Below are 72,089 nucleotides of genomic sequence, written 5' to 3' on the forward strand. Positions count from 1 at the left end.
TGGGATATTCTGGAAGTATGACTTCTGAGGTTAGATCAAAAAAGACATTACAGTTTCTGCCTCACTTACTCCTAGGTCAGTCTCTATGGGGGAACCCAGCTACCATATGTGAAGACACTGAAGTAACTCTATAGAATTTTTGCCACAGGGCCAAACAACCATGTAAGGGAGTCATGTTGGCAGTGAACTCTCCATTCCCAGCCTAGCCCCAGATGACTGCAGCCCTTGGCAACAATTTCACTGTAACATCATGAGAGATTCCAAGTTAGACCCACTAGCTACGCTGCCCTCAAATTCCCGATCTACAGAAATGGTGTGGAATAAGACATGTTTCTTATTATTTTAAGCATATAAATTTTGGAATTGGCTACCATTCATTCATCCATTCAGCAAACATTTATTGATTTTTTTTAATGTCTCTAGCACCATTCTGGGCTTTGGAAATTATTCTCTCTTGAGAGAGATGGACATTAAGCAAGGAGACACACAAACAAGAGAACATTGAGAAGGAAGGGGCAACTTCTTTAGTATAAAGTTGTTGGGGAAGTTGAAGAGGAAACACTAAACCTGAGTCCTGAGAATAGAAAGCAGCAGAGGTACCTGGCATTTTCCTTTTTACCTGTCCTGATGTTGTCACTTTTTGCTGCCCTGGGTACTTCTGGAAATGAGGCAAGGTGTTAAATAAATTAGCCAATGAGATGATAGCAAAATCTTACTTTTCTTGGGGGCAGACTCTCTTCTTGTGGAGAAAATGACCTTTGCTAAATGAATGCTTAAAAAACAACAACAGCAATCCTGGAAAGTCTTGTACAGGCCTAAAAACTCTGGATAGGAAGGGAATTGGAAGATGGGTAGAAGCTTCCTACAGAAGGTGTTGGTAGGGGCTAAAGACTACAGAGGTACTTAGGAGAGAAAAATGTTTTGTTTTGTTTTGTTTTGTATTTCCTTATTTTTTTGGGTAGTGAGTGATAAATGTTCTTCTTTCCAAATGGTCAGTAAAATTTCTTGCTACCTAATGCTTTTTGGAGTAGATTGGCTTTTTGGCAAAGCACTCCACTTTTCTTTAAGTTTGGCTTCAGGTAAACCTAAGGTTGTTCACAGGAGGCCAGCCACATATGTTTTAGACAAATACACTAAAGTAAGAGTGTTAGTCATAAAAATAAATAAATGCTTCTGATCATCCCTGCAATTCCAAATGGACAGCTATGCTCTGGGTGTTGTGTGGTGGCCTTAGTATGCTGACAGCTGTGCAGAGGGTGCTGATGACATAGATCCAGATTGGTGCTACAGCAGTTTCCAATATGGACTGCTGGCATCTAACACCTTGCCTGGCACTTAGGAGATGCTCATGAGGTATTGGATGGACACACCTAGATGGTGATTGCTGCCTATGCTGCTACTGCCTTATCCTTCAGTGCTCTGGAGAGTGGGCTTCATGGAGGGGCAATGGCTGAGGGCAGTCCCTTATAAAATTCAGGTGTGTCTCTATTGAGCTGGGCCTGAGATTTCAGTTACTTTTTCCTTTTTGAACTTTCCTGTCTTCCTGATACAAACTGCTCTAAGGACTTAAAATGACTTCTTTCCAGAGGCACCTGATGTCTGTTTGAACAGGCCTACACTAGCCTTTAGAAAATACCTAGACTTCCCCAAATTTGAGGGTAAACTTGGCTTAGGTTTAAATAGGAACTTCTGCTGCTCCAGTATCATCAGAGGATCTAGACCAAAACAAAAACCTAGCAGCCATAATGTTCAGCACCTGAACCATCCAATAGGATCATACTAAACACATGTGGTCATTTGAAGTTTAAATTAATTTCAATGAAATAAAATGGAGAACTCAGTTCCTTTGTCATACTAGCCACATTTTAAGTGATCAATAGCCACATGTGGCTGGTGGCTACCATATTGGACAGTGAAGATTATAGAAACTTTTCCATCAGCACAGAAAGTTTCATTGGACAAGGCTGTGTCCAGAACCAGAGCTCATAGAGCTAACAAGGAACTGATTATAATATATATAAACAAGAAAATTATTCACTCAGAATGAACTATAAGTGTGTCTTGCCCATGGGTTAGGTACAAAAGCTAGCATATGTATAGTAAATATCAGGTGAAGTCAGTGTATATATAAAGGAAAAATAGCTTAATGTCAGTATTCCCTTGAGACATCCCTTAGAAATGGAGTCATTTTGGAGACTAGTTTTCACCCTGGTACTGCATTTTTCAAACAGCATTGGAGCAGATCTTTGTCTTTTGGTTTACGCATCAGATGAAGGATTTGGTTTATAGTTAGAGGCAATGCTTACAAAATACTAATGGTGCCTTTAAACACTGCCATAACACCACAGGGAGTCAGAGGAGTCAACTGTGTGAGGCCCAGAACACAGAAGAAACCAAAGAAACATTTGAATCATGTCCCCATTCTTAGGCTATAGGCTCTTTTCCTGGGATGGCAGGTGGAATTGCCTACGGGATTTAAGTGATTCTTTATCTACATACAGAATGTTTTGCTTTGTATTGTGGTTTGATGCCACATGAGTGGAGCTGAAATTTGAGTAGGTTAAATGCATTTACTGTGTGATTCCTCACATTCTGTCAGGCAGCGCTTTCTATGCTCAGGGCTTAGTCAAAGGAAAGGTTTCCTCTCCAGTGAGACCTAAGTGTTTTGTAATTAAAACACACACACACACACACAGAATTTCTCCCTGATCTCTTTCTTGGGGAGGCCAGAAATTCAACTATACATTAATCTTTAGGAAGTACACCTTGGCCCAACAGATCAAATCTGAAGTTTGTATTTCCTGGTGAGATTTGTGACCAAAAAAGTACAAAGGAATTCAAGCCCTTGGAAGCCCAGCTGAGTTCCTTCAGACCCAGACAGCTTCCCAGATTACCCTAGCAAGCCGCAAACTCTGACATACCAAGACTCCTGTCACAAGAGATGTTCTACCCACTCAGTCTGGCTCTAAGTATTTATGGACATTCATCTTTACATATATTTTATATGTACTCATTCTGTCTTTCCAGTTAAGTAAAATTCTCCAAGGTCAGAAGGTATGTCTTTTATTGTTTTTTAAAACCCACAATGTCAAATACGGTGCCTTCTTATAAAAGTGTGCCTTTCGTATCCATCTTCATTAACATCAGTTATAAGTTATTCTCTTATAAGAAAGAGGAACTATTGACATAAATTAATTATGCAGACATATCTTAAAAGCCCAAACTGTATAAAAGGTCAGTATTTGCCCTTTCAACTTAAGAGGGTGAATTTTTCGCAATTGTTTATATCACTTTGAAGTTATTGAGGATTTCAAGGAGAGCCTGAAGTCAGGAATTTATATCATTTACAAAAACAAAGAGAATGTTAGGTGTCCTAAACAAATCTGAGATGTAACCCAATATCTGACTTTACTCGGTTTTATGAGAACAGGCCTATTTCCAGCCTCCTTAAATAAAAGAATATGATTTTGTGCCCCATAGTGTGTATGATTTTTTTAACCTGATGATTTTTTAAAAATGTGTGATAAATGAAAGTTTAATTAGAATCTTAACAGACCACTCTACTCCATGAAGAGTCTCATTTTTAAAAATTGTTTTTTAAAGCAGTTCTTCATCATTTTGCACATATCTTCCATGCTCACTTTCTATTATAACATTTAATGTCATTTTATGCTGAGCAAAAGGTCATTAATGGCATTAAAAGAAATTCCTGCCTTCTAATATTGGAATAGTTTAATAATTCAGAGTTTAAAAAATTTCCCAAAGTATATTTTATAAATACCATTCTAAATATTGCCTAATTTTGTTTAGATTTTAAATAAGACTCCAGTGAAATTATGTGAAAAACATATTCTGATGAATTAGAAGCCTTGGGGATTAGCATTTTTATACCATTTTCTTTATAATACTAGAAGATTATTGTAGATATTAGTGTAATGATTATTTTATTTTTTGATACCAGAGATTGAACTCAGTGACACTTAACCACTGAGCCACATCCCCAGCCCTTTTATATATTTTATCTAGAGACAGGGTCTCACTGAGTTGCTAAGGCTGGCTTTGAGCTCTCAATCCTCCTGCCTCAGCCTCCCAAGCTGCTGGGATTACAGGCATGCACTACTGTGCCCAGCTGTCATGATTATTTTAAACTCTGGCTTTATCAGCTGTAAGAAATGTTTTATTGCTGTACAAACTGTTGTTGCCTCTGGCTTTCCAGACATGTCATGGTGCCACTGCAATCCTTAAATTCACAAGAGGTACAGAAAGGTTGGAGGCGTAAAGCATACACCCTTAATCCAGGAGGCACAGGTACCAGTTCCCAGTTCCCTGTCCTCACTACAGACTGATCCTTCACTTCCTCTTTTTCCCAGAATCACTGTTTAAGTAAGCTTCTATTATTTGCATCTGTCACTTTAGAATTAATGACAACTGGGTCTGGTGGAATACCTGTAGACCAGCTACTTGGGAGACTGAGGCAGGAGGATTGCTGGAATTCAAGATCTCAAAATCACAAGATTGGCCTGGGAAACATAGTGAGATCCCCAACTCAAAAACAAAAATGAAAACAGAAAAAGAATTAATAATAGAGTACTGACAGAAAGGGAGGTGCTGGCTTATTAGCCATGTATGTTATCATTCTGACTCATGGAAGCTTGGAAGACTCCAAAACTCCACATTATTTCTACATCCTGTGGCTGGCTTGACTCTTCCCAGGGCCTATTATTTAGGGACCATCTGTGTTGCCCTATCAAGCAGTGGTGCCTCCTTACCCTGTTTGCTCACCTTCTCACTGTCTTCTCTGGGGAGATGGAAGGGTGTATCAAAGCAAGAGAAAGCGTTCGTACCTATTTCTTCCCCTGCTCTTCAGGTTGGGTATTGTTTCGGCATCTTAGATACACCCATTTTAATTAATTATAAAGTACATGTTTCGCAAGGCAGTTCTGTCTCATGCAGGAGAGACTTTTTTTTTTTAAGGAAAAATTGTGGAATTAACATGGTGATAAGAAAGCAAATGGCTAGAGGCAACCATGCAGCATCATATGTATACTCTGTTGCATTTTTAAATTTTTTAATAGGAAGACTTTAAATTCATTTCCAAAATGGCATGAAATCTCACCTGGGTCACTACCACTTGCACTTTGTCTCTTTACAAGCTATAAATCACCATGTGTATCTGCCTCATAGAAGAATTGGGTCCCACCCTGGAGATTCTCCAGTGAATAACCAACAGAAATGCTTACTAAGAAGGAAGACAGGCCTTCCCCTGAATCTGAGTCTTTCTAGGAGCATTCACTATTTAAAATGGTGTCAGAGTGCTACCTAGGTCCTAAACCAAATAAGAAGGATTTTTACAAGAGTTGTTTAAGGCAAACTTGTTTGGCTACAGTGTATCTTTGAGGTAGAGGCAGGAGTAATGGGGAGAGAAAGTTAAGGCAGGGACAAGGACACACAGTTGTAGTGCTGTAATGACAGTTGCAGGATTTTGGCAGGGCAAGATGCCCCTGTGTTGAAAACAATTTTCACAAAACAACATCCACAGATTAGAATCTCAAGCCTGTGCCTCCCCACAGTTTGATTCAGTAACTGTTCAGCAGTTCCCACAGGCAAAGGTGCTTTTATGAAATTTGGGACCATCTACATCCAGGAGGCTTCTTAAAACATAAACTCCTGGGCCCTACTCCAGGCCTACTGAAACAGGGTCTGTCTGTCGGTCTCTCTTTTTTGGTACTGGGGATTATACCACTGAGCTACATCCCCAGACTTTTTATGTTTTTGAAACAGGGCCTACACTAAATTGCTGAGAGTGACCTTGAACTTGCGATCCTCCTGCCTCAGCCTCCCAAGTCACTGGGATTACAGGCATGTACCACCATGCCAGACTTGAACTTCTGATTCGTAAGCAGGCTTTCTGAGTGATCCTTAAGCACACTGAAATTTAAAACCACCAGAGATCTTTGTATTTTTATTCACTGATGGGTCCCAGAGCCTAGAACAGCCATCAACACAACTCGAATAAATACCTGTTGAATGAATGAAAGCCTTCAGAGGCTCTAATTACTGATCTCTTCCAGACCTTCTAATTCAAAATGCTATCATAAAGCAAGTATAATGTCATATCCTCCAAAGTGCCTTCCCACCTGGGCTATGGGGGCAAGGGAACTCTCCTATCTCTTCTCAACAGCCTCAGCAAATTGTCCTCACCTTAACAGGCCTCTCCTTGCCTGAACTGAACTGCAAAAGCTGTGACAGAGAAAGCAGCAAACCAGCTTCATAGCTCTGCCACCTTAAAATAAAAAAAAATAATAAATAAAAAATTTTTAAAAAAGGAAGGGATTAATAAAACTAATTAAGGCATAAATAGGAGCCTAGATCCTATTTCTGTCATCTATAGATAACTGAAGCTGGAAAACTTCTATAAGTCATCCTCTTTTATTTGTAGGTTGCCCAACCAAAGGATCAAATTTCTTCCCTAATCATTCAAACCACAGGAAAGAGAAGGCAAGGATAATACTCTCTTGCTGTTGCACATACACTGTGCTAAGACTATATTTAATGATTGATTATATTATGAACTTACTGCATGCATCCTTCAGTAAGTGAAAGGATAAAGAAACTGTGGCATAGCCACACACTGGAATACTACACAGCAATATAAAACTGTTGACACATATTATATAAATGCATACACATTTATACACATTTATGCATAATTGCAAATGCATTAGACAAATTAAAATCCAACCTCAAGAGATTACAAATATGTACTTATTTTTATAACATTCAGGAAAATTAAAAACTATAGGGAGTGAGAATAAAACCTTGGTTGCCTGATCAATGTTAGAAGTGAGAGATGAATTTAACTACAAAGGGATAGCACAAAGGCATTTGGGAGGTGATGCAATGATTCTGTGTCCTGATAAAATGGTAGTTACATTCTGAATGTGTTAAAACTCATAGAACTATCCACCAAAATAAGTAAATTTACTGTATGTAAATTGTATTTAGAAAGAACTCACTGCTGGGTGCATTGGCACATGCCTATAAGCCCAGAGATTCTGGAGGTTCAGGCAGGAGATTGCAAGTTTGAGACCAGCCTCAGCAATCTTGCCAGGCCCTAAACTACTTAGCAAGAACTGTAGGAAGGAAGGAAGGATGGAAGGGTGAGGGAGGGTGCTGGGGGATGTAGCTCAGTGGTAGAGTGCCCTAGGTTAATCTCTAGTACTGCAAAAAATAAACACATAAAATAAAAAAATAAGCACCCACTGAATTCACAATATAAGCTCATTGGGACTCTGGGGGTCCCTGAGATACTTTCTTTCCCTTAATCAATGTGAGAAACACATGAAGAAGTGGTCTGGGGTGTGTGTGTGAAATTGAGGGATGCTAAACCACATGCTATGCTAAGTACAATGTAACTGGGGCCAAATGCTGCAGGTAATAAACTAGAAAACATTTTGTAGAAAATTCCTTTATTATAGTGCAAATAACTTTCAGCAGTGACATAATGTAACAACACATATAGCAACATTTTACACCACGCAGTAAATAAGAAAGTGTTTCTTTGAAAATATGTCATCATAGGAACATTATTTCTACATTAATGCCAGAAAATGCCAAGGCTGCTTCTCTCAAGGCAACAGGGCTCAATGGAAGGACTTGCCATTTAACAAATCATCAATCCTAAGAGTTTTCTCTTAGGGGGGGTCTGAACTGAGGTTGGTTATGATTTGAAATGGGGTTTCAAAATTTATAAAAATAATTTTAAGACAATTCTGGGACCACCCAGAGAGCAGAAGTCACTTCCATTAGCTTTTAAGTAGATATACACATTCACTCTAATTTTGCTGCAGAAACAGATTGTCTAAAGCCTGCCTTTTATTTCCCCAGAGCCTGATTGTTATTCCTTGGTTTGGGTTATTGCAAAACTAGGGCTCTGGTCAGAAATAACTCCTTACATACGCAAATACTTTCCTGTGAAGCTTTAAATTGCACTTTCGATCCTGAAATTCCCACCTTAGTCCTCAAAGGCCGAGGAGAGGGTGTGAACATGTTCCAGTCTACAGCTAACCATTAGGACAGCAGGATTAGCCCTGTAGTCATTTAGCTATACCTAAATCAAATCATCACATCATCGAGATTAATCCCAGTAAGCTTATCCAAGAGGTTCCCACTGGCCTCATAAGGAAACCAAGGGTTAACACGCATTTTCACACTAAGCTGCCTAAGGGCTTGGTTGCTAATGAGTTAGCTGATAGGCAGAGAGAACACAGAGTCACTTCTAATCAGTTATACTCCCTGCTCCTCTAGTTTCTGCTGAATTATGCAGTGGGTAGGAACGGATGACTTCTCAAAAGAGTTCTCCCCTAGGATCATCCACCATAAGTTGAATCAAAATCCCTACAAAAATATTTCAGGGTGTCCTCTAAGTCTCTCTATAGTTACTCCTCAAAAGTGGCTTTATAAGCCATGAGAAGTTAAGCACAGGCTTGAAAATACCTGGAGCCACTGAACAGCCTCCTGGCTGAATATGGCTAAGTCAGCTGGTACATAAAGCTTTTTAATGTGCAGCCAGTATTGTTGGATAAAGTATCTTATATAACACCATAGAACTGTGCTAAACAGTCTCAAAGTTGAGAAGAATCCAAACATATCTCCTACAAAAATTCACAATTTTATTTTCCTTTGTTTCTCTTAGACTTTGGTACTGAAACACTGTCTACCTTTTCAGCACATGAAAATGACATGGTCACTTCAAGTGCCTCTGCATGTTGTGTAAAAAAACTCCAAAGCAAAGCAGGACAAGGACATGTCATAACAAGACGCAGTATGCTATACAAACAAAACCTAAATTATGTATAAATACACCTCCACCCCAGCACCCCTTTCTTCCCCCACTACCTGGCCAAAGCAATACCAAGGGTCCTTCTCTCCAGAGCCAATGCAGCTTGTGAAGTCCAGTACCCAGGACTCTAGGCATTCCTAGCCCTGTGGTGGTATTTATAGTTTACAGTCTCCTGCTGGAGCAGCTCCACCATTTGATCAGTTTTGCAACTTCTGCAGCTTCATTGGAAGCACATTATTGGCTGGACTCAAAGACCTGGAGTCCTGGGAGTTAACCTTTCAGATAAACTAACTGGATCCTTTCCTAATCTGGATCCCATCTTATCTTACTATCTCCTCCAAGCCACCACTAGTTCCTCCCAGCCACAGAGCCAACAGAGTAGAAGCTCCAAAGGCATTGCTTTGGCATATTGGTGAGGGTCATATAAGAAAAGTTATACAATGAGCTAACGGCTTAAGTTGATATAAATTATTTCCAAGTTAAGTTATTCAGGGCCATTTTTTTCTGCTTTACACTACATTCCAAAATCATTTTAATATACTTTTAGAAATTTAGGTAATAGTCATTCAAAAATTGTCTATGCAATCCCCTCTCCTGTATCTTCAATGAATTTAATAACAACTTAATGAGCTATTATGTAAAGCTAGGGAGAAGTATTTAATTAGTCTTAAGGAAGCCAATACTGTGCTAATTCAGAGTTAGGAGAAAAAGCAATATAAACAGAATTTTACATAATTGACAACATGAAAAGCAGTTTTACCAAAATGTTGCAAATTTTTCCCAAAAGCATGACAACTTATATTAAGAGATCCTATGTTCAGGGGTATGGAGGATATGACCCAACTCTTTAAGATATAAATTCACCTGTTTTATGATTGTAATACGTAATTTCCCCTCTCAGACCTAAGATATTTGTACATTCAAAAGTTCATAATTTGTTGTTCTCGAGACATTGTTCATTCTCTAATACATATGTTGAATATAAATAAATAACTACAAGAAAGCTTCAAAAATCTGAACTGACATTATGCTGTGCGAAAAAAGAAAGAAAAAAAAATCTTGAACAACCTACATTCTATGTAAATACCCTGACTAAAATGTTGGTTGTGCTACACAATTCCACTTTAGTGCAGAAAAGTGTTGATTTCGGTGTACCGTTGTTGTTTTTAATGTCTTTAGCACTTTTGTTTCTAAACATCACCTTGCTTTGAAATGACATAATTTGCTATCCAATCACAAATTGTCACAAATCCATTTTAGTTTAGTCTGAATAAAATCCAGCATACATGTATTACTTCGTTTTTGGGAATAATGGCTCGGTGTCTTTGTCCGACAGCTTTCTTCCTATGGACAAACCATAGTTGAAGTTGTCATTTTGGACTTAAACTGCACAGAAAGAAGAGACAGTGAAGCTTGCCTTTGTTTTCTTTTTAAGTCTCCAGATCTTGCTGGGACATTTCTTCCAGACTGACAGTCATATGGTTGTGGCACCTGATCCTATTTGAAATAGAAGTGGTTTAAACACTGTCAACCAAGCTTGGTGATCTGGAGGTCCCCATTTATCTTTATGGTGTCAATTGCAGATAATGTTTGAATGCGATGGTAAAAATCAAAGAGTTGATGTCCATCCACAAACACTCTGAAACGTGGGTGCTCACAAAGAATTTCCACCTGGAAGAAACAAAAGAATAAACTCAATTCACAATTTCAAAAAGCCTGCTAGGGAAAACAAACAAATATAACTTCATTTTAGAGAAAGAAAGGCAACATCTTCAGAGATTCTGAAATATCAGAATGCATTGGAAGGGCTGAGGTTGTGGCTCAGTGGTAGAGTGCTTGCCTTGCATGTATGAGGCACTGGGTTTGATTCTCAGCACTGCATATAAATAAATAAATAAATAAATAAATAAATAAGTCCATCAACAGCTAAAATAAAGACTGCACTGGGTGGAAACATGCAGGGGATTAGTTAGAACAAATTGCTGGGCTTTACTCTCCAAATTCCCAATTCAATAGGACCAGGGTGAGGCTTAAAAATTGACATTTTTACCAAGTTCCAAGGTAATGCTGATAAGACTGAAACAGGGAACACACTTTGAGAACCACCATTCTATGCTATTCAATATCCTTTAAAGATTTTAAATTGCTCAGGTTTTAACATTTGTGTCTTTACCCTCGAAATTGGTAAATAGCATAGATTTATTTACATGACACTTAATGTCTCCATTATTATCCTCCAAACTTACTTTTAGAGGAACCCCTCACAAGGCTGAACTAGTACCCACTAGTAGCCTGCAATAATAGTCTAGACACTCAAACATGGTAAACACTAAAGCAGAGAGAAGGTTATATAGTAATTACCAACAATGTGTAATTAACAAGGCTTTGTAAGCCAAACAGAAATACTAATTCCACATGGTAAAACTTTGTCTTCTTTTTCTTAACATAAGTAATTCACCATAAGTTTAATTATTGGTTTTGTGCTATGATGTATTTATTAAAAGCATTGGTATTCACCATGCAAGAAGAGACTCCATATGTGATATTAGTCACATTTAATTCGTATTATTATTAAACTTGTATCACCAAGAAGGGCCTATTTCACTTTAATTTTGTTGTTGGGAAGCATTGTATCCCTACTGGCAATTAGAAGTTCTGGTTGATCCTACTCATAAGCATTAAGATTCATCATTAGGAAACTATCCCAGCCAAGAGGAGCATAAAAGGACATTACCATCCTAAAGAAGGGGGTGGAGTGCCTTCCCCATCTAGGATTAGAAAGGATCTTAATTCTATCACTGAAACAAGTCATGGTTTCTTATTTCCCCCTCTCCTGACTATAAAATCTTTGAAAACTTCGAGATAAAGAATAACATGTTAAAGGTTGATCAGACAAACTGGAGTTTTTTTGTTTTGTTTTTTGGTTACTGGGGATTGAATTCAGGGGTACTTGACCACTGAGCCATACCTCCAGCCCTATTTTGTATTTTATTTAGAAACAGGGTCTCACTGAGTTGCTTAGCACTTCACTTTTGCTGAGGCTGGCTTTGAACTCTAGATCCTCCTGCTTCAGCCTACCAAGCCACTGGGATTAAAGGCGTGCACCACTATGCCCATGTAAAACCAGAGTTTATAATGGAGTTGTCATTATTGAGATGTATGTGAACAAGACTTGATGAAGGGAATTTCATCACTGCACAAAGTTCTTTTTTTATACATTACTGACATGCATCTCTTATTTGGTATTGCCTTCCTAGAGGAAGGTACTGCTAATGCTGCTTGATTAGGTGGCAAATTTGGGTTTTGTTTCCTGCCCACTAGATAGTGGGGAGCAAGTCTATATTCTTCTAGGTCCAAGGGAAGGAATCTGTCAGCCACACAGCCTGTGACCATGACACAGACAGAGGCTTAATTAACGCAGAGGGGGAAACAAGGACATGGACATGGCCTCATTAGCAAAGGAAACAAGAGAACATAAAACAATAATCACCAAATTCTTTAAAATGTCATAATAAGGTTTCAAACTACTTAAAGGCTAAAGGAAAAACGAGGAAAATTTTGGATACTTATTTTTTTTACATATATTTTTAGTTGTCAATGGATATTTTATTTATTTACTTATTCATATGCAGTGTGAGGATCGAACCCAGGGCCTCACACATGCCAGGCAAGTGCTCTACACTCAGCCACGTCTCCAGCCCTGTGGATACTTATTAATAAATCAGATATTTGGGGGCAGGTGTTTACTATATGCCTAATACTATGTTGGTACTCTATAGAAAAGTATTTATTAAATTAATACTTGCCATAGTAGCTAAGTATAGTAGTAGCTTGTTTTCTTAACAATCTGAGTATGTAAATATGGTGTAATTACTACATATATGTGCTGAACAGATCCAAGAGCTACTCTGGGAGCATTAATTTCTATCAGCAAACAGAGCTCTTCTGATTTTTTCTTTTCTTTTCTTTTTTTTTTTTTAAACCATTGGGTGACAAATTTCCTGAACATGCAGAAATTCTGGCTGCTTCAATGCTCTTGGCACACATGAGATCAGAATACTACCACACTGCCAGAGGTTGTAGCTGAGGCACTGGAGGTACTTACCCTGAATGGCTGGTCTGGGATGAATGGAAAGTAAGGGATGGCTGACTGTTCTTCACCCCTTTCTCCAGATATACAAGAATTTCTGAGTAGCTGTCGGTCTGTGAACACAGCTTTGAGTTCAATTGCCACATCAGCAGGAGGATCTTCCGAGTCACCACAGGTCAAGCTGATAGCAAAGCTGAAAACAAAGTGGTCTCATTTATTTGGGGCTGGATATTATAAAATGATCCAAGTATTCGTCTTCTAGGTTTGTCTGCTTTTAATGGGCAACTACTCTTTTCATTAGAGGTTAGAACACGGTGAAAAGGATTACACTGAAATCAATTTATTTTGTTACCTAAAGTAGGTTCTAGTGAAAACTTTGGAGTTGACTGAATGATTGAAGTTACAGATTTCAAATACCCCAAGTCACTCACACATCAGAGTTAAGACTCTGAATCCATTTCAGAATTCTCAAAAACAGCCCCAGAAGTTGACTAGAGGAAATAATATCTTGTCAAGTTTGGTTCTTATTTATACTAATAGTTCTTATTCCAAGCACCATGTTCAAAACCATAAAAAAGGAAAAAAATATTTTGGCCTTTCTAAGGGTCAAAGAGAAAATGTGAGTCTATATTTATCATCTCTGATATAAATAGCTGTCTGGAGAAATGATGGCTGGGATTCATACACATTCTTTTCATGGGAACATGGTACTTTCTTGGCACTCCTAACTAGCAACACTGTCCACAAGGAGAGGAAGAAGAGGAAACTAAACCGCAAAAGGAGTGGCAGGGGCCTGACACTGCCTGACAGTTCTGCTGGTGAAGAGGACTCCATCTTACCTTTCTGGGTTGAGGTCTACAATGCCCATCACTAACACCTTCTTGCCTGGTCTCATGCCACCTTTAATGTGCCCACAAAATGGAACTATCTGCAAAGGAGGAGAGGAGAGGAGAAACAGGAACTTCATAGGCTGTTAGAGAACAGCCAAGCCCTCAGATCCTGAGAACCTGACCTAATAGAAAATGCAAGGAAAATGCAATTAAGAAAGGAGTTGCGGGGTGGGTATAGGCAGAGACACGGAAAACAGCAAAACCATTTACCAGTCGTGGGAAGTACACGTCCGCTTGAACTGGAGAGCCCAAGGAGTTGTTTAAATGCCCATCATCCAGTTTCTAAAAATAGAAGCATACAGATTGGCTTTCCACAGACCCTTTTTCTTAGAAGATGGGGTGGGGGCACCTAGATAAACCTAACAGAATCCAGCAGCCCTCCACGGACACACAAGCAGTGTCTGCAGCTGATGACTCTTCATAGCCCATTAATAACCGCATTAACCCACAGAACAAAACCCATCCTTTCCATCCGGTAGCTAAGCCTCCAAAGATCCCCAGACCACTTTCAAATCCAGATCAAATTCAAGGTCGGGGCCCTCTGGGGAAATAGAACCTTGTGCAGTGGAAGGGCAGGCCCTCTCCAACCACAAACGTTTTTGGAACCGCTGTCTCGCAGGCCTGTCTTCGGGACGTGGCTGGAGTGGAGTGGCAGCACTCAACTTGTCTCTGGAGCTCGGGGCAAGGACCCATTTTCAAGGGGGAATCCCCAGTACGTCGGGAGGCGGTCGCGGGCGCGCGCCCCGGACACACTCACCCATGCGCACACTTACACGTGCAAAAGTGCACACACCTGGTCCGCGTTTGCACGGACACCGAAGGGGTTGTCCGGCACCTCTACCCTGCAGTATCCCCTCCAACCCTCCCCGAGTCCAGCGCCCTCTATCCCGGAAAGCTTCTTCTGGTCCCGGTGCACGGCCGGCTCCTGCTAACAGGTACCCAGCGCCTTCCCACTCCGGGAACGCGGGGCTGGGCCTGCAGCTCTATCCGCCCCAGCTCCGGCTGGAGCAGGCGGCGGCGGCGTGCGGAGCGGCGGGAAGGGGGCGCCTCGTGTGCACCCCGCCACACTCACCACCACTGCATCACTGTCGGCCACCGATCCCGCCATGTTCTTGCACGGCGCGGTGGGGTGCACCGCTAGCTGCCAGGCGGCTGGGGTCGCGGGACGCGGTGCGCTGGCGGGGATCCCGGGGCGGTCCTGCGCTGAGTGGGGGCGCGGGTCCGAGACTGGCGCGGGCGCGCACACACTCGCGGGAGCGCGCGCGCGCACGCCCGGGGGCCCGGCGCCGACCCGGCAGGCAGGGCCAGAGAGGAGGGGGAGGGGAGGGAGAGGCGGCGCGGGCTGGGAGGTCTAAGGTGGCCGCTGCTGCTGGGACCTGGACTGCGGCTGACGAGTCGGGGTTGGCGCTGCTGCAGTTGCTGGTGCCGTTGCCCAAGAAAGAAAGGTGGCGAGGGCCGCGCCGTGCCGGTCCAGGGTGACATTTAAAGGCCGCCGGGCCCTGTTCGGGAACCGGGAACAGGGCGGGGACCCGGCTGGGCTGCCGCGGCTTGCTCAGCTTGCCCTGCCCTTCGGTCATTGGACAGTGGCGGGAGGCCGGGGCAGGAGGGACGGGCCAGTCCAGGTCTGGGCGTGTGGGAAGGCGGGGGACGTGTCGGCGCTCCGGGGCTGGAAGGTGGGTGGGGCTGGAGGACTGAGAAAGGGGGGGTCGAGACCTGCCAGGTGACAGGTGCTTATGACACTCCTACGGCTCCCGTTCAGCCTTCTAATCACTAACCTCCTTCCTTCTGCCGAATTCTGGGAGCTGGTGAGATTGTGGGAGGCGGGGTCGAGGGAAGATGGGGAGAAGGGGAGCAACCCAGAGCAGGAGGTCAGTTTGATTTCTTTCAGAGATTTCCAACCAAGTGAGAGAAAGATTCATTGGGCTGTCTAGGGTAGAGAGAGAATGAAAGATCTTGAGGCTTGCAGAAATAAATATTTGACCCTAAAGAAAGGCAAGGAAAACTTGGTAGGGTGTTTTCTATTCCAGGGGCCAGACACCCACTAGGCCTCCTTTCCTCTGGGAAACATGGGCAGGTGGGGCCATCCTTTGAGGCTCTCTCCAGCAGGGCTCTGGCTAAGTCATAGCAAATTCAACTGGACACTGAGACCGTCCTCAGGGAGCCTCCACCGGGCCCTGTTTTTTACAAATCGGTTGCACAGTTTGGGGTTGTAAATTTCTCCCTGAAAATCTCTGATGACCTTTGTGGAGTAATTCCTAGGAGATACACCCCCTTTTTATTCTACATCACAAATTCCAAATGGCATTTCCACATCAGAATGGTTATGTAACTTCTTAGATAAAGCTATATCAAGGTTTATTAGGTGACGTTTTGACTTACAGATTCCATTGTGTGAATCACTGAGGTGTTCTACACTAATAGCAGGGAGCATGTGTGACCTAGTGCCTTCCCAGAGGGCCCTCAGAAGCTCCCTTCCAGCCCCTGCAACTGGATGTGTGACCCAAAACATCACTGCAGCTTTTGTGTCTTAGTTTTCCCTTTATGGACCAGAGCTAATCATGGTAATCTCAGTTGCACAGTGAGAATTACCTGCACAGGCCTATAAGTCATGTCCTTTATGGAAGTGGTTCCCTCAATTAGAGGCTGAAGTGCAGTAATGGCTCACATTTTTGATCCTGTTTAACAGTCTTAGCTCAAAAATCACAGCTATTAATTATTCTAAAATAGTAGGCAGTTACAGGAAACTTGATGTTTGAAAGCATACTTTGATATATCTCAATTTCTAAGAGTATGGTATAGGGAAAGAGCATTAAAGTTGTTCTTTGTGATTAGCTAAGCTTACATACACCACCATATATCATGGTGATTTAAGAGCTGGTGCTCTGGGTTTAAATACTTCTTCTACTATTGACTAGCTGGGAGGTCTTAGAAAAGTTACTAAATTTCACTATGCATGAGTTTCTTCATCTGTTTCTTCTCTGGGCCTTAGTTTCTTCACCAGAGATGATGATGATAATGATGATGATGTTGACAACAAGGATGATAATGCCTATCTTGGATTAGTTGTTGTGATGATTAAGTAAATTGGTTCTTGTACCTTCCTTAGAACAGTACTTGGGACATAGTAAGCATTTACTCTACCAAAGTTCAGGCAAATGGCAGGCACTGGGGTTCCAGCAGAAACTTTTTTGTCAAAGTTAAATCCCAGTGGGGAAAGGCAGTCAGTGAACAAATATGTAATATGTTAGGTAGAAAAAAATGTTAGAAAAAATAATAATTTGACAGGTAAGGAGGGAGAGAGAGGTAAGGTGGTGCTGTTTAAGTAGGGTGGTCAGGGAAGCATCTCTGGTAAAGTGGTAAAGTGACATTTGAGAAAACCCCTGAAGAAAGGAAGGGAGGGAGGGAGTCATCTCAACCTCTGGAGGAAGAGGTTGCTGGCAGAGGGAACTGCAAGGGTGTCATCCCCAAGGTGGAATGAGTGGAGGAAGCACTGGGCAAGGATACAGAGGCTGAAGAGGTGGGTAATTAGGTGGGGATAGGCCTTGGAGACTGTTGAGGACTGGCTTCTACTCTAGGCAGATGGGAAGACATCGGAAGCTGCTGAGGAAAGAGGGACAGTTTGCCTTCTATTGTAGATGCGTCCCTCTGGCTGCTGTGTGGGGCAACCTTTGGGGAAAGGGTAGTATGTAGGAGATAGGGGAAAACAAGATTTAGGTCACTCCTGGACCAGTCCAAGCAAGAGGTAATGGTGGTTAAGATGTGGTGGAGACAGTTAAGATGTGAGACACTGTGGGGCCCTTGATAATTCCTAGTTGTCATTATAGAGAATCAACAGCCATATCTCTTCTGGGTCTCAGTTTCCTTACTTGTAAAATTAAGGGGTTGGGCTTGTTCACCTTTCCCTTTTAGCTCTTTGAAAGTTCTTCTGGTTCCTGAAAAACTGTGTCAATGCCAACTAAATTTCAATGGGTTTGAGAGTAGGTGCTACTGAATGAAAATAATCTTGGGTTGAATTTTGTGATAAGTGGTTTTGTAGGGCGAAGAATAACCCTCTGATTTATTTTGTGAGTGAAGTTGAATATACTTGGATTGTTGAAGATGAGTTTCTTACATTTAAGGAATGTAAAGAATAGCAAGGTACTGAACCTTCCCAGAATACCCAGAATACTTTAACATATAAAATTGTCTTTTATTCTAAAAATGCTTGATTCCTTCTCAGTCTACAGAATGGTTAATTTTGCACATGGTGAGCATAGAGAAAGCCTAAAAGAATTTTTTGCTGTAACTAAACGCTGAGCGGGTTGAACTGTCTCTTACATAGAAAAGCCATTAGCAAATTCATGTACTATAGAGCTTAAAAAAACTTTTTGTCTTTTTGAGTTGTAAAGTGAAGGACAGGTGAACTATGCTTTGATTACAGGCATTTGTGTCTAAAAACCATTAATGAAGATTGTGACCCATTTATGAAATTCAACTGAAATTTCATGATGAACTGTGTTTCTACTGGAAAACCATTAAAAAGGCTAACAAGGGAAGAGGGCAGTCAACCATGATTTTTTCTGTGAAAGAAGAATAAACAGGGATTTGAAGATGGATTTTCTAAATGATCTTCCCAGATAAAAATAGTAGCTCACTTCCTTCTTTCCTTTTCATGTTATGTTTTATTTAAATGAATGCACACAGAATATCTAATACTGAGAAGAGAATAAAGCATTGATGCATGAATCATTTTATCAGTATTTCTATGTGCAGTGGTATTATGGACCAAGAAGAAATATTTGCAAATGGTTCCAACCAAGGAACTTTAACATGTAGAACAACCTGTCAGGACCCTTGTGAGTGTAGCTACCAGCTCAAAATGTCCTTGTAATATCAAATGTAATATTCTATGCATTTCACATTCTGTTCTACAATATTTCCATGTTTATTTTGACATAAATAAACATAGTGTACTCCCCACAACTATACTTTTAGAAAAACTGAAGTATCCAAAATGTTTACTCTTTCTTTTTTCTTTTTAATTATTTTATTTTATTTGTTCTAATTACTTGTACAAGACAGTAGAATGCATGTATACATTTTGATATATCATACATAGAGTGTAATATCATTTTTCTGATTATGCATATTGCAGGATCACATCAGTCATGCAGTCATACATGTACATGAAGTAATAATGTCTATTTCACTCTACCATCATTCCTTCCCCAATACCCTTACATCTCCCTTCACTCCCCTCTACCTAATATAAAGTAACTCTGTTTATCCGAAGGCATTGACTCCTTCCCCACCCTAAGCCCCAAAGGGTGGTTGTAGCCCACTTTTAGAAATAAGACCCTGTACAGTGTTACAGCTCCATTGAAGCTTTTAGTTCTCCACAATTGTGTTTGTAGGGCTGGTCTGTGTTCTCACAATCAATATTTATGTAGGAAGCAAAATACACAGAATCAGCATTCTTTTGTTTACTTAAGTAGGAGGAGAATCATTTGTCAAGCTATTTTTCTATCCTTCAAAATATGATTACAGTTCTTAATTATTTTCGGAACTGCAGTCACAGTTATCAAATAATTATTTAGATACACACACACACAAATTTGTGTTCTACCAAAGTAATTAGGGGACAACCATAAAACTTGGCAGTCAATGCCAGTTCTCAACATTTCATTATTTTTGGTTTATTTACAAGAAAACTAGAACCAGCCTCCCCGTGTGTGTGTTAATTACTCAGTCCAGGAGGGATTGACTTTAGAAACCTCCAGTTTAAGAAGATAATCATGAGTCCATTCCCAGAAGGAGCTCGGAGCTTCAAAGGTGCTCGCAGTTCCATGCCCCGGGGTGTCACTGTGGGACCTTAAGCGGGCCTGAGAAGTCATCAGTGCACCCACTTCCTGAGACAGCTGTCTTCTGTGACAGGCAACAAAAGCCCGAACGACTGGGGAGCAGAGAGAAACAGAGAACCCTGCTTCCAGTGCTCAGACCTGGCAGCATGAATGAAAGATATTTTAAGACTCTTTTCTGCGGAGTTTGTACGTAGACTGAGTCAACAATGTGCTTCTGCGCTGTCTTTGCAGCCTCACCTTCCAGTGATTCCAAGAGGCGGATCTGTCCATCAGCCAGCCTTTTACCCATGAGGAATGTGACAGGCCTGCGAGGTGGTGCTGCCGGCCTAATTACGCTCTTCTCATTGTTGCTTTGAGGCTCCTGTTTTCATTTGCTGGCGTATAGTCCTCCCTTTCATTGCCTCTGATTTTATTTTCTTGTTGTCAAGTGGCATAAAGGGCTCCTTAGTTTTGGAGTGTCATGGAAACTTGCCTCGCTTGGCTGGGTGGAAGGAGACCAAGATTCTGATTCAGCAGTGATCTGAAAGCCCTGACCAATAGAAAGGGAAACAGGAGGCAGGCTGCCAGGTAGGCAGTCCAGTCTTAGAGGAAACATTTAGCGACACGGATTTCTGGCCTTCTTAAAAGGTGAACTACACAGGACAGGAGTTAATGCAGCACAGTTTTGGAACAAACCACCATCCAGAAGGGGCCTGGGAATTTAAATTTGGCATCCAAATTTGATTACCAAAGTAATTCAGAGAAGACATGCTTCATGTATTCATTTAACAACTATTCATTGAGCTGAGCTCTGCCTTAGATGCCATTTTTATAATTCTTCTACGTTCTTTAAAAAAAAACAAAAACACTACATACATACTTGCACTTACAGCACCTAGACATGTATTTCTTAAGTGTCTCTCTTCTAATGTTAGGGATGTTGGGACACCATCCCAAAATATGGTGGTAGAACAGAGTAATATTACGCCCAAAATACACATCTTTGATATATTTTGAGCTGGTTTATTCAGAGAAATATCAAGAGGAAGTAGCTCTGAAAAGCTGTCCTTTTCTAAAGGAGATCTACATCTATAAAGGAAATCTTACATTGGTAAAGTATCTGTCAGAAAGAGGGATGCTGTAGACAACTTTTGTCACATTAAAGTCATATTTGCATAACTAGAGACAGCTTTCTCACCCTCCTGTAATTTGTGTGGCCACCACTTTCCAGGAACCACAATCTCCTGTTCTTTTCCCTAGCTCAGGATGCTATGTAAACTTCAATTAGCTGCCCCTTCTTTGAGTCTCATATTTTTGTGGTACTCTTGTGGATATGTACCTAATTAAATATGGATTTTATTCTGTTAAGCTGTTTTATGTCTGTTTATTCATAGTCCAGCCTAGGAAGGTAGAGGGAAGCCATTTCCCATTACCTACATTCGTATTATATATTCCTCCTGTGCACACTGACTCTTGTAGGTGACAATAATCAGAACGAATCTAAAAGCTTCCCTGACAACATAGACCAGAAAAATGAAAATGATATACTTTGAATTCAGGGATTGGTTCCAACCCATTTCCAATCAGGTCACATGTTTTCTATCTGAATTCATGTTATTTGGTGCATGTTGATTCTGAGCCTGAATTTTTCCAATGATTAATTGATTTCATAGAGAAAGATTAAGTGAAGAGTTAAAGAAAGTCTTTGTGAGGGGAGGGGCACTGGGAGTCTAATCCAGGGTCCTGTGCATGCTAAACATGCTAAACATGCTATACCCACCAGCCCAAAAATGTTTTAAATTAAGATAGAAGTTCAAATTGGCAGTCTACATTGATTAAACTCATCACGTCATTCATTCACAGTGCTGGCCTTTGTTGGCTCAGTATTGCTCCTAAACCTAAAATTAGTTGGAACTCTATCAATTCAGCAAGTTTTGGACTGAGAACCACTTTTTAAGATTGCTTGGTGTGTGTGTGTGTGTTTGTGTGTGTGGTGAAGATGGGATGAAATGGAGTGGGGGGAGAAGGGAATTTTCAGCTTTTCTTAATAACCAACCCTCATTTTAATTATCAGAAATTAACAAAAAGTAACTTGGGGAGAGGAACCAAAGTGCTTATTTTTGATCCCGTCAATGTAATGCTAGGAAAAACTCCATCATGAGGAAAAGGGGATAGATGCCTCGTGCTTTTTTTTGTTTGTTTGTTTGTTTGTTTGTTTTGAGATGCCTGAGGCAAAGGTACAAGTGTTACATTTCTCTCCTCGTGGTGCTTTCTCAACTTGCTCTGCTAATAGGTGTTCTCCTTAACACTCATCTGAAATCTTCCTACATGGAGCTCCTTCCACTTAGTTCTGTCCACCTCACTTACCAGTTACTTAATTATATAAAATGGCTTGTTTCCCCATAATACAAGCTTCTTTCGTAGACAGGTTGGTTTACTTAATTCCTGGCCCTTCAGGCTTTTCCATACTCCTTCCATTAGAACTGGGCTCACCTCTCCTCCTTAGCTTTGTTTTTTTGTTGTTTTTGTTTTTGTTTTGTACTGGGGATTGAACCCCAGGATGATTAATCACTGAGCCACATCCCCAGCCAGTTTTTGGTCTCACTGAGTTGCTTAGGGCCTCACTAAGTTGCTGAGGCTGACTTTGAACTTGCAATCCTCAGCCTCCCAAGCCGCTGGGATTATAGGTGTGAGCCACCTCACTAGGATGCAGCCTATCTTTAGTAGGCTAGATTTAGTGGGCAGATTCTCACCCAGCCTGAAAAAGAAAATTAAATTCAAACAAACACATGCCATTTATATATGATCCTTCTTTGGGAGGCAGGGCTAAGTAAGTTCTGGTCTTTCAGAAAGCCAATATTCATCCTTTTTCTTTTCTTTTTAGTGCTATAGCTGGGACAGGCAGAAAAATATTTATCATTTCACTTTAAGCCAAAGTAATAGAGCTAATTATTATTTTAGAGAACTTACAACTCAGGATTGACATTGGATGATTTATATAGATTATCTAATGCCAGCTGATATGCTATAAATGGAAATGAGAAGAAATGAGCTTAGTGAGAAAAGAGGATGAGCAGAATTTCTGAGAATGGGGAGGTTGTATATGTTTTCAGGTCTGTTGCTGATTTTAACTAAAATGTTGTTTATTCTCAGTGTTCTAAAGAAGCTCATAAAATAGCTATGGGCTCTCCCAAAAGCCCTTAGTAATTATGACACAATGCTAAATTGGAGCATCACCCAGGAATTGAAGAGTGCCCACATCTTTTAGTATTGTAATTCATTTCCCTTTTTCAGTGTTGAGTTTGCATTTAGTCAGTATGATCATTAAAAACATAAATGTAGAAAACATCAATTGTCAACCCTCCTGAAAATCACCAATCCTCTTGGTATTTAGAATGAAATCCTAATTTCTGTCCATGGCATTCAAGGCCCTGCAGGTTTCAGCTTCCAACTCTCTCCTACTTATGCTCTTCAGCCAAAACTGACCTTCCTGGCATTCTCCCAACAGACAGGTGCCCTTATTCCTCCAGTGCTTGGTATTTGCTCTTCCTTCTGCCTGGAATGTGCTGCCTGAGGCACATTTTTGTTTTTTTATCCTTAAATTATTAGCTCAAATGTCACCTTTTGTGGGAGGCCTTCCCTAATGTTCACTCCAGCCGGGGATTCACTGTCTCCCCGTGGAGTATTTATCTCTATCTGCAATTGTCTCGTTTATTACTTGGTGTGGCCTTTCCACCCCAGAAGGTAAAAGCCTTGAGAACAGGATGGCTGTTAGAAGTGGCATGAAGATCTGTTGTTGAACAAATGAACTGATGAGTAATGGATAGCCATGGGTCTGCAGATGAAATTCAACCTCATGGCTGTGAGGACTTTAGGGTCCTAAGGCTGGAGTCCACTCATTCACCTCCTGTTTCACAGCCTGAGAACAATTCTCCTTGGATTGTCCCTGCACTCAGATGTCCTTGCCAACCCAAGGAGACGGAACCCAGCCTAGAGGCTATACATAAGTCCGCATTAAACATAGCCAAAGTTGTTGAACCTAAATTTAAAATGTCAGAAAATACCCTTGTCAGCAATGAATAGTTATATTCATGGTATTATAATTTTCTCATTTTGATTGGCTAGACCTTAGGTTTTTTAGAGTACTCTGATATGAACACAAACATCTTCTCCAAAGAGAGATGAGCAGTGAAACTGCTGCCTTTCCAGATTGTTTCTTTTAATTTTATTTAGCAAACACTTGTACAGTGTTTGCTGTGTGACAGGCCCTTCTCTAAATACTTGACATACACCACTACAGGTGGGGTTCTCTGGAAGCAGCAGTTGAGACAGAGCTTGGGTGTGAGGTGCTTATAGAGATTAATACCTTTGAGGGAAGAGGAAGCAGAAGAAGTAAAACTACAACCTCAGCCAATCAGCCAGGAACTTGAGGCAAGTGTTGCCTGTTAGGGTCCTGAACCAGGCCAAATGGCCCAAACTTTCCCCACCCATGTCACTCTGTCACCAAATTGTCCGATCCCTCAGGAAGGGCGTGGCCTTGGGCAAGGCAACTGTCTGCATCTGGGGCAGATAAGTTGCTGAGAACTGGAGGAGTTTGCTGACCACACTCCCAGAGCTGAGCAGCAAGTCCCTTCTTGAAGCAGGATGGGGCACTGCATGTCTCTTTGCTTAAATATTAACTCTTTTGACCCTTGTAAAAATCTCTGAGGGAGGGCCTTTCATTGTTCTCATTTTACAGATGAGAAAAACTGAGGTGTGGAGAAATTACATAGGAGAAATTAGGCAGCACTGTGATTTGACCCAGGCAGTATGGCTCCAGAATCAGCTCTCTTGTTACTTCATAGAGATTAAGGTTAGCCCAGTAAAAACAATACAACATTGGCACTGTGCTTTGACATTGTGAAGGGCACTCACATTAGTGCTTTCATTTTTATTTAGTTCTTCGTAAGGTTCTCTGTGTATGTGTGTGTGTGACTGGTCTGGTGCATTTATTAAAAATGACATCAAAAGATGATAAAATTTAGGGTTGTCTATTGCATTCAAATATTAAACCCTACCTATGAAAATAGAAGAATTGAGGCTAGAAGCTTTAGAGACAATGATTGAATTCCAGGACAAGAAGGCAAACACTGGGGTTCTTAGGTGGGCCTGGGAAGAGGGAAAGTCCACCTTGGAGTTCAGGGCCACAGAGAGAGTAGGTGGAAGAAAGACTGTAAAATGCAGGGTGAGGCTGGCCAGTCTGTGCTCTGCCAGTCACAGGAATGGAGTGCTAGCAGAGAAAAGAGCTGGAGGGAAAGGCAGGCAGCACTCTGAGGAGGGGGAAAGGAGAGGGCAGCAGAGTGGGGGTGCTGGGTTCTCTTCAGAAGGGGCCAAAGACAGTGTAACACTGGAGGAGGAGGACAAATTGGCATCAGGCTGCTCCTCAGAGTGGAGATGTGTGGGCTTAGACTGAAGAGGGGAGGAAAGAGGAAATCCAGTGGCAGTAGAACATGTTTCCATCACCCTGGAATTAGATTTCTGTTCTGAACAATGTGCTTAGGTAAGGAAGAAATCCAAGAAGGCAAGTTTTACTGGCATGATGCTAAAAACACATTTCCATTGAATTTACCATTTATTTTTTACCTAAAAGAGTTTATGCAATAGAAATCATTATACTTAAACCTTTCTACTCCCATCTGGTTAACTGGTTTCACATTCTTTTTCTGGAGTTTGGTGAAATTCCCTCTTAGGACTCAATAGAGAAATTCTGTTTTAATCCCTTCCTACTTTTATTTGTATATAAAAACACAGTCCAAAAGCCTGGAACAAAATCTCTGGTAGTAAGTGCTCTTTGTAAAAATAGTCATCAGGGATGAAGTTCAGCAACATGACATATAAACAGGCCAAACTCTGAGCCAGGGGGATTAAAGGACTCTTCATGGGATCTGAATGAAGGTTATTCTTGCTACTGAACTGATTATGTCACCACGGTTGACCCTATGTTAACAGGTTGTTTTTTTTTCCCCCTTGTGGCATTTCTTTCACATCCTCTTATGGATATTCTACCATGATTTATTCATTTGCCTATTTTCATAACACATGAAGCCATTTGATAAACTTGCCCATGGCTCACAGCATAACAATACTCTAAATAATTCACGAGGCCTAGCAAGGTTGGAGGTGTTTAAAAAGTAATGTACAGCAACTGCAGGAGAACACAGGATGCTAAATATGGATCTTGCTTAGAGTAAATGCTCAAACTCATTTATTACACTAAACCAAACTGGGAGAATGTGAAGAGACATAGTATCTCTGGAGCATAGTCTATTTCTAGTTCCATCTGCTTGAAGACCAGCTTGATTTCAGAGAAGCAGTTTATATTTGGGGTGAAGACAAATAACTTTTTTCTGAACTCTAGCATTTAAGAAACCTGACAGACCTTACAGAGGCAGAAACAAAGTAAGAGTGGAGGCTGGGCTAGCTGCAAGGATTGTGGCAATGGTGGACTCGGAGTCCTATGTTGACCCTTTGATGATTCTGATTTGCCTTTCTGCGGTCACTTTTCAGCTGGGCATGGTTTGTGGAACCCAATGAAAATAAACCCTATCTGGGAAACACAAAAAAAGTGGTTATGTCAGGGCTTTGAAGTGCTTCTTTTCAATCATTGGACACAGCCTTCAGAAGCCACACCTGCTTCCAAGACACATGTCTCTTCCAGGAGCTGGATTCAGTATCAAAAAGTGAACCGTTTCATAAAATGCTTTACTCACCAATGCTGAAATATGAAAAGCCAAAGCATTTGGCCTCTTAGAGGTGAAAGAGCAGGGTCACAGCGTAGGCACATGTAATAGTTTATAGCTATGGCTAGTTTCTGTCCAGCATGGCTAGACCAAAGAAACATTCCCATGTATGATCTCCACTCAGTTGAACCAACTTTAGGACAAATTCACTTTTCACCTTTAAAACATAAAGACAAAAATGTAATAACCATACTACCAAAATTTAATTTCCAAAAAAAGTTTTGTAGAAATTCCTAGAGAAATTCTAAGAATTTCTTTAAAAAAAAATTCCTTAGAGTGGGATGTTTACTTGGTCATAGATGAATCTTAAATTAATTTGATGGTTAATCAATGTGGACCTTCATCCTGTGTCTGTGCCCTCTGATGCTGCAGACCACACATATTCTTCAGTCTGGCATTGTTCTAGAATTAACTGTACAGTTCTTTCATGAGATGACATTCAAGCCACACAGAGAGCACAAGGTCAGAAAGGGCTGGAAGGGAAAGTGAGTGTGTCCCATAAAACCAAGAGGTACTTAAGATTTAACAAGATTAACATGTGCTGTTGAAAAGAGCTACCTGGCCTGAGTCACGAGGGAGAGGGGGATGCCAGTTAGTGTTCAGTTCTCTGGGTTTTACTGTCACACCACACAAATGGAAAGCTCCTGAAAACCTTGCATGAAACTGTAATAAAAGCTCTTTGGAAAATAATCAAATGATCGTATCTTTAATGATTATTTCTCTTGGACCTTTTTGAGTCACTGACCCGATTATTTGCTGTTAACATTTCTTTTGTCTGCCTTGTAGGGAAGCTTATGTCTGAAGCTTGCTCAGGTTCTTAAGTCCAAGTCATAGAAAATCCACACTGGACTTTTTGCAACAATTTCCGCTAAAAAAAGAAAAAAAAGATAGTGGATTCATTAACAGAAAGTGGAGGGAGACAATCCTTGCCCTTTTGGGGCTGTGCCTAAATGCATGAATGAGTGGAACTCACTAAATTATATACAAAACTCATCACTCAACTGCCTACTAATCTTTTTGTCCCTGGGCAAAGCAGTTTTTCCACGTCATTTTAGCTTTCATGGCAACTACCATTTTTAGAACACACCATATTTTATATTTTATGTGCTGAAAGTTGGTTTTAAATGGTCTATAACTAGATGATCCCAGGAATGTTGGGTAATCTGGGCATAAGCAATTTGCTAAATGCTACACATATAAGAAACTTTCAAAGACATGCTAGGTACATAGGTGCCTTACCATACAGACTGATAAACAGCATGAATGCTTATTTAGATGGCTATTAAGGTGCTTGATTTTGGGGTCCATCTGTACAGAAAATGTAAGTGCTCTGCCTGCCAGATTTGGTAGCTTGATGCTTCCATTGCTTTTTTTCCTTACAAACAGGACCTATTTGGGGATGAGTGGCAATTTGTCTCCTTTTAAAAAGCTCTATTCTCCAGACTTCCTGATGTTCAGGGTAGTTCTGTAATATAATTCTGGTCAATGAAATTTACATAGAAGCCCGACTGACAAGCTTTCAGAAAAGCCCCATAAAAAGTTGGCATATGCCTTTTGTTCTTTGTTCTTCCTCTTTCTTTCTTCCTGGGATGTGGACCTGAGGAGGGTAGAAACTGTGTGCTAACAGTGTTGTCAAAGACCCTTGGATGGCTAGACCTGGAGCCAATCTCCAGTCTCATTTTAGGCACCACAGTCAAAGTTCTATTTCATGCCACTGAAACAATGATACATGATACTCAATTTCCATAGAGTGGGTGTTTACCTATAGTGTCCTTGTTCTGAACAAGAGTGACTTAATTGTCCCACAGAATGTAACTGCACTTAAGGTCTAAGGAAGACTGATATTCAAACATCCCAAGGGTTTGGTTAACCAAAGAAAGGAAGAAAAGTCTGAAATTTCTCTCTTAATCTTTGAGTGACCCCAAAGTCCAGAAGTGCCTGCCTGTGCACTGCTGGTCATATTTACTTTATAGGCTTCCCCACCCCCAGCAATACAATCTTGTAACTTTTTTCAGTAAGCAAATGAGATCACCAAAAACAAAAATTGGTTTCTTAACCTGCAATGCCAAATACTCACAGCTACCTAGTGTGTACACCCTGTGAGCGTGCATGTGAATGTGTGGGCACATCTGTTATTCATACCTTTCTTTAGCATTGGAGGAGAACCTAGAGTTTTTTTTTTTTTTTTTTTAAGTTAAAGTTCTTGTCTAAATCATTTTAGTTTAGTAAATAGAAATGGATGTGGATGGAGAGGACAAGTATCCAGAGTAGTAGGCTGTGGGGGTCCTCTCTGCCATGTCCCACGTGGAGGAGAAAAGGGTTAACTGCCAGAGGAAGATTTTGGCAATTTTTCTGTCTATCACCCAAAAAAATTTATCTACTCAATGAACACACAAGAACCAATACTCTTTTATGACAGGGGGCATGATGGGTCTAGCCATACCAACTCTGGCCTCTTACAACTGTAGTCACCCAACCCTCCTTTATTTATAATAAACAGATAAAGGGGCAAGGACTGGGAGGAGCTTCTTCTGTGATGAACAGGATAGGGTGGAGTTGGGGAAACCATTCTCTTAGGGGGAAACTTCCAGAAGGAGACAGGGAACTACTCCCACACAGTGTCACATGCTTCCTGGCAGTTCCTAGAAGCCAGACCTCTGTGTCACATGGCTCAACCTAGTTTAATTCTGCTAAATAAGGATGGCTTCCCACAGTGGGTCCTTTCCATCTCCACACAGAAAAGAACAAGACCTGTTGGTAGAACAGTGAAAAGTTCCATCTGGGTAGGGCCCATGCATGACAGGTAGAAAGGCAGACTGGGGTTGGCTGTAGGTTGCTTTGAGGTTCAGGAGTTTGAAATTTATTCTGGAGCTGGCTTTTCCCACAGGCTTCCTCAGAACTCTAGGACAATGAGATGTCTAACTAAGAAGGTTCAATAGTCAAATAAATTTGGAACTATATGATATCTCCTTCCCTCTTGAAACACACACTGTATGATTGCATGCTAAAGGCTGAGAATATCTTCATTAAAGACACTGGTTAAACTTAATCCAAGAATCCTCCCCCAGAGAACACCTGTTAGCAGGTAGTTACAGGCTTAACTCAATTTTTAGTAGATCTCAGAATTCAGTTTTGTAGACATAGGCAAGAGTATTCTAAATTTTATATCAGAAGGCTAAAAAAATTAAAGAGTTAAAACAATTTTGAAAAAGAAGAATTTAGTAAAAAGAATTGATTTAATGGATTTCAAGATGTATTATATAGCTAATGTGATCAAGATTATGTGGTATTTGGTGGAAGGACATAACATAAGTTCCATAGGCAAAAAGGGGAACCCAGAAAGAAACCCATACAAATATGCCCAATTGATTTTTTAAAAATTGTAGTTATAGATGAACAGAATGCCTTTATTTTATTTGTTTATTTATGCAGTACTGAGCATCAAGCCCAGTGCCTCACACATGCTAGGCAAGGGCTCTGCCACTGAGCTATAGCCCCAGTCCTACCCAATTGATTTTTGACAAAGGTACAAAAGCATTTCAATGATGGAAAGATAGACTTCAATAAATGGTGCTGTAGCAATTGAACATCCATAGGCAAAACACAAGAAAAACAAACAAAAGCCACAATGAACTTTGCCCTAAGTTGAGTACATTACACAAAAATTAAGTTGAAATGGACCATAGACCTAAAGATAAAATGTAAAACTATTAAACTTTTAGAAAGAAACATAGGAGAAAGTTTTCAGGATGTGGTATTAGAGAGAGTTCTTAGATCTGACACTTAAAGTACAATCCATAAAAGTAAAAATTGGTAAACTAGACTTTATCAAGTGAAAAGAAATTTGCTTTGCAAAATTAAGAGAATGAAAAGACAAAAAGTATGGAGTGTAGGAAAGTTTGCAACTGCATATGTGACAAAGGACTAGTATCTAGAATATATAAAGAAGGGTCAAATTCGACAGAAAAACTCACATTATAAGATGGGTAAAAGACATAAAGGGACATTTCACCAAAGAAGACATTCAGATGGCAAATAAGCACCTAAAAAGATGTTCAACATCATTAGCTATTAGGAAAAGGCAAATTAAAACCACAGATATTATTATACACTTATCAGAATGGTTAAAATAAAATAGTGTCCTCACCACCAAGTTGGCGAGGATGTACAGAAACAAGATCCTTTAAATATGGGAAAAATCAAGTGGTATAGCCTCTTTGAAAAACAATTTACAATTTCTTCAAAAACTAAACATGGCAGCAGTCATACAACATAGCTATTTTACTCCTGAGCTTTTATCCCAAAGAAATCAAGACTTATATTCATCTGAAAACCTGTACATAAATGCTTACAGCAACTATGTTTTATTATAGATGCAACTTCAAGTTTCCTGGGATAATCCTTTTTAATACGACAGACACCTTCTATATAGAAATTCTAGAGATACCACTTCTGCTTTCACAGATTGAAATAGAAAAAGTGGTTGAATACTGACACTAAGCCTTCTGTGGAAAAGGGGAATATTACACATTGTATAAACTCCAAGGAATTACAGTGCTGCTCTTGTAATCATTGATATGAATATAGATACTACTGGACATAATTCATATTGCTGCAAAAATAAAGTGTATTTATTTATTGAATATTTATTGAATACCTACTATAAATAAGTGAATGTTAAATATCTACTATGTGCAAGTGTTATGGTTTGGATGTGAGGTGTCCCCCCAGAATTGAAGGGATAGGATGTGGCTGGAGGAGGTGAGAATTGGGGCATGGCTATGGGGTATATATTTTGTATCTGGAGAGTGGAGCCTCTCTCTCTCTGCTTCCTGATCACCATGTGAGCTGCTTCCTTCCACCATACTCTTCTGCCATGATGTTTAGCCTCACTTTAAGCCCCAAGGAATGGAGGCAGCCTTCTATGGACTAAGACCTCTGAAACCATGAGCCCTCAAATAAACTTTTCCTCCTTTAAAATTGTTCTGATAAAATCTTTTAGTCACAGCAGCGAAAAAAGCTGACAAAAATAGCAAATCATAAAATTTCCACAGGAAATTAGCTTGCGTACCAAATGATTATCTACATTTCACAGATGAAAAACTTGAGGTGTGAAGAGATTTAGAATCTATTCTGTGCTCAGTGTTTTGATATTTGACCTTATCCAATTTCATTCTCATAGCTGGCCTTGGTCAGATTTCCTGTCTCCTGATTGCTCAAGCTTTGGGTCATCATCAGCAAGAGTTGTATGAGGGTGCTCCGAGATTAGACCCTAAAATTAGAGTAACAAATGTCTAAAAAGCTCATTAAAATTTGCAAGGAAAACAGGTCTTGAAATATTGATCTTTGTGCTGTTCATTTCTCCTCCTATATTCTGGGTCCTGCCTTTAGTGGTCTTGTTATTTTAAGAGTACAGAGAGGGGAAAAAATGCAAATATTGAGATCTTTAAAACTTCCAAACCAGGCTCTTACAAATTCAAAGATTGGGGAAGGTCTTGTATTGGAGAGAAGAGAGCTGGGGGAACTTGCTGAGGCCCCAACTGAGCCCAGGGACATCCTGCACCAGGCGAATGTGAACATCATTTAGGTGACAGGCAAAGGAGCCACATGACAAATCTTCCTCCACCAACTGCAGAAAAAGACCTTCCCAAGCCTGGTAATTTTGCAGGGCTCCATCCATGCCACCCCTAAACAGACTCCTCCAACCCTCTGTTGTAAAGGGTTGTACAAGTACCCTGACTTGCAACAGTGTCCTTGATCCCAAGAAGAGTGGAGTGGTGTGGGACAGAAGGCCCAGCAGAGGAACTCAGGTGGGGCTGAACCCTGGGAAGAGCCTTCCCATTAGAGGTACAGACTCCTCAGCATGGGCAGAGCTGCATCTCTGTAGAATGATTAATACGACTTGAAGGTGCCTGGGCCCCTAGAGGACCAGGGTAAGGGGAAAACAGTTTTTTTTCTTTTACTGGGCCCCAGGGCTCCAAAACTCTCTGAGTTGAGTGGGTAAGAACGAGGCCTATCTAACTACATTCAGGTGGACCGGCAAGGGTGGGCATCTGTGGCCTGTGCAGGCCATCATGAAACACCCAGCACAGCTCCTGGCATCAGGAGTCCCCAGCAAGAACCATAAGTTTGCATTGCTGAGTCCCAGACAGCCACAGGAAGAGGAGTCGGGGAAAGACGGGCTCCTAGAGACCGGGGGGCAGGGACTCCCACCATTTCTTGTGGGCCCCAAGGGGAAACGTGGGGAAGGGAGGGACATAAGTCTATGGCTTATGAATGGGTAATGAGAGAAAGCAGCGAACTCCTTTGAAACTTCCTCCCTCCCTCCTGTCCACATTTTTGTTTTTATTTTTTTAACTCAAGACAACATAGACAAGGACGTGTGTGTGTGTGTGTGTGTGTGTGTGTGTGTGTGTGTGTTATGTGTAGTGTGTGGCATTGGTGTAGTGCACTGTGCAGGGTGCATTCAGTGTGCGTAGTATATGTCTGTGTGGTATGTCAGACACTATTTGTTCTTGCTGTCCCAAGCATCCTCCCACATTGCCCCATCTATGGTAGACTTCCGGATCCTTTGGAAATCCTCTCTCCCACACCCAGCCAAATAAGCAAGAACACATGTGAAAGTCTTTTTTACTCTAGAGCCTCTTGAGATGCAGCCAAACAGCTGGAATTACATGCTTTGCAGAGAAACAGGGACGTGGCATGGCAATGGGATAGTCGGTTTGTGTTTGGATGCCAGGTTCCTATTTCCAGAACCTGAGAAGGCGAGAGAGGGGAAAGGTGGAGCTGTTTCTGAGCAGCAGCTAGGGGTGTGCTTGTGAGTGTGTGTGTCTAGGGGCGCCTTCCGTTAAAATCTGTCTCTTCTGGCATTCCCCATTTACATGTGCATGCATTTCAGACTCCAATTTGAATGTCAGTCTCTTTTCTGTTTCTCTTCATTCATCTCCTCAGTCCCCTGCTTTTCCTCTTTGTTTCAGACAGTAAGTCAAGCACCTTCTGGACAGTAGCTCAGGGTTCTTAATCCGTTGCAAGGGGCAGGCCCCCAGATTAAAACAGGGGAGATTAGAATGCCTTGCAATTGTAAGAATACTGGGCCCTGGAAGCTTTCTCTGCTTCTACCTTCCTGGTTATGGGAGGGCTTGGTTTCTCCTTGATTCTGGGGGAAATCCAGAACTGCCAGCGTCTAGCTTGCATTCCACATCTGTTCCAGTCATGTGCAGCTGCTTAACAAACCACCTCAAACCAAATGGCTTAAAATAACAATCATTTATTTTGCTCATGAATCTGCACTTTTGAGCAGAACTCAAAAGGGACAGCTCATCTTTGCTTCCGCACAGCACTTGCTGGGGTGGCTGGAAGGTGTGAGGATTCAACAGCTGGGGGCTGAAGTCCTCTCAAGCTGATTTACTCACATATCTGGCAGATGATGCTGGCTTTGGCTGGGACCTTCTCTGGGACTGTCAGTTCTTGACTCTACATGTGACTTCTATGACTGCATGGTGTTCTCACACTGCATGTAGGCAGGATTCCAAAGTAAATGCCTCAGGAGTTGAATTGGAAGTGCATGACATTTTTATGCCACCAGTTGCAGAAGTCATTTAGTCACTTCTGCCATCCTTCATTGGTGAAGCACTTACAAAGTTGTATCTAAGTCTGAGAGAGGCTAATGTAGACTCCACCACTCAATAGGAAAAGGATTAAATGTCACATTGTAAGAATAGCATGTATATGTGTGTGTATAGTGTGCTATGCACTATATTGTAGTACTACAATGTACATGTATAGAGGGTTGTGAACGCACATTATATTGTGGTAGCCCTGTTCGAAAATACGATGTGCTACCTCTCTTTCTATACTCACCATCCCTATCTTTGACTCTTTGGTTCTGTTGGTTTAAATTTGTACACAGTATTGGAATTTTTAGTAAGGATTATGTTCTCACATGGATTCTAAAGCTTACACTTTTTCTTAAATCATGTGGAGGGCAAAATGGCCCCAAGGTGGACCCCCAGATTCCTGCCCCTGGGTAATATATCTCCATCATCCCAGGACTCTGCTTGAGTGTGAGTGTGGTGGGATTTTACTAGGGTGATTAGGGAACATGATCTAGCAAAGGTGAAGGGATTTTGCAGATGTAATTAAGTTTCCCCCTCAGTTACCTTGGATTAATCAAAAGGGAGATTACCCTGATTATGTCAGATGGACCTGACACAATCCGATGAGTCCTTTAAGAGAGTTCAGTCCTTCCTTGAAGAAATGTTCCCACTGGCTTTGAAGGAGTAAGTGACCCATTTGGGAGGGCCCTACAGCTAACATGGGAGGGTAGCCTCTAGCTGCTAAGAGTAACCCCTAACCAATAGCCTGCAAGGAAACAGGAACCGTGGTCCTACAAATGCAAGGAAAGAAATTCTACCAACAACCTGAATGGACTTGGAAGAACTCCAGGTGAGAACACAACCCAGTGGACATCTTGATTTCAGAGTTGTGAGACCTTGAACAGAGAAGCCAGCTATTCCATGTCCAGGTTCCTGACCCATAGAAGTTATTGAGAAAATACCTATGTGGGTTTTAAGCCACAAAGTTTGTGGTAACATGTTATGCAGCTAGAAAACTAACAGCCATAACTATGAACTCCACTTTAGAAATTTATTGGATGGGTAACTGGAGAAACACAGGGCAGATCGAGTAGCGAGACTGCACACGCTGAGAGGCGCAGCTCAAATGTCACTTCTGTGCCATCTTCATGGGTTCCCTTCAGCCAGAAGTAATCTCTTGCATCTGAAATCCTATACCTTTGTTTGTCCCTCCTTTGAGGTACTTCTCATACTCTACTTATATTTACCAGAGTTCAGTTCTTGTCTTCCTGACTGAACTGTAGGATCCTTCTGAAGGAGATAGTGTCCTATTGACTTTGGTGGTGCCAAGGTGCTTAAAATAATTCTTTGCATATCAACAAAGTTTTACCGACAATTCATTAAATATTTTTCTCAATGACAGAACTTCAACTTTTACTGGTTGGCAACTGGAGAAAACATTTGTTATGAGAACAATCAAAAATGGTCTTCATGATTATTTTAACATGATAGTTTAAAATATCAAAAGCAGCCAAGTATTCTGGTCCTCATTTGTAGTCAGTGAGAATGTTTCTGTCATCTGAGATTCTGAAATTAAGCCCATGAATGTGCATCCAATGGATTCTGGTTCTCTGAAACTCTCTGCCAAGATGGAATTGCATATCTATCTGAGTAATCCTTATTTTTATCTTAAGAATGGAGAAAAGACTTTCTTTCATAAGCCACTCGGATAGGGCCACCTCTAGAATTAGGAGAGGTAGGTCTGAAATTTCTTCTTGGAGCACTACATACAAATCTACATACAAATTTACAGAAATGAGTAGTCTGTAGCTCCTCTTTGGAGTTAAGTTTGGGACACTGAACAAAGAGGAAGCAGAAAGGTCAAAGTATAGAAAATAGTCATGCTTTTAGGATGATAAACCTTTTGTAACAAAAGAAGCTGTGAGTCCCTGGAGGCTGGTTGATTGGGGCTCCAGGGAACCAGTGAGGCTCTCTCAGAGGCCCCAGGCATCCCTGTCTCAGGGAACCCCAGGTGGAGCTATGCCTGAGTACCTGTACACCACAGGGAGCTGTTTTTAGTAATCTTGATTATTAATAACAAAAGAATCATAATCATCATCTTGAAGCTCATATAAAAATAGAATTTAGGCCTGTGAGGGATTCTTTTGGGATCAATTATTAAGTTCATGTTCTCGTGCTCTTGGGGAGCACCAGCTGATTATCTTGGTCTTAAGAACACATTTTGGAGACTTCCATATCAGGGCCTTATAAAAACAGTGAGTAAAAACACTGTGTTTTTATAGCTCCTAGAAATTTGCAGAGTTTCACATATATTCTCCCTCTGTACCTGGTGATAGACAAAACCATCCTCACCTTACTTAAATTCATATTGGTGGGGATGTTTAGGGATCATGTTAAGGCCTCCAGTAGCATCCACTTTGCTTAGAAATTAGGAGCATGTGTCCAAATTCTTGTTGTCAAATCTCTCAAGGCTCCAGACATCTGGAGCCAACAGGTCAGATCGCTACTAGTTAGCATCAAGAGAGTGTTAAAGCCCTGAGTCAAAATTAGTTACATCAGTTATTTTCTGGTTTTCCTTGTGGTTAGCCCCATGGTCACTAATGAAATTGGATGTGACAAGGTTCAGATTTTACATCTCACATTGAAGATCAACAAGCATTTCAAATATCCAGAATTTTTTTTTTTTTTTTTTTTTTTTTTATAATTCCAGCATGGGATCTGTGGTCTACTTGTTGTTTGGACTCTAGACAATCCTTGGAGCTTAACAGGGATTTCCCCTTATCAGTTACTCACAAGAAAATGTGTTATGGGGAGACACTGTAGTATGGTGTGTGTATATTTGGATAGTAAGAAATTAGTAAAGGAGCTTGTATATGGTGTTTCCTTTCCCCCATTGTATGGGAGGTGGCCGGGAGGACTAAGAGGGGGAGGAAGGCATTAGGGTTTGAGGAATAAGAAGGTTGGGATAAGTGGCCTAGCTTTTACCACCTTCTGCCTTAGCACAACTAGGAGAGCTTCAGAAAAACCTAGACTTGTAGTCCTAACTCTAAGGAATCACAGTCTCTCAGGGTGGGACCTAGTGATCTGCATTCGGATAATCAGGTGATCCTCAAGCCCCTGGGGGCTTGCTGGTTTAGACCTCTGATGGCCCCTCAAAAGGCTTTCTTGAAGGACTGGGGACATGGTGGTATAGCAGTTGCATAAGTTCCATTCCCAGCACAGCAAAAAAAAAAAAAAAAAAAAAAAATCTCTTGAAGGCCTAGACATTCATGTACCAAGGAACTGTGGACAGAATTGTTCCTGAGGGACAACCTTCACACCACAGGAAACTGTTCCTAAAAGCTCAATTTTTAATAATAAAGTTTGCAAATCACTGGTTAACCCATGATAGGCTGTAAGCAAGGGTGTAAAAAGTACTGGACTAGGGATCAGAGTCCTGTGTTCAAATTATGCCACCAACTTGCTGTGCACCCTTGTACAAATTGCTTTGCTTCTCTGGGCTTCAATTTCTTCACCAGTAAAATGGGGGAAGGGTGTCCCAAGTAAGTATTAACATTCTACCCAGCATCCACCCTCTTGAGTTCAAGACTGTCTATGACATGAACACCTGGAGCCACTCAGGTTCTGTGAGGATCCCTGTGCAGGTGCAAGGTATGTTGGCGGGGGGGGGGGTAGTATGGTTTTGAAGAGACCAATAGTGTGTTAGTCAGCTTTTCTTCACTGTGACAAATACCTGGGTAAAACAAAGGAGAAAAGATTTATTTCAGAGGTTTCAGTCCATGGTAGGCTGACTCCATCGCTCTGGGCCTGAGTGAGGCAAAACATCATGGAGGAAGGGAGTAGGAGGGGAAGAAAGCTTCTCAGCCTATGGCAGCCAGGAAGGAGAGAGAGAGGAAGAGAGAGAGAGTTGGGGTGGGTGCCAGGGACAAGATATAGTCCCCAAGGGCAGGCCCCTAAGGACCCATTCCTTCAACCAGGTCTCATCTCCTACAGTTTCCACCGCCTCCTAATAATGCCATCAAATTATGAATCCACTGATGAGGTCAGAGCCCTTATGATCCATTCACTTTCTCAAAGCCCTATTTCTAAATATTGCTGCAAGAACCAAGCCTTAAACACATGAACCTTTGGGGAACATTCCAGATCCAAACCATAACAAATAGAAAGCCAAAGTTGGCTGTCAGAAGAGTCCCTTGTTTTCCCAGAACAAACTGAACTTGTTATTCCTACAGTGCTCAGTCATTGGCCAGAAACAAGTTGTGGGAAGGTGGCCTCATCGTGTACACAGTGATGGATTTCAGAGCACAGGGGCTAGGGCCTTTGGTTACATACACTCCCTGTGAGGCACATCGTCATGGCTACCATGAAGGGGAAAGTGAGCTTGCTAAGAATAGATGTGGTCAGCTACCAGGCAGTGCTGGGCATTCATTTGAAGTCTGCAATTATGAATTTAAAGTGAAAGTCATCTTTCTGTGGAAACTGTGATGCTCAAATTTAAATATTTCAATGCAGGATTGAGTTCTATGAATCTGGGGTACAGATGGTTAATTCCCAATATGAATAAACTTCAGACCAACATCAGTGTGACCAATAATCTGTGGAGTGAAGGTCTGAAAACTTGACCTTTTGTTTGTCTGTGCTCTGGATTGGATTCAGAAGTATTTTCTGAGAATAAGTTTGTTCTTTCTATTGTACTGCTCTAGCATACCTTTCAACAGAGATTGGATCCTCAGGTGACAGTCATGGTTCAGGGGAGAATCATGGTTAAGTCCTTAATTCTCATAACGGTTTCTAAAAATTGATTTTATGATTATCATTTTCCTAATATCAACAGTGATATATACAAAAAATAGAAAATATACTATAGGTGATCTGCCCATATTCCTCTGCCCACCCCAGAGTCCATCTGCAGTTAATGGATAGTTTTCTTATATATCAATGGCTTTCTTTCTCAAGCACCTCCATCTACCTCTTGAGGACCATCTCTGGTCACAAGAGCTTTCCTAGCCTGCACACAGTGTGATTAAAAGTACTGGGTACTACCAGTCAGAATGGCAGTCATCAGGGAAACAAACATCTTCTGGAGAAGATGTGGAGGGAAAGGAACACTTTACCACTGTTGGTCAGATTATAAAATCAGTATGGAGGATCCTCAAAAGTCTAGGCATGGAGCCATCATATGACTCAGCTATACCACCTCTTGATACTTATTCTACAGAATTAATGTCATCATACCATAGTAATAGATGCATACCCATGTTTACAGAAGCACAATTCATAATCAGCAAACTATGGAGCCAGCCTAGGTGTCCATCATTGGATGAATGTGTAAAGAAAATGTGGTATACATACACAATGGAATTTTATTCAACCATAAAGAAAAATGATATTATGTCATTTGCAGGAAAATGAATGGAACTGACACCATTATGTTAAGTGAAAGGAGCCAAACTCAGAAAGTCAAGGACAGAACAACATGTTTTCTATCATATGTGAAAGAGAGGACAAAGGGGAAAAAGTGTCCAGGCAGTGAGGGGAGTGGTTCACAAAAATCTAAGAGTGATTAGAAGAGAAGAAAGAGACCAGGAGGAATGGGGAAGAGGAGAAAAGGGAAAATACTGGGGAATGAGATTGACCAAATTATATTATTATGTTGTGTGCATGTACAAATACATAACAACTGATCCCATTGTTATGTACAACTACAATGCACAAATAAAAATGCATTATAGTTGTACATAATGGCAGGATAAATTGCCTGGAAGACTTAGCAACACTCTGTCTCAAAATTTAAAAATTAAAAAAGGGCAATGGTTGTAGTTCAGTAGTAGAATTCTTCCTAGTATGCCTAAGTCCCTGGGTTCAATACCCAGTACCCCCCCACCCCACCCCCACAAACCTATTTTTCAGGTCATGGAAATTATGATATAGAAAATAGTTGTTAATGACTGTCTAGTATTTCTTTGGATATGTTCTAGATCAATTTTTAAGATTACTGATCTGTCTTTACTCAGTAATAGAAAATAACTCCAGTTGAGTTCTTTTCAAGCAACGTATCTTCAAACTATGCAAGTTTCAACTTTTAGTGAATATTTATAGAAGATTGCTTGAAGGATTGCAGACCATCCATTAGATAATGTGGATTCTATTCTCCAATCCAAATCAGGTGGGTCTGTTCCCATGGGTTGATGATATATTTGGCCTTCTTCCTTCTGTCAGCTCACAGAACTGCACTTCCTAACGTGGATTTTGGGATATCACCTACAGGAATCCAATGGAAGTATCCATAGAAAAGTTACAGTGTGTATGTTACTGATAAGCTATTGAGGACGCTGGAGGAAAAGTTCACTCAATGCCTAGAATGAGGAAAAGAACTATCAATGAACAAATAGCTTTGTCTTATCTTTTGTACGTTATCAGTTTTGTGACTTTCATATCCTTACTTCTGCATTGTTTCATTGGAAGCTCAGAGCCTATTTACTTTTTGTAATTATTTAAAATCAAAACAAATCATTGGGTTCTGGGTTTTATTTATTTATTTATTTATTTATTTATTTATTTATTTATTTATTGGTACTGGGGATTGAACCTAGGGACACTTTATCACTGAGCTACATCCCCAGTCCTTTCATTTATTATTTTTGAGACAGGATCTCACTAAGTTGCTTAGATTGGCCTCAAACTTGCCATCCTCCTCCCTCAGTCTCCTGAGTCACTGGGATTACAGGCATGCACCACCGCACCTGACCTCCAACCTCCCTTTTACATTAATTTTTTTCCTATCTCTCTATTATTTTCTCCTTACATTTTATTTCTTTAAAAAACTCTTTTAGTTGTAGATGGACATAATACCTTTATTTTATTTATTTATTTTTAATAAATACTGAGGATCAAACCCTGTGCCTCACACGTGCTAGGGAAGAATTCTACCACTGAGCTACAACCCCAGGTCCATTACATTTTATTTCTTTTACAAATTTTTTAAATCTTATATTAGGCAGATTAAGTCATGGAAAAAGTATTTTAGTAATATCCAGCTCGTGTATTATTTCTTTCCCTCCACCATTCCTTCTGCCTGTTCCTCAGGACCTCATGTTGGTTTTTCAGGGATAGAGGGACAAGAGCTATGTTGGACTTTGACTCAGGCAGGTTAGATGGGTCTCAGTAGTCTCAGGACTCAGTGGGCTTCCCTCTGCAATGCGACCAACAGCAGCACTCAGCCAGCTGTTGATGGGTAACTTTGTCACACAGAGATGTGAATCGCTTCTGCCTGTGTCGGATCTGCTCGTGAGGAAGATGAAAAATGGGCGGCATGTGTGGGCATTGTTTCTGTACTACCCCTGACACTGTGGTGCTGGGAGCCTCTCCAAAGACTCCCCTCCCCTTTCCAGACCCTATCTCCTGCCTCCACCTGTGCCAGTTCCATCCTCACAGAAGGAGGAGGTCACCTGCCTGCCCCTTTCCTTGTGTTCTCTTCTGAGTCCTCTTCATTCTCTGCCTGTTGATTCTCCAGAGCATCATTTGAAATAAAGGAGTAAACTTAACAGAATAGTCCCTCTCTTCATATTTCTCCTAAGAGAATCACAGTACTCCTGGGCAGCACATAGGCCTCCACTGCCAAGAGGAGAGGGAATTGGAGAAGAAAAACAAAATAACTGATTTATCTTAGTTTGTATGGGTAAGACACATACATAGATGTATTTAAAGCATGTATATATTTAGGCAATTTAGGTATTTGAATGTATTTAGTAGGTGTCTTTGTGTGTGCCTTCCAGATCTGATCATATCATGTCCAGTTCAAAACCCTTACATAAGTTTTACTCAGCCATAAAGAAGAATGAAATTCTGCCATTTGCAGGAAAATGGATGAAACTGGGGAGCATTAAGTTCAGTGAGATTAGCCAGGCTTAGAAAGTCAAGGATCATGTTTTCTCCCATAAGTGGAAGCTAGAGAGGAAAAAAGGAAAGAAAGGAACTTCAGGAACATAGATGAGAGATCAGTTCAGAATGGGAATGGGGGAGGAAGAAGGGAGGGAATAGACCAAGGGGATGAAATAGACCAATTTATGCTATGTGCAAGTATGAATATATCACAATGGATCCCACTATTATGTATAATTATGATACACCAATATTTTTTAAAAGAAGCAGTATACTAAAAAATGTAGTGTTTTCATTAAAAAACAACAACAACAACAACAACAAAAAATCCTTCCATAGTTTCTCTTTCTTACTCCAAGATAAAGTCCAACTCTCCTTGGTATGGCCTCCACATCATGTACCTTCTGCACCCTCCAGTGCCATGTCACCAATCAGTCAACTCCTGCCCATATACTCAGGCTGCCACCATTGGCACTGGTCATCCCTGTGACTTAACCCTTTCCTGCCCACAAAACTCCTCCATTCCCTCCCCATCAGCTGCCTGCCTTAGAAAGCTCTATTTATTCATCTCGATTGAACTTAATATTCGTTCTAAGCTAAGCTCTCTCAAGGTGTCAGTGCTTAGCACCATCAAGCAACACTGAATGAATGCTGAGTACCTTCAACCCACACAGCAGTGCCTCTGCCAACTTTCCCCAGGGTTTCTGATACCTTTTGAGAGAACCTCCTAGGTGTGTGCTGCACAAAATGGTCCCCACCTCTCCCATTACATGCCTGAAGGCAGCACCCCCAAAAGGTCATTTTCAGCACTTTGCACAGGGCCTGGAACATGGTGGCCACTCAGTATATGTTTGTTGCATAAATAAATGAATATTTATAGATCCTGTGCATGGGACAAATAAGCTGTAAGCAGAGACGTTGGAAGTAAAATGTTGGAGGCATTTCCCAAGAAACAATCATCAGAGCCTCCATAACACTGATGGAGGGAACTGGAATTTCTTTTGCAAAGACCTGGGCATTACTGTGACTCCTGAGCAGGGATGTGGTTATTTCTTTTTGGGTTCTCTTTACTGTCATCATGGGTGACACGTGGTTGAAATGGTATCAGGGCCTATAAAATAATCAGAGCCTTGGCCAAGGAGGTCAAGAGACCCTTCCCCAGGCTAAAAAAGACCCAGGACTGCTACTACCCCAGACCTGAGCAGAAGTGCCTCCTCTCCATATTATCAGTTGCAGCAGAAAATCCAAAGTCATGTTTCTAATTTCCCATTCTCCTTAGCTGTTTTTCACCCTTGACTGATTTTCTGTTGTTCCTAATCTCCAGATCTGTGCTTCAGGCCTAGTGGGCCTGGATGGCCCTTTAAAACTGTGATGGGGCAAAGCTATTGCCTTCTAGACTAAGCAGCATTCAGATTACCCTTCTCTTTATATTTCCAGTGACTTCCTATTCCTTCCTTGTATGACATGCCTAACATCTATCACTGCATTAGATCCATGAGGGCAAGTATTTTTGCCTGTTGCAGATGCTGGAGCTACAGCAGTAGCCAATAGGGACTAGATGCCTTGTTGAATAGGAAAAGAATGAATGAAAGTATGAATGAATAAAAAAACACCTATTAGAACTAAATGGAGAAAGGGCATTGACATTCTTTTGGTTGTTTTCTATCTCTGTGAAATGTAATGGCTTAAGTCTGACCCTGCCTTGAGCAAGGGGCTGCCTAGAAGAACTGCTAGAATCCTCTTGCCCCAGGGATTCCAGGGAAGCAGGAGGAGAGAGAAATGGGAGGGGCAGCGGGAAGAGGTGGTTGAAAGGTCTCTGGGAGCCTTGTTGCCCAGTGAAGTTTCCTCTGGCAGCCGTCACCTGGCCTGGAGCCTGTACTGCCCAACAGGAGACTTGCTTGGATTGTGGCCAGTTGCCAGGTCCAGCCTAGTAGCCTTAGGGAGGTGGGGGTGTATATGTGTTGCTCCACAGGGTCAGGGGTTGGATAGGGGCAAAGGGCAAGGAACCTGGCTCTGCACAGCATCCGGTTTTGAACAACTCTGTTTAGAAATAGAAGAGAAGCTCTCAAGAAAATGGGTGGACTCTGGCAGGCTTCCCAGGCCAGGAACTGTAAGTTCCTGCCAACTTGAGCCAGAAGTGGGGGATTTATGGAGAGGGAGGAGGGAGAAGGGCATGAGAGGGAGCTGACACAAACAGCCACGTTTTCCCTGGTACAGTCCTCCTCTGAAGTAAACATGGTCCTGAAAACCAGGGGGTGCTTTCTTCTTCCAGGCAGTTGTGCACATGGCTGGCCTACTTCCTGTGAGCACAATTATTCCCAGATGCCTATGTTCGTTTTCAGAGCAGGAATATTAGAAGCTATTCATAATCCTGCTTAAAAATTCTTTGGAATAATGGGATGGAAAAATAGGCTCTACCCTTCATGTTTCTGAGGCAGGAACAGGTCTCTGGGCTATTTTCCAGAATGGGCTGGGAACACTTTTTCTCCTTAGTAGCTCTCTTTCAGCATCAGAGTCAGAGGACCACCAAGGGCCTCATGAAGCTTTTTAAGCTGGAGGGTGTAAAGATCTAGATGTGCAGAAAATCTGTTCTTGCTGACTGATGAGGTGAACTCAAAGGAAGGTTTAAGAGAAGATGATGGGGTCTTAGGAAAGAGGGGGAAGCAGTTATGAATTTTTAACTACGAGAAGATATAAAAATCAACTTTAGCTAAAGGAAACCAAACAGATCACCAGTCCACAATCATTCATTCTCTTTCCAGGACCCCAAGTTTCCACCGCCAAGGGAGATCATGACAGTTCACAACCCCTTTGAATTCAGAACCTCCCTCACCTTGGCCCCTGAAACAAAGAGCCTCCTTAGCAGAGAAAGTGTTTGTTTTCCCACCTGAAAAACCTGTATCTGGGAGGGGGAGACAGGGAGAAGCTAGTGCCTTATAAGGTCACCCCCTTCAGAAAGTCTTTCTGAGAAGGGTGGATTGTTTACTGCTGTAGCAACACTCATACATTGGTGGTTGAAGGGTTAATGCGTACAACCATTTGGGAAAACTTACTGCATTAGATAGGAAAGTTAAAGATGTGTAAAACTTACCACTCAGAAATTCCCTTCCTCTTACATATCTTAGAGTAGAAGTCCTGAAAGCCTTTTGGTCTCAGGATTCCTTTACACGCTTAAATGTTATTGAGGGCTCCAAATAACTTTGCTTAGGTGAGTTATACTGATCAATATTTACCATATTAGAAACTGAAACTAAGAATTACAAAAATCAGTTCATTTAAAACTAACAATAATAAACCCATTATGTACTAATAAGTTTACTAAACATAATTAAATTTTCCAAAACAAACAAACATATCTTAGTGAGGAGGGTGCATTGTTTTTCGTCTTGCAAATCTGGCTTCATGAAAGGCAGCTAGCTGCATTCTCATATCTGCTTCTGCATCAGTCTACTGTGTTGACACGTGCCATGCAACTGCTGGAAAACTCCAGAGGGAATAAGAGTGACAAAGACAAATAGCATCTTAGTATTAATAGTTTTAACTCCAGGCTGGGGTTGTGGCTCAGTGATACAGTGCTTACCTAGCATGTGTGAGGCACTGGGTTCGATCCTCAGCACCACATAAAAATAAACAAATAAAATAAAGGTATTGTGTCCATCTACAACTAAAAAAAATTTTTTTTAAATAGTTTTAACTCCATAGACCCCCAAGAAAACCTCAGGGGGTCCCCAGAGGTCACTGGACCACACTTTAAGAATTGCTAGTCCAGAGAAAACAACATAGCTCCATTCTAGTAGATAAATGAGTAAGTGTGTATTATATCAGGATAAAGTTCAGTAGAGGAAGAGGAATGGAAATACAAGCTCAAGGAGAAAAAAAGTGACATTGTAAAGTTTCTGACTGTTAAAAGAGGACTTGTTCAGGATTTGTTTTTTAAAAAAGATGAAGGAGAAGTTGGATGTGGTGGTGCATACCTATAATCCCAACTACTCGGAAGACTGAGGCAGGAGGACCACAAGTTCAAGGCCAGGTGGGCAACTTAGCAAAATCTTGTCTCAAAATAAAAAATTAAAAAAGGGCTGAGGATGTAGCTCAGTGTAGAGTGCTTGCCTAACCTGTACAAGGCCCTGTGTTTGATCCCTGACACTGGGGATAAACAAACAAACAAACACCAAGTTTGACATTCAAATTGACATTCAAATTTCCTTTGGATATTTGTAAATTAGTATTATACAGTTATTTAGAAATGTTTAACTGTTAAAACATTAAAACATTTCAGATTTATAATGGAGGTAATCTTTTGCAGCTATTTAAACTCAAGATGAAAATTCTCAAATACCAACACGACAGTTTTTAAGGGGTGGTACGTAAGGGTAGAAAATTCTTTTAGGGGATATGCAAGCAAAAAAAGAATAATTTATTATTCCTTTCAGTTATTTGCATTTTGTGGATATGGTCTAAGAGGTTATTCTAGTCAATGGACACTAGAATGCAATTAGCAGGACATATATCCCCAAATGTAAAAAGACCCACTTACAAGCAAGTATCCTAACAAGACATAACTGCAACAAACAAAACTGAAACAAAAAAATACATCTCCCCTCTTGGAAGCTCATGAGTGCATATGCATGTGTGCGGGCATACACACACACACACACACACACACACACCACACACACACACACACACACACACACAAACACACACTGTATACCAAAAGGTTTCTACTCCTACAATAGTGATTCTGGTGCAGATTGTCTATGAACCACATTATAGAGAAGCATGAGCTTGGTTAGCAATGTAGGCTGGTCTGGCTACTGGGAAATCTCCAGAGATGAAGGTAACCTCAAAGAAAATCATTAAAGATCAAAAACCTATTAATGTTTGTATTGCTGCAGTGTAAATCCTCTTGGCTTAAGCAACCCCTTGCCAGAGTAGGCTACGTATACAAAAGGTCTCAGACAAATGTTTGCTTTTGGTGGAAATCAAGGCAAGGACCTGAGTTCCACATCTGGAATCATACAGGGACAATGCACACAGGATGGCAAAATGACTCAAACTGAAAGAATCCAGTGGGAGCAGAAAGTAGGAGCCAGAAGAAAACCTCAACCCACCCCACCCCTACCTGGGAATATGCAGATATCCCCTGGGGCCTGGGAATTTCCAAGAGAGTAGACCAGAGGTTAGGGTCTTTCAGTTCTGTATTTTGCAATGTACAATGAGCCCCACTTGCTTGTACGCATTCCAGCACGGGTGCCTTGGAGCATTGTCCACCTCTTGGTTCAGGTATAGCTGGGCAGTTTCCAGTAACTGCAAGGGGGCAGGAGGGACAGAGGAGACTGGGTAGTCAGGCCTCTGAATGCCTTAAGTCACCACAGCCACCAACCTACTCTGGTGCAGGAGGAGATGGGAAAATAGTCCCGTGGTCCAGTGAGTGTTCCCCACAAAGGGGAGCACTAACAGTGGGAGGGGTGCATCCTCTTGGCAAGTAAGTGGAGAGGAAAGACTATGACATGCAGGGGAGCTGGGATTCTGGCTTGGCAGCCCTGAGTCATTTCAACTGGGAGGCCAGGCCTCCCTTTCCTAAGGGCTTCCATCCTCAGCTGGGCCCTGCCCAGGTCAGGTGAATAGGAGGGGCTACAGCTCAGCATTTGCCCTGGGACCAGCTCCCAGGAAGTGGTAGTGGGACCCAAGCAACATTGGCACCATTTCAAAGGCTGGCATCAGACACTTATCAGTTGGTTTTTATGCAAAGCCGAAGCTGAGGTGGCCTAAGAGAACATGAAAAAAAGCCAGGGAAGCGAAAACAGCTTTCTTGAAGTAGGGCTCAGATCCTGGGCAGGGTGCTTACACCTTCCTTTAGCCTTGGTGAAGGAAAATACAAACATGACCCAGAGTGAGAGCAAGAAACAGATGCCTCTGCAAGAAGATGAAGGACTCACTACAGGAAACTTCAAGAGATAGAGGTGCAAAAGAAGGTGGGGGTCTGCATTTTATCTTTTCTTTGAATATTCTGCTGGGTTTTATCTCTGAAGGCCTCAGAGCTTGTTGTCACATTACATGGTGAATGCCAGGGACAAGCTAAGGAGAGATAAGAGCCAGCAGTGTTGAAGGCCACTACAGGAGAATTCTGAAGATGTTATACTGAGGGACAGGGAGACATTCATGCATTTAACAAATGTTGAATCCCTGACAAAGAATCTATAGAAACCAATAATTCTCAGCCTTTATTTTAATGCAACTCATATGACCTCTACTTGCATGACTTTTCCTTAGGGACATTGTCAAATTTTGACACAATTGTCAAATTTGTGTGCAGTTCCTGGCTCCCCAAGAATGCATGTAAGAGTATAGTCTGCCCTCAGTATCTACAGGTCCACATTTGTAGATTCAACCAAACACAAATAAAAAATATTCAAACCAGGCCAGGTGTGGTGGCACACTCCTATAACCCCAGCAGGTCAAGAGGCTGAGGCAGGAAGATCAAGAATTCCAAGCCAGCATCAGCAACTTATCAAGGCCCTAAGCAATTCAGTGAGACCCTGTCTCAAAATAAAATATAAAAGAGGGCTAGGAATGTGGCTCAGTGGTTAAATGCTCCTGGGTTCAATCCCCAGTACAAAAAAAAAAAAAAAGAAAGAAAGAAAACAGAAAAAGAAAAAAAAAATCAACCTCAAAATTGTGTCCATACTGAGCACAGTTCCAGAATTTCTTCCTTGTCACTACTTTCTAAACAATACAACTATTCACATAATGTTGTCAATGTCTTAGGTACTGTGAGTGATCTAGAGATGGTTTAAAGCATGGGAAGGATGTGCATAGATTATATGCAAATACTGCACCATACAATATAAGGGACTTGAGCCTCCATGGATTTGGGGACTAGCAGAACCAATCCCCCTTACGTACTGAGAGCAACTATATTGCTATTATGGGGTAAACTTGAACCATTTAAATTCATTGAAACAGTAAATTCTTTGCAAAATTGGGGAAGGAAATGAGGCTTCCTCTTATCTTTTCCATTGGTTTGACTTTAACCTCACCTCCTACTTATAAGAATGGCCTCAGTCTCTTCTCTTTCCTAGGGTCACTCCCCTGTGGTGCAAGCACAAGAAGTCCAGGTTCCCAGGCTGTTTATCTGAAGTTCAAGGGTCAATCCCAGTCTCTTGAGCCACGGATACCATCTCAGACACATGCGTGGAGGCTGTGGCTCACTGCCACACTGAGGGCTCCTGGAAGGCGGCCAAACCCAGAGCTGTCCAGAGCATGGTCAGCCAGAAAAGGTCTTCATACATTATTGTTGATAATTTGTAATTTATAAAACCATCTGATTCCCAAGTCTGTACTGAGAGCCTCCTCTACATCCTGAGGCAAGAATGTTGAGGTTGCTGATCCTGGAATTTGTAGCTGACTACAATCACAGCCTGCAGTCATATAGAGTTCCTATTGGACCTTTTTCTTTCAGGATGGTCCCTGCTGCCTTCCTATGCTTTGGTCAGTTAAGAGGTTACCACTCAAATGGGACCTCAGAGCATGTTTTGCCTAGGAAGGCACATACAGACAGTTTCCATGTCTTCCCTAACAGAGGGGCTGTAGGAAACAAACACCAGTGGTGTTCCTTAAAAACAGCATCCCTGGATCAGTTTTGTAGCCAAGGAGGGGTTCAATCTTGAGAATTGCTCAACTTGAAGGTGGACACTCAGCACAAACGTCTTCTTGACCCCAAACCAAACAGCTTCTGAAACTATCCCCCATCTCTTTCTCAGAAGACCCTGTTGTATTGCAAAGTCAGCCATGAGTATCAGCTGCCAGTTGTGTGTATTAAGATTATACTAGATGCTGAAAATGGAAGCCTAATTTCCAGTGACTTATCCTGTTAGAAATCTACCTACCACTCAAATCAGAGTCAGAAATTCTAGTAAGTAAGTAGCTTTTTTCACATGGGGGCAAGGGCTGCTTCCATCATGTGACTCTTTTATTCTACAATCTAAAAGTCCTCTGCATCTAACTGGAAGTCAGAGAAGTCACAACATCTTCTTCTCCTTCTCCTCTCCTTATTGTGGTAAAATATACTTAACATAAAAATTTACCATTTTAACCATTTTCAAGTGGACAGTACAGTGGCATTAAGTACATTGACGTTGCATGACCACCACCACCAACCCTCAAGAATACTTCCATCTTTCTAACTGAAACTCTTGTGTTCATTAAACACTAACTCCCTACTCCCCACTTCCTGTAGCCCCTGGCAACCACCATTCTACTTCACATCTCTATGAGTTTGACTACTGCAACTACCTTATGTTAGTAGAATCATACATCTGGCTTTGGTGACTGGTTTATTACATTTATCCATGTTGTTCCAGGTATCAGAATTTCTTTCCATTGTATGTATTCACTACATTTGTTTACCCATCCATCTATTGATAGATACCTGAATTGCTTTTACCTTTCAACTATTCACACCCTCTTAACCATCCTGACCGGCAAGTGACACTGTCTTTTCCAATCACATCCCACAGGAGAACTATTGCAAAGCCCCACCCATATGCAAGGGGAGCCAGGAAATGCAATCCCTGTCTAGGTAGCCACTTCTCAGAGCCAACTCAACCTATGAAAGGTGAGGCACAATTTGATGGATAACTAATAGCTGCCTCTACCACCCCTGCACCTTTGCACTTCCTGTAACAGCTACTCACAATGGCCTGGCAAGAAGAAGCGAGGAAGGTGGCAGGGTAGGGGAGTCTTGCTCTTTACAGTTTCAGTTCCCAACAGGAGAAAGATTTCAAGGTCTAAATGCATTTTCAGTAAAAAGTGTATCTAATACAATATATTTTTTTTTGGTGCCAGGTATTGAACCCACTGAGCCACATCTTTTGCAGTTTTCAGTGTCCTTTTCGTATGATGTACTGGTTCAGATTCTGATTCCATCTTTGTCATTTTCACACTTCTCACTGGGAAATATTTGTAGAGCCCTAAGCACTTCAATAAAGTCGATAAATAGTAGTTATTAATCTTCATAGCAACATGAAGTATGCATTGTTTTTCCATTATTTAGATGAAGATATTGTACATTAGAGAGATTAAGCAGTTTGCCAAAAGTTACCCAAATCTAATTGGTAATCCATCTCTGCCTCTACCCCTCTCATGGGGACCACCATCATTGTGGGTTTGAAAAGTAATCTCGATGTCCTTCAAAGGAAATGTTGAGCACCCAAGATAAACTCTGCCCTCTAAATTACCTTCTTTTACTAGAGCTGGTGGCCCTGAGTTGAGCCCCACTGGAGTGGCAAGGAAGGAGAAGAGGTTCTGTCACTCAAGAACCTATCCTCTGTTCCCTATCTTAGGAGCTGCACAGGTCTCCCCTTGAAACACAAAGAATGTCCTCCACTGCAGCTGCCACTTCCCAGGAACATTCATGGAGCCCCTCATATGTACTAAGTCCTGGACATATAATAGATGAATAAGAAGTGATTCCCCGCCTCTAAAGAGTGCACCATTCAACCAGTGAGATGGATGTGAGAATGGACAGCTCTCATCCAATGTGATGTGCCAAATAGAGAGACCTATAAAGTGCTATGGGAATTTGGGTAAAGGGAAATTAATTTTGCCTGACATGTTGTGGCAAGTGACAGCAAGAAGGTGACCACCAAGTTAGGTGTAGATAGTTAAGAGAGGATTGGGAGGGGGCACCTATTTCAGGAAGAAGGTAAAACAAAATAGTGGTGTCAAAGAGCATGGAGTATTTGAAGATGAAGAGCAGTTCCAGTGGGGTTAAGTATGGGTGGAGAGGCAGGTGGGGGAAGAAACTGGAAGGGTAGATGAGGTGGGACAAGGAGTGAAGGACCATGATTCTCTAGATGAGGCAAGGAGATTATTAACTAGGGACTAATAGGAACAGGCATCTTTTACAAAGCTTCCTCTGGCTGGGGTGAATAATGGGAAGCTAAACTAATTAACACATTTCATTCCAATACCACTCATTCCCAGAGGGCAGGACCACCCAAGCCTTGCTGGAGTCATCCCTGATACCAACTGACAGCCTGTCCCTAGGCAAAGGCCAGAGGAGACAATACCTGAGGACACCCATTTTCCCATGATGATATTTCCCCATAGTCTATAGGTGATAAAATACATCTGATAGACTTTCTCTCCTCTTTTTGGTTCATAGAGCAAGTCAAACTCCACACTGGGTGTCATGAAGCCAGAGTTTCTATCTGACACCTGCAAGTACAAAATTAGAGGCTGGGGAAGTCAGGGCCACTGTGGCTTGTTTCTTCTCCTGTGGACCAGGTCTACAAAAGGAGACAGGAAAGGCAGGTAGGAGATGGGATAGCAGATAGTGTCAGACCCTGTCCAGTCATACACAACAGGTCCTCCTGGCAGTCCACTCAGATGAGAGCTGGATTTTCTGTGCCCTAATAGCAGCATGAAATTCCCAGGCATGGTTTTGTTTGTTTGTTTATTTTTTAAAACCCAGGATTGAACCAAGGAGCACTTAACCACTGAGCTATACCCCAGCCCTGTTTATATTTTATTTTGAGACAGGGTCACCCTAAGTTTCTTGGGGCCTCACTAAATTGCTGAGGCTGGCTTCAAATTTACAATCCTCCTGCCTCAGCCTCCAGAGTCGCTGGGATTATAGGTGTAAGCTGCCACGCCTGGCCCAAGCATGTTTTTCTAAGGAATTTATAAACAGGCAGAAAACAAAGGCGTTCTAAGTTAATAGTATGTATGTGGTGAGAAATCAAAACCTGAAGACAACAGTTGCCCTTCCCTAGAAGCTAGAGGTCTTCTCTGAGGTATGCTTCATCTGGGAAGACCCTCAGAAATAAGTGCCAGTCCTCTCTGTGGATATAGGCAGGTCTGGGGTTGAAGCCACACTCTATCTCTGAGTGACTTTGGGAGACATTAATCTCTCTAAGCTTCAACTCTATCATTTGAAAAATGCCTCACTGGATGGCCGCCATGCCATCACTAAATAGCAGCATGTAAATGTAGGCCCCCTTCCTTTCATTCTGGAGGCCACAGGGATTTGCATTATTGTGGTTTATGTGCTCCAGGAGAGATGGGACCTTCCTGCCTGCATTTACCAGGTTTTTCCTGCTTGAGGCTCAAGGATGTGCAAAGCAGCTTACCTTAAACTGCTCCAAGTCCTTCTTCTTCACTTTTCTTCCAGGCCCCTTGATGTGATGCCATATGCCAACAGAAATGTATAAAGGATCAAAATGGTGTCAAGGCTGAACTCAAACATCATTCACCACATTTCCAGTGTGTCTCCAGGAGCTGCAGAGAGCATCCTTTCCTTGTGATACATGCTCAGTGGCTGACAAAAGCTTTGTAAATTGGATTGTTTGAAATAGTGCAGGAGAGTTTCATTGTTTAGAATAGCTATGTGGCAAGCCTTTTTTTTTTTTTTTTTTTTTGCCATGCTGGGGATTGAGCCCAGGGCCTTGTGCTTGCGAGGCAAACACTCTACCAACTGAGCTATATCCCCAGTCCCCAAACCCTTTTTTAAAGTAAGTTATTCTGGGTCATATATCACTTCCTCTTCTGTACATTGGAGTTTGCTGTTCAGGATGAGTTCACGTATGGACACCAGTGTGCTGAGATACACAGTGCAAGGAGGTCAGAGTACACCACTGGTCAACTCTTGTGCACTGGTAAGCCAGTCAGAGAACGGGCACCTCTGATGAGCCGGTTTATCCAAAAAATATTTGCTGGACATCTACCTTCTGCCAAACCCTAAGAGCACTGAGGGCACATGCTTCCTTCCTCCAAGGACCCCGCAATCTAGTGGCCAAGATAGGTAAGTACACAGTTGCTCATAGCACAGCATCATAGGTACCATAATATTGTGTAGACTGTGATTAGTTCTAGTCTCTGGATGTTGGACATCCCATCAAGATAATGGGTATCTGGTTTTCCCTTCCCCAAACTGGCCCTTACTAGGATCTGTGTCTAATATTAGAAAGGTTGCACAGTAGCATTATGAACTAATCATAAATGGTGCTGTTTGATTTAAAAAAATCCATTCAGCTGGGTATGGTGCACACCTGTCATCCCAGCAACTTGGGAGGCTGAGGCAGGAGGAGCCAAGTTCAAAACCAGCCTTGGAAACTGTCTCTAAGCAACTTAGTGAGACCCTGTCTCAAAATTTAAAAAATAAATAAAAAGGGCTGGGGATATAATTCAGAGGTTAAATGCCCCTGGGTTCAATCTTCAGTATCAAAAAAAAAAAAAAAAAAAAAAAACTGTTCAGAAGAAAAGTGCAGTTGCAGATTTTCTGATTGACATATATGTTACTATAATGGCAAGAGCTCTCATTAAAATACTTAGTTCATTTTCCTCTCTAGTTTTTTCTAGTATCAAAATGATTTCATACAACAAGGCACAGATGGGGTTCTCCAGATCCACTGACTTCTGTTGGATCTGGAACTGGGATAGTATTCAAAAGTCAGGCAGGGAGGCTGGGGTTGTGGCTCAGTGGTAGAGCATTTGCCTAGCATGCATGAGGCCCTGGGTTCAATCCTCAGCACCCACATAAAAATGAAAAATAAAGTATTGTGTCTACCTACAACCAAAAATAAATAAATATAAATAAATTTATGTATATATATATATATATATATATATATGTATGTATAAAAGTCATACAGGGTCATGATTAGGTCTCATTAACATCTAAGCTTCTGATCAGTGTACTTCGATAGAGTAAGTAAGCTTCATGGGACCCAGAATTTATTTTCAGGCAATGAAGTTGAGGAAGTTAAGAAATGGCATTGGAGGACTAAGGGATAAAAGAATTTTGAATGAAAGCTATGTGAAAGTGGATTTGGGAAGAGCTATCCTAGGGGGAGCCATCCACTGCTGGTGGAGGCAGTGGAATTTCTATTATTAACAGAGGCCAAGCAGAGGTGTGACAACAGTCAGGGGCTCCTAAAGTGGGTGAAAGGTTGGATCAGATGGGCTCTATGACCCACTGTGCTGAAACAAAGTCATAGCTCTGCTTTCAGTTGGTGAACCCAACCTGGGCTAGCCAACCTCTCTTGGACTCCATTTTATCACTACTAAGTTGGAAAGAAGGATCAATTCTCAAGAGTTCTGACTGCCCACTGATGAGGAATCCCAGACCCACAGCACTGAGCCTTAAAGGCAAATGAGCATAGTCTTCTCGGGAGTTGGACCTTTAGATCCACTGATGACTCGGAAGTTCTTTCAATCTCTAACAGTGGAGACTAGCAAGGCTGGTTTGTCTCGTTCTAATTATTATTTAGATGACTATTAGGATCATTCCTGGGCAAGGCTTGAATCAAGTCAAACCTGTTAATTAATTGAATTAAGGTTATATAATCATATTTGGGCATTTAAATGTAAAGCAATTATGATGGAACCCAAGCAACTAGTACACAAGTAGGGAGTTCTAGTAAGTGTCAGGAATGTACGCTAATGCCCAGAGCCTAACCCCCAAAGCAGAGGGTGGAGCACTGCAGGGCACTCCTGTTTCGGTGAGGTTGTTGTAATGTAATCATTACTGCTCTGGGCACATTCTGAGAAGATGCTGGAACATCTCAAACAAAAATGATCCTGGCTGGTGGAACCCCTTTGTATTTGGAACATGTCTCTCTGTAGCATCCAGCTTGGCTTATAAATATACTGTCAGAATTGGCAGGAAGCATTGCAAGGAGTCCTCCGGTCTTTCTGGTTATCACTATTCCCACATTTATATTCTCTCTCTCTCTATCTCTCTCTCTCTCTCAATAGACAGATACCATAAGTTCTGCTTAGTTATTACGTTGTTTCACTTGAACCTCTTTCTACTTATCAGTCTTGGCCCCAGTGCCTCCTAATCTCAAATGTCAGCCCTCTGTACAAGGTGAAAGGAAAACAGAGAGGATGCAGTGGAAAAGTTAGTGCCAAGTTTATCCAGGACAGGCAATGTATAGCAATCATCAGGAAGAGAGCACTGGGCTTGAATTTGAAGAGTTTCAAAATGCCCTGATCCTATTGGCTCCCCATATTTTCTAACCTTTTCACTTGAGAGACCAGACGCCTGGTCTTTTGTTCAGTGTAAAGAGCTTGTGTGGGCTGAGTGCAGTGGTGCATGCCTATAATCCCAGCAACTCGGGAGGCTGAGGCAGGAGGATTTCAAGTTCAAAGCCAGCTTCAACAATGGCAAGGTGCTAAGCAACTCAGCAAGACTCTGTTTCTAAATAAAATACAGAATAGGGCTGGGGATGTGGCTCAGTGATTGAGTGCCCTGAGTTCAAACTCCAGTACCAAAAAAAAAAAAAAAAAGAGAGAGAGAGAGCCGACATGGTTGTGCACACCTGCAATCCCAGTGACTTGGGAGGCTGAGGAAGGAGAATTGAAAGTTCAAGGCCAGACTGGACAATTTAGCAAGATTGTCTCAAAATTAAAAAAAAAAAAAAAAACAATAGAGTTGGGACTGTAGTTCAGTGGTAAAGCACCCCTGGGTTCACTCCCCAGTACTTGGGTGCCAAGGGAAAGAATTGACCTTGAAAGCCTCACAGCTAGATGCCATCATAGTCAGGTATTCTCTCATCTTGTCTATTCCCTCCCTGTCCATGCCCCCCTACCCCAGGCTGGGATCAAACCCAGGGTCTGGGTAATGCTAGGTCAGTACTCTGCCACTGAGCTGTACCCCAGTCCCACTGTCTGTATCTCTTATAGTCTGCCTCTGAAGAGGAACATTCTAGGGGGAATTTCATTCTCATCAACCTCCTGGAGGGGTACCCGAGTGGACTCAGATGCAAAAGTCAGAGAGAGGCTACTTGTGCTGTAGGTGGAGTTCTTGGGGCTGGTTTCATTGTAAATGCAAGGCTGAAATGTGTTGCATGTACTTAATGGCCCTGTGTACAGCCTCTGGCCAAAAGACACTGACTTAAGCATGGCCAAATGAGACATCTAGAGGACCTTTTCAAATAAGCTTCATTACACCCATCCATGGAAGACTGACTCTAAGCCTGACTTTGGATTATCCTTTTCTAGCCAGGAACTATATTAAATGATACTATTTGGAACCAGAGGTTCTGATAGCTACATTTTTCTTCATGTGGCTTCTCATATTTTGATACTCAGCTATCAAGGGCTCTTGTTTATCTCAGGTAGTACTTTCACCTGCTTACTCCCAGGGCATCTGTGGGGAAGATAAGCCCATGACATCTGGCAAGGCTGGCAAGAGTTTTTAGTTCAGGCAGCACGTGGGTGTTAGCTCAGCAGAGTAAAGCTGAGAAGACATTCCAAACAAACCCTTCCACATCAGGGACTCAACCCCTAGGGATTACTAAAGATAAGGGAACAGTCTCTCCTCTCAGAAGGAAGTTCAGGGCAAGGCTACTGTGTACCAGAGATCAAGGAAGGCAGAGGTTCAGCCTGATGCAGTTCATTCACTTGATGAATTCCCACAATGTTCTGGGACTTTTGGAGAAAGGGGACACTATTCCTGCCTTGGAGCTCTGGGATGATGTGTTAGTGTTTTGTCACTGTGACCAAAATACCTGTCAAGAACAATGTAGAAAAGGAAAGGTTTATTTTGAGCTCATGGTTTCAGTGATTTAGACCCTGGTAGGCCAACTCCATTGCTCTGGGCGCAAGGTGAGACAGAACATCATGGTGGAAGGGTGTGGTGGAAGAGCACTGCTCTTGGAAAACAGGAAGCAGAGAGGGAAAAGAGAAAGGGTCACAGGGAAGATGAAGATGAATTCTTCCAGGGCATCCCCCCAGTGACCCCTGCCCCTCGAGCCATGATCTGACAGCCTATAGATACCACCCAGTTAGTCCATTTAAATTAGGATAGACTGATTAGGTTACCATTCTCATAATCTAATCTTTTCACGTCTGAATACTCCTGAATTAACACGGAACTTTTGGGCAACACCTCAGATCCAAACCATAACAGATGGTGATTGTAAAAATCCCAAGGATGCCTGCAGATCTGAATGGTGGACTACAGTTGTGACTGAGGGATAATGGCCCCAAGCTTAAACTTATTTGTACCCTTCAGGATTCTGACCAGAAGCTATTTTCAGATGACACAGATCCCCAAGGTGCACTTGCCTTCCACCTATGTCCCTTCTGAGAGTGACTCTTGCCACAGGAGCATAGAGACAAGTGAAGCTTTCCTATAGTGATGTCATTGGGAAATCCAAACTTCCCAGAAGAGAGAGGCAGTGCCTAGAATTACAGACTTCCTAGCGTATCCTGTTCATTATTCTCTCAGATCCCTGGGCAGAGGAAAAACTTTTATAACGGTGGGTATCCTAAAAGTAAGAAGAAACATGCTTTTCCAGTTATGAAATCTGGCTCTTGTCAATGCTAGTTTAAAGTACATGGTGCTGCTTCAGTTTCTGAAACAGGAGGTGGCCAGATCCAGAGTTCAAAATATCTAAATGATTGGCGACAGGTGTTTAGAAACAAATAAGAGGAGAATATTAGGGCCATGGGTCTGTAGTTGATTTCCCAGCAGCTCTCTGAAGTCTTGGGTTTCATAAAAGATAATCAGTTCCTACTCTTAAGGAAAGTTGTCTGATGGTACTTTTTTCTGTTTGGTGTTCCTTCATGTCCCTATTTCCTAATCTAATATGTCTTTCAAGACCCTGCTCAAATACCACCTTTTTCCATATGCTTCCCACCCTTTGCTCCAGCTAGAATTTGCTTATTCTTCCTCAAACTCCCAAAGCACTTCTCTGATGGCCACTCCCACTTTCTGTAAAATAGATCACACACTTGTTTTATAAAAAAGAAAAACTTCATAAGAGTTAAATCTAACACAGTTTGTTATCTGACTACAATGGAATTAAATTAGTCATTAATAAACTTCTTGTGTAATGTATATCCTTGGAAATTAAATAACACAGTTATAAATACCATAGCTCAAAGAATAAAGTTTAAGGGAAGTTAGAAAATATTCTAATTGATAATGAAAATTTACTACTGAATTTCAACATTTGTGAAAGAATGTTTAGAGGGAAATAAATAGCTTTATTTATTTTATATTAGAAAGGAAGACAGTTTTAAAATGAGTTATCCAAATTTCCACCTTAAAAATGTAGAAAAAGATAAGGAAATTAAACCTCCCAACTAGAAGGAAAAATAAATATAAAAGTAGAAATCAAAATATTGGAAAGAAAAAAAGATATTGGAAAACAAACTATAAATTTTTTGTTGTTGTTGTTGTTGTTGTTGTTGTTGTTGTTGTGCTGGGGATTGAACCCAGGGCCTTGTACTTGCATGGCAAGCATTCTACCAACTGAGCTAACTCCCCAGCCAAGATTTTTTAGCAAAGCCAAGAATTGGTTCTTGTAAAGTTTCATAAAACTCATAAACCCTCTAGAAAGATTGATCAATAAAAAAAGAGAGAAAATACAAATAATTAGTAACATAGGGATGAAAGGGGATATCATTATCAACCTATAGGTATTATAGTGATAATAGAAAATGATATAAACAACTTTATGATAATAAAGTCAATAACCCAGGCAAAATGAGGAATTCCTTAAAAAATATATACCATCAAAATAACACAAGAAGAAATAGACAATTTTAAAAAACCAAAATTTTATAAAGAAATTTAACTTATTATCAAAAACTTTCTACAAAGATAACTCCATACCTACATGATTTCACTTGTGAATTCTATATTTAAGGGGGAAAATACAAATCTTGCATAAATTCATTCAAAAAGAGAGAAATTTTTCCAATTCACTTTGTAAGGTCAGCATGACCCCAATAGAAAAATCTGACAAAGAGGTTTAAAGAAATGAAAATGACAGATGAATATACCTGTGAGCATAGACAAAAACATCCTTAACACAATATTAGCAAATAGAATTCAGCAATACATAAAATAATACATTATAACCTTGTGGGTTTATCTCAGGATTGTAAGGTTGATTTGTAAATTATAATATTAACAGAAGAGAAAAACTGTATAATCATCTCAGCAAAAACAGAAAAGGAAAATGAAAAAATCCAAAACTTTTTCATGATAAAAACTCTCAGACATCTAGAAATAGAAAAAAAACTTCCTCAATCTGATAGATTATATCTATGGAACTCCTTCATATATACAATGGTGACATATTGAATATTTCCATCCTAAAATTAGGAAAAAGGAAGGATTGTCCACATCTAATACCACTACTCAATCTAATACCTACCAATCTCTTAACTGGAAAGCTTAGCCTGTGCAATAAGAAAATAAAAGGATTAAAGATTGGAAATAAAGAAACTGTCTTTATTTGCAGAAGACAAAGTTGTTTAAATAGATGATCCTAAAGATAGAGGGCTAATATTAAAAGATAAATTGCATTTCTAAAAACAACTGGAAAATAAAATTCAAACTACAAAATATTAAGTAATTAATTTAATAAAATATGTGTGATATCTTTGTTTTTAAAACTACAAAGTATTATTGAAAGAAAGAAGACTACAGAATGGAAAGATGCAAGTCATGGGTTGGAAGATTCAATATTAATATGATGTCAAGTTTACTTAAGGTGACCTAAAGATTCAACACAATCTTAAGTTGCAATCCTAACAGACTTTAATTGAAATTGACTTGTTGATTCTACAATTTATCTGGAAATACAAAGTGTTCAGAAAGGAGGGGGAGACAAAGCTGGAGGACACATATCATCTGATCTCAGTACTTGTTATGAAGCTACTGTAATCATGGTAGGGTATTATTTAGATAAGGACTTACAAATAGGTCAGTTGAACAAAATAAAGACTAGAAAAATAGACCCATAAATATATAGTTTATTGATTTTTGACAGAGACATCAAGGATTTTCAATGGAGAAAGAAAATCTTTTCAACAAGTGGTTCTAGGATAACTGGGTATACTAAATTGTATAAAATTAATTTCAATCACTACTTTATAAGACAAAATTTGACTCAAGATGGGATATTGACATATATAAAAGCTAAAATTCTAGAGTTTCAAGAGAAAGCAGAATTTCTTCTTGAAGATCGGCAAATTTGGGCTGGGGAGATAGTGCAGTCAGTGGAGTGCTTGCCTTGCAAGCACAAGGCCCTGGGTTCAATCCCTAGCACTGCAAAAAAAAAAAAAAAAAAAAAAAAGGCAAACTTTTCATATCAAACAAAAGTAGATATAAAAGAAAAAAATTAGACTTCATCAAAATTAAAATCTTTTGCTCATTAAAACAAACAAAAAACATTAAGAAAATTTCTTAATGAGATAGGGGCTGGGCCTAATGGCACATGTCTGTAATCCCAGTAACTCAGGAGACTGAGGCAGGAAGATTGCTAGTTCAGGGACAGCCTGGGCAACTTGGTGAGACCCTGTCTCAAAATAAAAATTAAAAAAAGGACTGGGGATGTAGCTCAGTGGTAGAGAGCCCCTGGGTTCAATTCCCAGTATTGGGGGGGAAAGAATAGGTAAGCTAAAGACTAAGAAAATATCCACGGTGCATTTAACTGGCACAGGACTTACAGTTGGAATATACAAAGGACTCTTATAAATCAGTAAGAAAAATAACAAACAGCTCAATTTTTAAAATATGATCCAAAGATTTGAACAGATAATTCATGAAGTAAGATATATTAATGGCAAAAAGCACATGATAATATCATTAGTCATCAGGAAAAAATATGTATTGAAAACCCCAATTATGGAGTAACTAGATCTCCCACACATTGGTGATTGTAAAAATGGGTACTACCACCTCAGAAAGCCTTTGGATGATTTTCTTTACATGTAAATAAGACCTACCCTTTGACTAATAAATCCACTTGTGGATATTTACTTGAGAGAAGTGAAAATGTATACCCAAAAGGAATTATGTAAAGATGTTCATAGAAACTTCATTCATAATGGCCCCCAGACTGGAAATAACCCAAATGTCTATTAACAGGATGCATAAACAATTGTGGTATAGTCATAAAATGAAATACTACTACTTAGGAATCTCTACACCTTCACACACATATACACACATTTATATTTATTTTTATTCCTAAATCTGTTATCTATGGAAAATTGTACATTTACATGATGTCTCTAATTCCAATCCAACCACCATATGTTTCATTTTTCTCTTTACATACTTGTAACTCTTTTCTCCAACAGTGGCATCTGCTACTCTTAATATACTTACTTAGTTGATCAACCCTTCTGGGTGTAATTGGCCTCCCATCTGTACCGCCATCCAGATGCTCAGATTCTGACACTGCATATTGGGCTGTCCCCCAGTATTGACCCTCTGTTTACCCTGCTAGGTTGAACACACTGTTCCTGGCCCTGTGGGTCCCCACTGTGGGCACCTGCCTTGCCCTGCCCCTCTTAAGACTTTAGAATGAAATGGTTAACAAAGGAAAGGGAAGTGACAAGAAAAGAAGGAAAGCATGGCTGTTATTATTTTATAACTTAAGCTCATTCTTTTTCTTCTAAATCACATGCTGGAACCCTCAACTCTTACAATCAAGTGGGTTAGATGGAAGGGCAGTTCTCTAAGATAAATATTCTTGTTATCCTAAGGACATTTATTCAAACAGCTGCTGATAAAATAACAATGTTTTTTCTTTTCCTGTCAGTGATATCAACAGTCTTTCTTTGTATCAAACAATAGACAAATGCTTTATCTGCTGTAGCTCCTCCAAGCTAGGTTGTCCCTGGTTTCCTTGGTCGGGCAGGTGATGAGGCCATTAGTGGGGACTTCCAGAGTTGAGTATCTCTGAGGACACAGGGCACTTTGGTATAGCCAGTGTGGAAAATGAGACAGGAGGAGAAAAGGAAAGGGGTCCCTGAGTGGAGCTATATCCCATATTCTTCAGGAATGTCCTCTAAGACTTTAGCCACATCATGCATTCCTAACTAATTCCACAAAACACTTACCCCCAGCATGCCTGTCTACTCCTGGCTCATCTCACCTGTTGAAGCAGCTTAGAAACACTTTTGACTAGTCAGGTGGGGCTAGTGAAAAGAAGGGTTTTATTTCTTCTGGAGATGATTAGAAAAGAGTGCAGGCTCTTGATTCAGAAGGCCTGGGCCTGGATCTTCACCCCAATGCACACTAGCTGCATGACTTTGTCTCCCTGTTCCTCTACTGCCTCACTGGGGATAATAACAGTGTCTATAGGGTTGTGGTAAGGGTTAAATAGAAGTATGTGCATGAAGCATCTCAGAACTACGCCCAACACATAAGTACTCGAAAATGTTAGTTGTTATTATAAGATCTTACTCTTTTTATCAATTGACCTTGAAAGAGACTGAGAAAGGTCTGACTGAATCTGTGATTGGCCAGTAACTCATGGCAGGGCTCTAAAGTCACTCATTTTCTTCAACCTGCCAATGTGGATTTTTTCTCCCAATTATTCTGCCAGAAATAAAAAGGAAAGGCTAAATTCACTTCTAAGGATGGATCCTGTTGCCTTGGCAACCTTTAAGATGCTCATAGCCACTATTTAAGGCCCCAGAGAGTTGGTTCCCAGAAGCATAAGGGCAGTTGACACTGCTCCCAGTTCCTTCAGCCAGAGTTTGCCACCTTAGCATTTTGCAAATTCACATCTTGTATTAGTCAGAATTTTTCCAGGGTCAGCTGACAGAAAAATCAACAAAAAAATCATTTCAGCCAAACATGGTGTTCATTTTAACTCACTATATCTGAAAAGTCAAAGGGTGGATTTGGTAAGTTTGCAGCCATAGCTGGATTCAGTGACTCAATCCTCAGTTTCTTGACACTCTTGACTCTTTTTGTTTTGCTTTGTTTTGTTTCTACCTTTTTTCTTTAGTCTCCCCATTTCAAGTCCCCATTTCAAGAGGATTCTTTACTGGTCATTTCCATAGACATTCTAGGATTAACTCTGAATTTACTAATTTGGACCCCAAACCTATCCCTGAACTGCTACTTTGGATAAGGACTGATACACTGATTGTCCAGGACAGACTTAGGGTTCCACCCTTGAAGGAAAGAAAGCATACAGGTGTGTCCCACACATGTGACCATCCTCATGCATGCCCTGATTGTGGTCATTGCTCTTGGCTCAGCCCTACAAGTGGATTTCCTGGTTGGAAAGAACAGATTTTTCAGATAAAGCCCATCCTGTAAAAGCTACTATTGAATGAGTCCCACTCCCATTAACACTGAGAAGGAACACAAATTTCTTGTTCTCTTGCTGTTAGATATAAAGATAGAGGCCTCTTCTAGCTGTCTCTCCCTTGGGAACATAAGCATGCAGGCATCAGGTGCTGTCAGAGGCCCAACAATATTTTGCTGGGCCTTACCATGGTGAAAAGAGCAGTCAATTGCTGACTGTACATGGCTTTCTCTGACTCTGGAATCTGCACCCATCTGTGTGCTTGATAAGTAGGAGTTCCAAAGAGTTAACACCTCAGCATCCCTGGAATGGCCCTCCACCTATAATTGATACAGTTGGTACAGAAACAGCTCCTTCAGTGGAATAACTCTGGGGCCGCTGTCCTGTGTTGACTCCCGGAGTCTTGCAGTGAAAATTAACCCCATTTTCCCTTGGTGATAGTTGGCTTGTGCATGTTCCCATCACTGATAACTTTCCATTCTCTATTTTTGCCTACACTTGAGACTCTGTATCAGGGTCTCTTTCTGGAGAACTAAAACTAAACCTGAGTCTGCCTTCCCATGTGCATGTGCATGCATGTGTCCATGTGTGTTCACACTTCCATAAAGATTGTTCTTTGTTTTGTCTCTCCAACTCCTCTCTTTCCCCTGGAGAAAATGTCACTTCATTTTGGAGATGCTTCTTTCCCTTCCCCAATAACCATGTGGTCCAAATGGAGGTTGTCCCTTAAAAAATTCCACTATCTCAGCCTCAGTGATGGGTCTAGGAGATAAGCAGATAGCTTAAAAAGGCTAATCAGAATCTTTCCTGAGAATTTTCCAGTTGGAATGAGGAGGAAAGGGGCAAAGCCTTCTATGACTCATTTGCCAAGAAATAATGCATCCCCTATAAGAGTGATACCTGTGAGTCTATGCTCCTCTTTGAGTCTAATATATCTTCTCTACAGATGGCAGCTGAAAATTCTCTCATCTGTAAAAGTCACTGTGCCATTATGCACCATCATGGGTCACATTGCTGGTTATGTACCTTTGCCACACCATCCCAGTACACAGCAGATGTCATATCTATGGAATGCATGAATGTAGAAAATGACATGTTTAAGAATAACAGCCACCTTCATGTTTGAGAAGCATCATCACCTTTGGGGAACTTTCCCTTCAGGCCCCTGACCCTAGAGTAGCCAGGTCAGTGCCCTTGGGACTAGACCTTTCTCCTGGTCCACATGCCAGAAAGAACTAATTGTTGGGTGTATGCAGAAATAAATGCCTTGGGTGTTGAGAATGAATATATTTGTCTTACAAAAGCAAAGTGGTCATGTGAATAAGAAGTCAAAGGGTGGGTTCTCCCTCCTGAAAGTCCATCCCAAAGAAAACGCATACACATAAAGGAGAATTATAATTACAAGGGGAAATTACAAGTATAATTATAATTACAAGTGAAAATGGAACAAATTTGTAGGTAAACTTGGTAAGTATGAGTACAAGGACTAGAAGAGATGGAGATAGATAATAGATAAAAATTTTTAAAAATACAACATTCTATCAATGATTAGTGAAAGTATAGAAGCATAAAAAGTCTTCTATTACATTGATTTTTTCAATTAAAAATAATTTGAAAACCACTTTAAATCATTCTTTGCACCTTCCAGACTATCATGTTCAAAACCTTTGGCCTAAGTTTCATCCTCCTTGAGCTCTGTCTCCTCCTTTTCTCTTTCCCAGTCTTCAGATCACATTAGATTACCTATCTAGTTTCTATCCTAAGATCTTACATTCTCCAAATACACACACACCCTGTTTTGTGAGATGAGGCCTCTTTTTGGATTGTCAGCTCTTTGCTTAGCAAGCCTTTCTCTGGTTTGATAATTTTCTACTTTATGCTCATAAAAACTACTGAAGCATTTATTATTCTACACAAATAAAAACATTACCACCTTGTCATGGAGACAGGCTCCTCCCCTCCTCTAGCCTGTGAGTCTGGTTTGTACAGCTTAGTGAAGTAGTTTTTAGAAAGTTCCAACCTCACACAGAGACAGAACTGGCCTTTTGGCATGTCAACACTGGAGACAAAGGTTCTGAGATGGGGACAGATGCTGCAGGAAGACCTCTGCTTTCCAGATTGACTTTGCCTGCTGTGCCATTGTAGATATCAATTTGACTGTTGGAAAACCTAAAATAATAGAGGCTACAACCAAGTTTGATTTCATTTTTTGCTAAGCAGTCCTGGACTGATGGTAGGGTTCCATTATTTTGAAGATCCAAGTTTCTCCTATTTTTTTTATTTGTTAAATTTTGGATATTGCCCTCATCTGCTTTGTCCAAAATGGTTCACCACCATATCCATATGCCAGTCAAAGATATAGAAAAAAGGGATATTAAGGACATGTCCCTTCCTTTAACATCCTACCAGGTACCCATCAACCCTGAAACTTTAGGGAGGGCTGATTTCAGGAACATGGACACAAAGAGTAGAAGTTAAGTATGTGAACTCCAGGGCGAGAACACCCTGGATTCATCACTTACTAACTAGTTAACCATAGGCAAATTACTCGTCTACTCCATGCCTCAGTTTCATTATCTGAAAAATGGGAGTGATGACGATAATACTACTACTTTTGCCTCATTGTTGTGAGTTTTACATGAGCTACTATGAACAGTGCCAAGAATAGTGTCTGCCATATAATAGGTATTCAATAAATATTAACTTATATAATTATCAGAGAAGCTTTTGCTGCAACATGAGGTGGTAGAGATGGTGATAATGGTGGTGGTTGTGGTGGTGATGGTGGTGATGGTGATAGTGTGGTGGCAATTATGGTGTGATGATGATAGTAATGGTGGTCATGATGGTGGTGGTGATCATGGTGATCATGGTGGTCAGAATAATGGTAGTGATGTGGCCACTATAAGAACTCAGGAAGACTAGGTCATAACAGGCTGAGAAATCCTATCTCCCTGATGCATGACCTTGCACTCTAGAGTTAACCCACTTGGGGTGCCCAGAAGATTCTGGAGATGCCCACCTGTGGTGAATCTCTCCTGGGCTATAGCAGGTTCCACAACAGAGTCAAGTCAAGGCTGATGGTTTTAATTCCTGGGTGATATGATCCTGAGTTGAGCCAAATGAAGTCACTTCTGAGTCAAGGAAGATGTCATCCACACTCTCTGGGATGAGATAATTAGACCCCCAGATCAAAAATGATTATCACATCATGTGTCTACCCAAATCACAAACACAGATGAACAGGACCTGGGATTATGCCAAACCCTAAAAGAGCTTCCATCCTGGGAAAAAAACTCTCTGTATCTGAAGTGAGAAGGAGATAGAGTTGGAATGAAACATTTCAATCCTGTTTCATAGTAACCAGTGAATCAATTCTGGAAAGCCTCCTGCCTCCAGAAGTTGAGATAAAGTATTACAATTCAGTTGACCTTCTATGAGTGCCTCATTTTATACTACATTCCTGTGTCCCATGTAGCTTTAGGCCCTGATGAACACTCCCTCAAAGGCAGACTCAAATTTGCAACAGAGTTCAAGGATAAATTGGCAGACATCTATCACATCTCAGTCCACATACCTTGGCTCAAATTTTGCTCTGATCATTGCTGCAACCAGAACTTCACCCCAGCTGTCTCTGCATCTGTTGCTTTCTACCAGAGGACTTCCTACCCCTGATGAATGGGAAGCCAGGGAGAGACCACCAGGCTCCTGGAGTAGGCATATCTGGGAATTGAAAGGAGTTAACATCCCTAGAGCAACCATTGACCAATGGAATAGGTCCCCTCTCTCAAGTCTCAGGTAGATAATTCTAAAGTACCTTCTGCCTGGTTCCCAAGAAAGTTCCAGTGGGCTTAAGCTGTCCACAGTAGGGACCAGCATCATCAACAACCCTTTGATTGGCTTTCCTTCCTCCCCCATTACATCATCCGGTTTTCTCCACTCTGACTCTTTTGATTCACTTCCCCAAATTAACTACTTGTTTTAAAGTCTTTGTCTCAGGCTTTGCTTTTTGGAGGAAATCTACATAGGACAGAAGGTCCTGGGGAGCAGGTAGGAGTACAATGTTGAGAGATACAAGATCCTTCTGTTTTTGGCAGCATGCTAGGGATGAGGTCTCTGGGCATGTTGCCAAAAGAGTGGAAAAGAGGAGTGCCCAGTTCCACAGCAGTGAATCGTCTCAATGCCAAGGATCTCCAAATTTATAAATTCAGCTCTTTCCTCACCCAAACTCTATTGTCATATATGGAAGTTCAGTTGAATAGCCTCCTTATAGCTCCACCTGGATGTATGTCTAACAGGCAGCTTGAACACAGCATAGTCAAAACAAACCCTCATTCCCCTGACCTTTCTCCAGGTCCCCAGAACTATGCCTCCTTCGGTTTTCCCATTCCAGTCAATAGCACCATTGTTCACCCTTTTACTCAGGCCCCAAACCTAGGCAACTATTTGATTCCTCTTTTCTCCTTGCTTCTTACGTCTGATCTGTCAGCAAGGCTTTTGGGTTCTACTGCCTGAATATCATCTTTCATTGATTCTAAGACACATTTTCCCCACACGATCATATCTATGAATTCAGATTGCATCTTGCAATCCATGGCATGCCATAGTTTAATTAATGGTGTTTTCCTTCCATAGTGAAATTGGACCCCCCTCGCCATATCCTCCATTAGCATTCTGATCCCTGCACCCCAGCAGCAGCCTGATGACTAATCCCCTTGCTTCTACTCCTGGTCCACTTTATTCTATTCAGCACACAGCAGCCAGAAAACTCTTTTCAAATTATAAATCAGTTCAGCCCACTCTCTTGCTCACAAGATTTCAACAGTTACCATTATGTTCAAAGTCCCAACTCTTTCCCATGGCATATGAGGCCCTGGGTGATCAGGCTTCTTATTTTCTTCTACTCTCTCCTACTCTGCTTACATGCCATGCTCCAGCCAAGTTCTGGAACTTTCTTAATAGTTTTCATAATGAGTCAAGCATATTCCTTTTGTCTGGAACCCCCTTCCTCTGGCTCACTGCCTTCCCTTTATTCATGGTTTTGTTCAAATACCCACTTCCTTCAGAGAGGCTTCCCTGACCATCCCCATTGGATTGGCAATCACCTTATGCTCACTTATTTTTCTTATTGCACTTATTTGAAATCATGTGTGTTATTGATCTGTACAATTGCTTATTTTCTGTTTTCCCCACGTCAGTGTAGATTCTTTAAAAGAAGGGACCTTGTTTATATTCCCAGCTCCTAACAGATATTTTATGCTCAATACATACATGTAGAGTGAATGAATGAACAAATAGAAAGCCAAAATAGTGATCAGAAGATTGGATCATATAACCCCAGAGGCAGCTTTACACCCCTGTTTGCCCATTCTTTTCTGCAGGAAGAAGGGGCCATTGTATCAGCCGCCCCTGCTGGGTGGGGGTACAGAAGAGCTGTGGGTTGTTTCAATTTCTCTCTGAGGTCAGCTTAATGACTTATGTATTTATTCATACCCCACCTCATTCCACAAAGGATTAGATGAGGCTCACAGGAAATGTACAGTGTGTTAGTGAAATATAAGTACAGAATAAAATTAGGACAAGGGAAAGGACTAAGCAGAATAGATTGTCTAGATAACAATGTCTTATGCACCCAAGAAGTTTGAGGGACGAATGCACCTCTGACTTCACTGGTGGCAAAAAGCAGAAGACATGAAACTTCCTACGAAAGCAGATGAGGATACAAAAAGGAAAGAGCGCCTGTGGCTGATGGGAGGTGCAGGTTGTTACTGTGGATCCCTTCAAAGAGTTGTGTTGGTGAACCCAAACTTCCATTTCCTTTTAGTTCAAAATTGGTGGGTGGGGATGCAGAGAAGGAAAGGGCTAAGAGGGAAGATTCATCTTGAAAATCTACTTCTGCAAATGGTCACATCTCCTTGGTGTCCAACTCTCCAAGCCAGGCCTCAGCAACCCTAGTTGATGGATCTCCTTTGTGAAGCCCAACCCATGTCCCCTCTCTCACCTCCTCTCTATAGGAGCTGCAGCACCCACACTCCACTTTGCAGGTGGATGAGAAGTTGGAGACCCTCCAGCCAGTTCAATTTTGTTTTCTTCCTTGGTGTTTACATGTCTGACCTAAACTTCAGCTGAAGCTGAGATTCCCACTCTGTATTCATTTGGTTCATCATTTTGGAACATGGCAGCTGGTAAGAGTGCAATTCATTTTTTGATCTTTGTTAATTACAGAAGGACCATTGTTCCAGGAGTAGAGTTACTCACCAGAGTGAGGTGAAGCAGCATATCTGGACAGGTCTACCTGGCAGCCCATCATCCAGCAGCTGAGAATGTGCTTTGTCTGCTGGTTTCTGACTTACCTATGTTGTCTCTCCCTTAATGCAATGCTGCACCAGAGGATGAAGAGCCCAAGGGAATTCCAGCCCTTTACAGAGTGAATGCTCCCCAGTCAGGCAAAGCATAGTAGTTTGAGCTCTGTTTGAGCAACTAATCCAACTCCACAGAAATCCCAAGATGTAAATAAATAAAAGAGTGGTGAGGTGAAAGACCTCCCCTTGACTGTGGCTCCAAGGCACCTTAGAAATAGTTTAAAATCATAGGTAATGGAAACTACTCAAAGTCCATCAAAAGGGGATTAAATAAATAAACTATGCTCATCCACATATTGGAATATATAAATAATAAACTCAGCAATAAAAAGAATGAACTACTAATATTGGCTACAGCACAGATGAATCTAAAAAAACATGTTTGATAGAAGAAAGCAGTCGTTAAATAGTAAATAATGTATGGTTCCATTGATGTTAAGTTCTAAAACCAGTTCACAGTGGTAGAAGTGAGAACAGTGGTTGCTGTGAGGATGGGTTTAACTGGATGGGGGATGAGAGAACTTTCAGGGGAATGGAAGGTATCTATGTCTTGTAGGGGTAGTGGTTACACAGCTGTATACATATCTGTCCAAACATCAGCTGATACACTTGTGATCTATGCATGTTACCTGATATAAATTTTGCCTATGAAATTTAAAAAATAGATTGAAGAAGTAATTATTAATATCACAAGTGAATTCTGATGTACTGTTTGATGAAAAGGTTTGAAACAGTCAAGTGCGGCAATCCCAGAGTCTCAAGAGGCCAAGGCAGGAGGATTGCAAATTCAAAACCAGCCTCAATAACTTAGTGAGGCCCTAAGAAACTTAGTGAGACCCTGTCTTAAAAAATAAAATGGGCTGGGGATGTAGCCTAGTGGTAAAGCACTTCTGGGTTCAAGCTCCATTACCCCTAAATTTTTAAAAAGGTTTGAAACATCTCTTGCTGTATAAATACTTGTATAAATACATATGAATATCTACAGAAAGTAAAGTTTTTAAAAATCAGCTAGCTGAATTTGTAGGCCCCACTACTTCTGAGTATAAAATGAGATTAAATTTTTAATTTTCCTAATGAAGAGGATTGCTGGACTCCAGTTCCTTACCTTCCCCTCCACCCCATCACTTCTGCCTACCCCAAAGTGTCTTTCAAGAATTTCTGGAAGTCCTTGAAAAGATACCACTATGATGAATGTGGTGTGCACACCTGTAATTCTAGCTACTCAGGAGGCTTAGGCGGGAGAATCACAAGTTCTAGGCAAGCCCTGGCAACTTAGGGAGACCCTATCTCAAAATCAAAAAAATTAAAAAGGACTAGGAATGTATCTCAGTGATAAAGCACTTGCCTAACATGCACTGGGTCCTGAGTTCAAGTCCTAGTATGGTAAAAACAAAACAAAAACGTAAAAACCACCATATACCTACAATCCATCTGTAATCATTACCATGCAAAATCCATGGGATTTACCTCTCCCTTTTAGCTGCTCCTGGCCATAGTTCCTACCCTTCAAGTCATAAAAGAGAGGAGGAACACGTGCCCCAGTGCCACTGTGCCAAGAGCGCCTCCTGTAGACATTTTCTCTACTGCCTGTTCCAGAGGTTTCCACTTCTAGAAAGGGGCAAGGAGAGAGCTTTCCCGCCACCCTCAGATCCAGGCAGGTGGATCTGCCCCTCACAGGACTTCTCTGCTTTGGAACATCATTCTGGAAATTTGGGGTAGTTCCTGGGACCTGTGGCCAGGACTTACTTA

General features: G+C 41.2%; 1 protein-coding gene across 1 annotated transcript; it reads right to left on the minus strand.

Annotated features, from left to right (window-relative positions):
• Positions 1–7,452: 7,452 nt before the first annotated feature.
• Positions 7,453–15,317, minus strand: Lgalsl (galectin like). The gene is made up of 5 exons (XM_047523414.1): positions 14,895–15,317; positions 14,033–14,104; positions 13,772–13,860; positions 12,948–13,125; positions 7,453–10,513 (listed from the first exon to the last, which is right to left on the minus strand). Exons 1-5 carry the CDS (start codon positions 14,928–14,930, stop codon positions 10,370–10,372), a joined length of 519 nt encoding a protein of 172 aa, XP_047379370.1. The 5' UTR covers positions 14,931–15,317; the 3' UTR covers positions 7,453–10,369.
• Between the last annotated feature and the right edge of the window lie 56,772 nt (positions 15,318–72,089).

Source organism: Sciurus carolinensis, chromosome 13, assembly GCF_902686445.1.
Source record: "Sciurus carolinensis chromosome 13, mSciCar1.2, whole genome shotgun sequence".
Taxonomy (NCBI): Eukaryota; Metazoa; Chordata; class Mammalia; order Rodentia; family Sciuridae; genus Sciurus; species Sciurus carolinensis.

Bases quoted from the DNA above. Each gene is read 5' to 3' on its own strand.
- Lgalsl (XM_047523414.1), bottom strand. From the start codon at position 14,930: ATGGCGGGATCGGTGGCCGACAGTGATGCAGTGGTG. The intron at 14,105-14,894 runs GTGAGTGTGGCG...TTCTATTTTTAG, and splicing joins CCGACAGTGATGCAGTGGTG to AAACTGGATGATGGGCATTT. The intron at 13,861-14,032 runs GTAAATGGTTTT...CCTCCTTTGCAG, and splicing joins ACGTGTACTTCCCACGACTG to ATAGTTCCATTTTGTGGGCA.